General features: G+C 33.2%; 5 protein-coding genes across 12 annotated transcripts; 4 read left to right on the top strand and 1 right to left on the bottom strand.

The window, feature by feature from the left end:
- Positions 1–11998: 11998 nt before the first annotated feature.
- LOC115969620 (40S ribosomal protein S28-1-like) lies at positions 11999–13667 on the top strand. Its single transcript, XM_031089309.1, has 2 exons — positions 11999–12084; positions 13230–13667. The coding sequence occupies exon 2, from the start codon at positions 13239–13241 to the stop codon at positions 13434–13436; it is 198 nt and encodes a 65-aa protein (XP_030945169.1). The 5' UTR covers positions 11999–12084; positions 13230–13238; the 3' UTR covers positions 13437–13667.
- Positions 13668–16779: 3112 nt separating this feature from the next.
- Positions 16780–17538, top strand: LOC115967095. The gene is made up of 2 exons (XM_031086178.1): positions 16780–16969; positions 17054–17538. Exons 1-2 carry the CDS (start codon positions 16780–16782, stop codon positions 17536–17538), a joined length of 675 nt encoding a protein of 224 aa, XP_030942038.1.
- Positions 17539–25882: 8344 nt separating this feature from the next.
- LOC115968316 (translation initiation factor IF3-1, mitochondrial) lies at positions 25883–35559 on the top strand. The gene is made up of 8 exons (XM_031087674.1): positions 25883–26197; positions 26559–26646; positions 27455–27555; positions 30250–30348; positions 32528–32584; positions 33127–33195; positions 33950–34012; positions 34127–35559. The coding sequence occupies exons 1-8, from the start codon at positions 26006–26008 to the stop codon at positions 35204–35206; spliced, it is 1749 nt and encodes a 582-aa protein (XP_030943534.1). The 5' UTR covers positions 25883–26005; the 3' UTR covers positions 35207–35559.
- Positions 35560–39043: 3484 nt separating this feature from the next.
- Positions 39044–50414, top strand: LOC115967954 (RNA-binding protein 39-like). 2 transcript variants are annotated; one of them, XM_031087125.1, is made up of 16 exons: positions 39044–39250; positions 40194–40856; positions 43734–43791; positions 43875–43876; positions 45089–45170; positions 45259–45315; positions 45877–45932; positions 46624–46858; positions 47684–47767; positions 48064–48138; positions 48550–48633; positions 49129–49193; positions 49271–49505; positions 49590–49678; positions 49882–49996; positions 50090–50414. In XM_031087125.1, exons 2-16 carry the CDS (start codon positions 40255–40257, stop codon positions 50129–50131), a joined length of 1881 nt encoding a protein of 626 aa, XP_030942985.1. In that variant the 5' UTR covers positions 39044–39250; positions 40194–40254; the 3' UTR covers positions 50132–50414. The 2 variants fall into 2 exon arrangements, with proteins under 2 accessions (XP_030942985.1, XP_030942984.1); XM_031087124.1 differs by lacking the exons at positions 43734–43791; positions 43875–43876.
- Positions 50415–52148: 1734 nt separating this feature from the next.
- Positions 52149–62068, bottom strand: LOC115967955 (TMV resistance protein N-like). 7 transcript variants are annotated; one of them, XM_031087129.1, is made up of 7 exons: positions 61249–62068; positions 60678–61162; positions 58967–60074; positions 58512–58784; positions 57473–58425; positions 54299–54456; positions 52149–52756 (listed from the first exon to the last, which is right to left on the bottom strand). In XM_031087129.1, the coding sequence occupies exons 1-3, from the start codon at positions 61372–61374 to the stop codon at positions 59126–59128; spliced, it is 1560 nt and encodes a 519-aa protein (XP_030942989.1). In that variant the 5' UTR covers positions 61375–62068; the 3' UTR covers positions 52149–52756; positions 54299–54456; positions 57473–58425; positions 58512–58784; positions 58967–59125. The 7 variants fall into 7 exon arrangements, with proteins under 7 accessions (XP_030942989.1, XP_030942992.1, XP_030942986.1 ...); XM_031087132.1 differs by having other exon boundaries at positions 57490–58425; XM_031087126.1 differs by lacking the exon at positions 54299–54456 and having other exon boundaries at positions 61249–61452; positions 61721–62068.
- Positions 62069–72089: the final 10021 nt, after the last annotated feature.

The raw sequence follows: 72089 nt of genomic DNA, 5'->3' as shown, positions 1-72089 counted from the left end.
TTTTTGGAAAAGGTGTAATCATTTTCGATAAGATGTTTCATCTGACAAATACAAATGTACTCAATTTAACATAATTGCGGGTCTGACAATCTTTCTGTTGAGGTATGGAGAATTAGGTTAGCTTACATCACATTGACCCCTTACTTTCTTTTGGATATGTAGGTCTACTCCAGCCTTCTTTCCCTTTTTTTTATTTATTTATTTATTTTTAGAAGAACTTATTTAACATTCAAAAAGAACTTGAACTTATTTAGCATTCCATTTCCTCTTAAACATTTCTCCCAAAAGTGAAATACTAATTTTATCCTAATTTTGAGAAATCAAATAAAGGAGAATGGTACAATAATAAAGATATATATTTCTTTTTTTTTTCATTATTATTTTTATAAATTCTCAAATACATTAGAGAAAATATGTCATGTTCCTTTTTATTCAATTCTTTTATGAATTATTTATTCCCATTCCATTTGGAATAGGGTAGAAATGGGAAGAAAAGAGAAATCTCTTTCTCTCTCTCAATGAAAAGAAAATGAGTTTACACTTCAGATTTGATTATTATACCCCTAAACTATATATATATATATATTATTTACTATAGGATTTTATTTATTAATATTTGTTAATAGAAAGATAATTATTTATAAGTAATTAAAGATAATACATTAGGCCGTATAAAATTAGCCGCTAGGCTGACTATGCTTGGGTGAAGGAATTTCTTCCATCCAAACACATTCTAATTGGCCAAATAAAAATATATTCTCTACTCTTGTGCAAGTCAAGTAGGCCTCTTAACTTAACTCTCCCTTCGATTTATTGTTAAGATGCACACTTTTAGAGGGACTAAATATGTTGTCCTTTAAATTAATAGCTATTAAAAATTTATAATAACTATTAACTAATAATTATGGGAAATGCTAACGGATACCTTTAGAAGTTAGAATAATGGTTAACAATCTATTTAAGAAAGTTTTTATAGGAAAAGAAAAAAAGCAATTAATGTTTTTACAATTTTTTTCATTTTCCATAAAAGTGATGTTAAAATTTTCTTAAAATAGATTGTTAACCATTACTCTAAGAGCACTCATTAGCATGATCCAATAATTATATAAAATTTGTTGCTCTCGGTTTCCTTCTATTCTCTTCAACAAAAAGAAAAGAAAAGAAAGAATAACCATTTCATCATTCCTTCTTCATCTTTTTCCTTCTAATAAAATATACTATTAATGGTCAATAACCTTATAATTCATTCCATACTTTTTATGTCCATAGCTTTTATTTTTGTTTCATTATTGTAACTATTGAATTTTTTTTTTTTTTTTTTCAGAAAAAGAAAAGACAGTAAGTGAACCACATTCTGATTCTCATTCAACATTCAATTGAAACCCTTTTGAAAATATCATACACGTTTAAATTTGGACATCCATCTCTTAAAATTATAATTAGAACCTATAATTATGTTGTTTCTTTTGAAAAGACCCTCACCGGTTTGATAAGACAGCATTTTAGGCCCTCAATTCTTTTCTGTGTATTTGTCAATGTTTTTCCACCAGTTGCGTTACACTTGAGTACTTTTAATGGTGCATTTGAACTTTGAAGCTTCTTTGTTTTCCGGTTGGCAGGTGGCAACAAGGGCAATACATAAGGTGTTTTCTAAAATAGCTCTAAAGAAGAAAAAAAAAACATATTCGAAATAAAGATGATTCATTTTAATATATAAAAGTGAATGACATGTTAAATCATTTAAATTTTATTCTATCAAATAATAAGATAATTAATTTTAAGTAATATATGTCATATGATGTAAGGACACGTTTTGCTCCCAAAATCCAAATGAAATGGACAAAGGCCCAAAAGTCCAAAATAATGAATCTATAGAGAATAGGCTAAAAATTGAACTTCAATGAATTAGATGAACAACAATAACAGTAGGCTAATTGTTACTTGAAAATATAAGTTAACAATTTTTGGGTAAGGAAATCCTCCTCAAGGAAGGTTGTTCTTGTATATTTCTCTTAGACTTAACCACAATTATAGTTTTTGAATGTACAGTGATTTTTATACATATTATCTAATGATCCCCTTGTAATGAGATTTTTCTTCTTTATATTTCCCTCCCTCATTTCATCTCAGCCCTCTACGTGTAGATCAGATTGCTAGCTTTGCTGCTTGTCCTATCAACACCTTTCTCAAGTCTTTGTGGATAGCTGTAAAGCTGAATGTTATTGTTCAGGTATTACCTCCACATTAATGCGGTCAGGAAGTTATCTGTAGAGCATTTGATGCGGTAGTAATAACTTTATTTTCAGATATTTCCTAACTCCCTTTTATCTTCTTACCACCTGATTTTTATTTTTGCAAGTATGATTGTCTGTTGCTTTTTTCTTGACGAAAGGTCGAACTTGTGACCTCTACTCTATTTAGTCAAGGAGGTACTTCTCCTCGAACAACACTTGCCATTCCTCATGATCAAATTCCTTCTACGGACTATTATCTTGTAGGCCTTTGTTGCTATTTCCAGTCCTCAAACTACTTGATGTCCTCAGACACTATCCACGGCCTAATACTCATATTTGGGTCTTTTATCCCTACATATGATATTTTATAATACTTTTACATTAACAAAAATTAATAAATCTAATGACTTTAACAATTATTAGTTTGATTTGTTTGATTAATGTATGAACAAATAGTGTTAATAATAGAAATACATAAAATAAATATTACTCTAATTACAACTTATTATTTAATTAAATTTAAAAAAAAAAAAACTATGATTTTTTTTTTAATAAATAAAGTTGCTTCGGAGTTCATTCATGGTTGATGTAACAACATAAGTTCAATCCCAGAACAACCTGAAATTAGGTGTCTTTCACACGCTATATGGATGGGACATGTCTCTTAATTTCTCAAGGCATTTTATTATTATTTTTCCTATTAATAAATACTTATACTTAATATTATACTTGACTGATTTCACATCCACATGATGAATAATAATGAATAAAAACAATGATTATAGGGGTTGAAAATAAACGTCCTAGGATTATTAATAATCAGGGTCATGCTTTAGTTTTATCTTTTTCAATTGTCGGGGCGAAAACGAAGGGTTTAAATATTGATATTGTTTGCATCCTGTAACCTTCCTTCTGTAGTTGATGTATTCAACCCATTATATTATCCAAATACATATCAATCCAAACTCTATAGTAAGTGTGTGCATGTAAAAGATGAAAATATATATGTGGTAAAAGCTAACAACACGTGTGAATTTATAAATATCTAAAACCACATTGTTTAGAAATCCTACCCAAAAAAAAGAAAAAAAAAACATTTTATAACTTTCCATTGTATATATTCATTAGATATTGCAAGTGATTTGAAACTTATTTCACTTTTGGATTTTATATTTATTCAATCACACACTTCATTAAACATAATAATCCATGGTAACTCCCACCAATTAATTTGTGAGTTCATGTCCCTTCTAAATCCATCTTAATTTTATATACTGGGTTTTTTTTTAGATGATGTAGAATTAAACTTATGGTATTCGTTCTATGATAATTACTTTTTATTATAAGAGCCAAAGGCACCAATTAGATTTTTTTTATAGGTAGGATTCAAACATATGTCTCGTATTCTTTTTTCTCACATAATAGTGGATTTCACTAATTAAATTTATGATAAGACCCACAATTATGTGAGAGTTAGGGAGATACGCATTTATGGTACTCCTAGAGTATTCAATAATTTTTTGAGAAAATCGCATAGACTGAGCAGCACCAAGAAGAGGGTGAAGATGGAAAAACAAAGGAGGAGCTGTGAGATTAGTTCATTCCTTATGGCCTGTTTAGATTAGGGGGAGTAAGGGGGAGGAAGGGGGGAGTAGAGTAGAGCTCGCTAGATATTAGGCTAATTTTTTACTAAATTTACTTTACTCCCCTCCATTCCTTTTTATTTAAATAGACCATTAGAGGTTTTGTACTAGGGTAACATAGGCTGTGGTTTTCACTCTATGTAAATAAATTTATTGTATTGTTTGATCTTTGACCTGCTACACCTATGTTTTAGATTGGGACGATCAATGAAAATATTTACACAAGCTATAGTTGACAAAGAAATAGACATATATAGGTAAATGCAGTTGGGTTGGTCTTTGCTCTGACTTGATTGGATCCCCCTTACACCACAAAGTCACAAACTCAATATCAACATAGAATTGGCTGAACACTCCATAGCATTTTTATTTTATCTTCAAAATTTTCATTTGTTCTAATATAAAAGTGTTACATTTTCTTTCCTCTCATTCATACCCAATTTGTTTTTGGCTTCTGACAACAGTCCAAATAAATATATATTTTTTTTCTTCTATTGGAAATCCTCCTGATTCTTGAAAGTTGAAACTATATAAATTTATATATATATATATATATATATATATCGACATTCAACCATAACTATTAATTGAAAGTGATACTAAATGTGGAAATCCTTTTGATGATTATCTATAGGTGTTATCAAGTGTATGTTTGGATTGCACTGAAAATAGCAGACATGCGTGTCTACGTTTTTTTTGTGTGGGTCCCGTGCACTGTTCACGGGACCCGCAAATACGGATTTTAACAAATTTTTCTTTAAAATTGGGTCCCATAACATTATTCATACATTTAAAAATTATTTTACTATAGTATTTTTAATTTTCAATAATAAGCTGTATCCAAACAGACAAAAAAAAAAAATATATATATATATATATATATATGCCAACGTTGGTCACATAACAATTGCACAGGTATGAACTAATAATAATAATAATTAATTAAAATGTGGGCTAAGGACAATGTAGGTAGTAGGTTTTTGTCATTGTTATACATGGAATATGGCTGGAGTTTTCCATGCATGCCAACGTAGCTCATGCCTCAAATGGTGACCCACGTAAAGCTGTTACCAAACGATAAGTATAAAATATTGTGATTGTTAGATTATTTTCCCAATTAAACTCAAAATAAATTTGTTTCTCAAAAAAAAAAAAAAAAAAAACTCAAAATAAATTTAGTCTAATGACTCTAATGTGTCATTCTGAATAGTATATTATCCTTGTAGGTACACGTGGCACATTGTTATAAAGTTTTTTTTTACTACCATCTTTATTACGGAAGATTTATAAATTGACTTGAAAATAAATGTGATATATATAATTTTAAAAGTATGATTGGGTTCTAGTTAGATAAATTGAAAAAAATTATTTTGTAGTTAAATAAAAGATCTGTTGAATCTTGCTTACAACAAAAATTTATTAGTGTCTTAGTTTGATGATAAAAGTGATTATCATCAAGTGGACACCATAATTAAGACTTAGAGATGTAATAGAATTTATAACGACGCTTACTTTTTTTTTATTTTTTTCTCAAAATTTATTGAGATGTCAAAGTTTTGAATATAGTAGGTGACAAGTTTTTTTTTTTTTTTGAAAATATAGTAGGTGACAAGTTTAAGACCACTTTTTAATTCAAAACTTGTCATTTTAGTAAGATATGCACGGTAAGTATGATGAAAGCTATGTCAACATATTCACGCTATTGAATTGAAAAGAATTTTTAGCACACCCGTGATTTTTGCATTGTACCTGCAATGCATGAATGTCTGTTTGAAATTTTTAAATCTTTGTTAATAAATGAAAAATATCATTCTTACCAATGGACTTTGGACCCATATAGTATTATTCTTAGCAGTGAGACTAATGTTCTAGAGGGTAATCTCCTTAGTTAACACCTTTTTTTTAGTTCAAGACCTTAGGTAACACCTAAACTAATAAATAAACAAAACTTTGTCACTCACTCTTTTTTTTTTTTTTTTTCATATTTAGTTATAAATCAATAAAATGGAGTCTATCTATCATAAACAAATAACATGTATGGTTTCTTGTCAATGTTGATCATTGAATTTCGGAAGTCTCCTCTTCTGTCCTTGCAAACAGGCATGGCTATTGTTCTAGAAGGTGATCTATGTAATGAAAAAAATGTTTTAACTGGCTGATATTATTAGAGTCGTTTTAGGACCACAAATTATTTCACAACTATTTTACCATAACTCTGACGTGGTAGATTGTGAGTGATTAACTATCATTTACACATGGACCTAAAAATTTTTATTTACCAATCACATATAGCAAGAAGTTGTGAAAAATTATGTGGTGCTAAATTTTTCCTATTATTAATTAAACTATTAATTTCTCATTGATTCGTATTCATTCAAGGCTGACAAAGTACTAATAGATAGTTAATAGTTTAATTAATGAAAAATCAAAGATAATTTGCGTAATCATATATTTGTTTGGTGTGGGAATATAGAGTTTGTTTGGATATCGCTTACTTTGCTGAAATTGAAAACTTATTACTGAAAGTACTATAGATAAAGGTAAAAGTTAGTTAAAATAGTACAGCGGGGCCTATGAATAGTATCAAAAAGTGCAATGAGACCCATGAATAGTAACAAAAATAAATTGAATAGTAAAATAATTTTAATTTTTCATTGGTATCCAAACACGCACATAATAGACCTTTATTGTTACACAATTAGCCCAACAGAGCCCATCATCATTTTGGTTCGTAAAGAGGCCCATTCCTGCTTGGAAGGTGGACCCTTAAAAACTTGGCCCATTTCATTTTTGGACCAACCTTGGACTAGTTGCTTAAAAACTCGTATCAAGATCCTTTTGAAATCTTATAATAACTCCACCCTAAAGTTCTTTTTATTTATGTTTATTACTAGTCACTGTAACATGCCGTTGCACTGGATAGTTATATGCTATGATAATGTGGCCCAATAAGATTATAGCAACAATAATATTATGCTTAAGATTTTAAATATTACGAATTTGAGATTTATATTTTTTTAATAAATAAATTTGGATTTAGAATAGGTGCTCTTAACCTGAATTTATCTTTTTCCCATTATGTAAGTGCATAAAAATGGACCGAATAGAACCAAAATAGACCGAAGTGGATATAAATGGACCAATTTAGACCAAATGGACTGAATTGGACCAAACGAGACTGAATAAAAACTAATGGACTGAAAAAACTGAATAGGACCGAAGAGGTTTGAATGACCAAATTGGACCGAATAGCACCAAAGTGGACAAAATGGACTGAATAGGACTAAAGTGGACAGACGGACCGAATAGGCCAGAGTGGCCCGAATAAGACCAAAGTGGACTGAAAAAGACTGAATAGAACAAATGTGGATAGAATGGACCGAATAAGACCGAATGGACCTAATAAGACCAAAGGAGATCGAATAGGACCAAATCAGACCATAGTAGTCAATAGTCACACTTAGCCCAACAGCGCCCATCATCATTTTAGTTCGTAAATAAGCCCATTTCTGCTTGGTAGGCAGACCCTTAAAAACTTGGCTCATTTTATTTTTGGACCAACCTTGGCCTAGGTGCTTCAAAACTTGGATCAAGATCCTTTCAAAATCCTTCTCAAAAAAAAGAAAAAAGAAAAAGAAAAGAAGATCCTTTCAAAATCTTATAATAACTCTACCCTAGAGTTAGATTTATTAAAGTTTTTAAGATGACAATAAACTTTACCAATTAAATTAGTTAGAATCTACTAGAGCTTGTTTGGATAAGTTGCTTCAAAATGTGCGTTTTAAAAACGAGTGTTTTTAAAATGTGCATTTTGAAAACACTATTTTAAAAATCAAATATATGTGTTTGGTAAAAATGTGAAAATATGCTTTTTATTTTTAAAACCACATTAAGAGTTTGGATAAACTGTTTTAAAAATAGTTGTTTTGAGTGTAAATTCCAAAAAATGACTTTAACTATTTTGTTAAGATTATTTTATCATTTTTCCTGTAATCAGTGTTTTCTTCAAACTCATCTACTATTCAACAAGAAAAAATTAATCCCATCCAATCCAAATGGTTTTGATCAACCCCATCTATTTGATTTTTTTTTTTTTTTCTTAACTTCACAACCAGTAAAGAAACAACAGCCACACCAAACATCCACCCAAAATTTTATTCTAATACCATTAGCTACCTCAAATTTAATGAAGCAAGAAAGCTTTGTCCACCCTCTCTGAATATACTTCCATAAGCTAACCCATACGGCCCATTAATAGACTTGGTACACTACCCACCCCTCACTGAACCATACGTTTGGTATAGAGACTTGGGATACCAACAGAAACCTACAAGAATAAATAAAAAGACATTTAACTCTCATAGTTTTGAAGCATGCTAAAAGAATACCATAGTGCCATGTCATTGTTTAGATTTTAAATAACTAACCTTTTAAGCATAAAAGTTTACAGGATCCAAACAATGGTGACCATCTCACCAATGCATAATGCCAATATTAGATGTAAAGAAAATTTTAAATTTAAGTCTCTCATGATAGAAACACAAATTTTATGCCATCTATAAAGCATCCACAAGTAGTGAGGATATGACCAGCTGTAATATAAACTGACACCACCAAATCATTAAATCTGTCTATTGCTTTCAAAAACTTGCATAAGAATGTAAGGAAGGAGATTGTTAGGAGGTACATTAATGACAAAAATAGGTGCAACACAAGAATAATTGAGCAAAAGCATAGTTGTTATCACATTGACATATTTATATCATGAGGAACAGAACTCACATGGCACTAGTAGTCCATGCAAGGTCCTGAACAATATCCAAAGCAGCATGTAATATGAACTGATGCAGCTGAGCAGCATCTTCTCTCTGTTACCAAGAAATACAACACCAACAACAAATAGCTTTAAAAGAGCCATAATATACAACTAATTTAGTAAGCTCCAATAAAAATATTAAAAACAATTAAATAATAATTAAATTATAAAAAAATAAATAAAAAAAACCAAAAGCGAATCAAATTAATCATGATGATTAAACAATGCATCAAAGAAGATAAAAAAACTCAATCATGAGTCAACATAATAAGCAAGCTTTCATCATACAGAGCATGATACTGATCAATTAATACAGGATAGGTTCAAAAAGTGATTAGAGACAACTACAAGTGTTACACAGATAACACCACAATAAAAAAAATCACATTTCAGAAACTAATAAATAGGAAGTATTAAGGACTTACAGATCGTTCATAAGCATGAACATGAACAGCAAACACCACATCAACTTTGTACTTCACAAACCACACCTCATACATTACTCTCATGGATTCACCCTCCAGAAAATGATAGTTGCAGCTGTTATACCATGGGGAATTCATTAGAACAATCAACCAAGGTGTCTCAGTCCGCTTAACTTTTGGTAGTTCCTCTTCAAGTCAGTTGTATTGAGGGGTATATTTACCTGAAAAAATGGCAATGACTAAGTAAATTTATTATTTTTGCTTTTGCTGCATGAAATCCCCAATTTAATTGAGACAAAGCCTTAGTTGAGTTGAGCTGAGCTACATTGAGTTTGGCAAAATGAGACACTAACACATGCTATCATCAAATGCTAACTTTAACAAAACACTATGATAGCAATCTTGCCATTTAACTTAACCACATAAATTAGGAAGTCTTGACCATTGCATTCTGTCATCCCTGTAAAAACATTATTCTGTTTGTGTAGTCCTAAGTAGTCCTAAAAAAACTGATATACAATGTCAGTGAAAGATACTTGTAATGTTATAAACATTGTATATGATGTCATTTTGGAAACCAAAATCAAACAAGATCCCGTATTGAAAATTGAGGGGCCTATATATATATATATATATATATATATAGTTTAAAAAGTTTGCTAACATTTGATCCCATGGTCATAACGTTTTTCTTTGTGTCTATATCAATTATTCATTATGATAGGCCAGCTAAAGCATTAGAGGCTATTAAAGAGAGGAAGGCCAGACTTGACCTTGCTCTGACAGATGTCTATATGCCCCTTTTTTATAGCCAAAAACCAAGATTGAAACATATGAATAATAATATGTCCAAGAGGCATGAACAATTATGCTTACAGGACAAAGCCCAACATACTTTCTCTACCCACCATTTATAAACAAACACAATCCAGAATTTCTAGCAAATTGTTTGTTTCAATAAATAGTATTCTTGTTTTTTTTTCCCTTTGTTATCAAAACTATGCCCACTACAAACACACAAAGATAGACACATCTAAACCTCAACTCGCCAGCAGCACACATAAATAGATTCCAAAATCTGTCAAACTCAGAAGGGCACTTTGCATAGAGAGGACACACAAATGCTATATTGGAAGTGCATTTACAATACCCATTAAGCTTTTCATCACTAAAGAATGTTAAAAATTGAATTTTTATCAAAAGCTTATAAACACAATCTTGATTCTTGAACAAGAAACATAATAAAGAAAACTCATTTATCCATTTATTCCCAACCCACAAAAAAAAAAAAAAAAAAATCACACACACAGGGGTCTGATTCCAATGAAATCTACATGTCTAGATATATAAAGCAATAATTATAATCAAAACCCAAAATGGGCAGGTCTCAAAAGCAGCCAAGAACCCAACCTTTTTGGCACTTTGTTGATTGTTTCACAACTTACTCAATTCAATGAGAGTTATTTTAGAATCGCAATCTAATCACATCCCTCTTCACCACTCACAGTCAACCACATATAATAGTAGTGGTAAATTATGGTATGAGAAAATGCGTGATTCTAGAACTTTTTATTCAATAAATTAGCTCGGTCCCAACATCAAATACAGGAAAAAAAAATTTGCAAAAAAAAAGGACTTATTCTTCTGTGTGTATGGTTATAATTTTTGAAAATTATCTTTAAAATATTTTGATGTTAACTCGCACGGAAAATAATTAGTATTTTGATTTTAGCTTGGACAATGGATATTATAGGCCTACATCCCATTTTATCTTGATCAACGTCTTAAAATCTCTGATTCTCTCAATTATGAATGGAACAAAGAAAGTGAATCTTCTTCAAGAAACCTAAAAGGATCACAACTCTAGTTGAACCGAAAGGTGATTATGTTCTTCAAAAACAGTTTGTATACACAAGGAGACATGTTTGCTTAAATAACTTATTGACATTTATACACAATTATCCTCATTGCGTACGCCACATCTAGTCATTCATATTCTCCAGCTTGTGTATGCATTCCTAGGGTATGTGTACTCACCATTTAACATAAATTCAAATTTTCACAAAATTTAAATATCTTTATTCTTTGGAAGATTGTACAGGACTGAAAATAAAGAAGCAGGATCTGTACCTGGATGTAGAGGTGTGCAGCCAACCCACCAACTTGCCAAAACCGACCCGACCTAACCCAACCCACCGAGTTGGGTCGGTTTTCAAGGCTTGGTGGGTTGGGTTGGGTTACAAAATTTTTTTTGATAGCGGGTTGGGTTGGGTTTGGGTCATAAAATTTCAAACCCGTCAAACTCGACCCGACCCGACCCACCCATATATTTAATATATATTTAAAATATATTATATAATTAATAATTTTTTTTTAAATAACCAGCTCTTCTTCCTATCCTATATAAAAGTCAATATTAATGTATATTAGTTCATATATTAATGTATATTTTGTTTATCAACTCAGATAACAGGTGTGATATATTTTTTTCTACTCAATTTAATAATAATAGTAATAAAAAAAAAATTGTCCAACTCATGGTTTCAACCCGACCCATGTGGGTTGGGTTGGACTTATGTGATGGATTGGGTTGAATTTTTTTTAACCCACCATGGTAGGTTGTGTCAAAAAATCTCATTAACCCGACCTAACCCGGCCTATGCACACCCCTACCTGGACAAGTTGATATCACCAAAAATAGACCCTAAATTTATAAACAAAAGGAAACTCCTAGGCTTGGTTTTCCTTGGCCCAAATATTATACAGTAAATCACAGTCTAATTGGCCTATCTAAGGCTAATTTAGTCATTCTATTCTCATTAAAAATTTGACCTAACCCTAACCTGTCTATACGTATAAATACCATGTTAGGTTCCTCCTCTACTTTTTGATTATTTGCGTTTTTAATTTCTCTTAAACAAGGAGCATTTTTATTTAACTAGCGTGAGTGATCTCTTGGCAATCAGGTACTTTTTTTTTTCTCTAATCTTCTTTGTTTTATGTTGCTATACATTAATTGTTATTGAACTTTTATGATTGCTTTTAATTGATTGTGAGGCAAATAACAAATTGAAATATTAGAACATAGGTTGTTTCTTGTTTGGATTGGGATCTCGAGGTTTTTTTTTTTTAATAATTTTATTTTATTTTTAAGGCAAAATCTCTTAAATTCAAATCATATATACTATTAAATTTACACTAACAATTTTAGATTAATGATTTTAAAAAAAAAAAATCAAATCCAAACACAATATAAAATTTTTAAATGAATATTTTTCTCTCTTTCTTTCCCCTAGAAATTGGTACCAGCATCTCAAGATTCTCAACCGTTCTGTTGAATTTCATTTCAACCCAATTTTGCATCAACTTAGAAATTAAATTATTTCTTTTTTATTTAATATTTCGTTTTGTAATTGTAATTTTTAAATGTATTTAATTATTTTCTCAATCTTTTTTATTTTTTATTTTTTGTTGTTGTTGTGTAGCTCAACTGGTATCCCGCACACCTCCTCTTTTTCATTAGGACGGATTTAGCCTTTGATTTTTCTGAAAATTGCAATTACTTCCTGCCAACTCTTTGCCACGTTTTGTGAATTCCAACTTTATTTGATTGAATTCCACCCCCCCCCCCCCCAACTCGCCAAAATTACTCTATTAAATAAATAAAAAAGTTGGTTTTTTGAATTTGGGGAAAGAATCAGACTGACATAAGAGCTAATTAATTCAGTGAATCCCAACCTAATAATTCTCGGATTTTGAAAACCCAGTAAGAGTTTTAAGGTGTATATGTTTTAGTAACCAAAAAACAATAGAATAATGAAAGTAGTTTTTGTATCAATTTCAAATGGCTGTATAAAGTTTTTGTTTTTATTTTTTTAAATACAATAGCACTTGAACCTTTGATGAGTGTAGTAGTATAATGATTGCTCTTTATTATTTGATTAAGATATTAATGGATCTCTCTTTTGTGTTATTTGGATTCCATTTCAAATATCTTATTGGAGAATAAAAGACTTTACCAATTATACTAAATAAAAATGAACGATACCATGATGGTGACTAATGATAATTCTTTTGTAACAATGTTCTTGTTTACTTCTTTGATCAACAGCTGTGCAAAATGAACACTGACGTGAAGCATGCGATTGTGACGAAAGTTGTTGGTAGGACAGGATCAAGAGGGCAGGTTACTCAGGTGAGAGTGAGGTTTACGGACGATGCAAACCGCCAAATTATGAGGAATGTGAAGGGACCCGTTAGAGAAGGTGATATCCTCACTCTTCTTGAGTCAGAAAGGGAAGCAAGAAGGTTGCGTTGATGGTGTTTTTTTTTTTTTTTTTTTTTTTTTTTTTTTTTCCTATGGTTCAAATTTAGATATATGACTGAGTTTTAGTATCTATGAACATTTTGTGAAAATGGATACTTTGTTTGGGATGCTAGGGCAGATTTTATTTTAGAATAAATGCTATGTACTTGGTTTAAACAAGCATGTTTTGTTTTTTGCTGTAGTAAACCATTTATATCTGGATTTTGATTATATATTCTTATACTGCTTTAGTTATGCAATTTCTTATATCTATGCTTCTCATGAGTCATGAAGATGAACTAGCTTTGTTCATTTGCTGATTTAAGTGCAAGTCAATTTTTTGTAGATTTCATTTCTTTGCAACTTTTAAGGCTCATTATAAAGATCAAGGTCCTTTTATTATGTAGCAAGTTCTTGAGGTTATGAGAATGAGTAATCCTAGAAACTGACTATATTTGAAAGCTATATTAGGATTTAATCCCAAACTCTTTTATTTTACCATGTCATCTACAACCCCCATGGTCATGTAAGCTACGCCTCTTCTTATAGAGCCCTTAATCTTAATAGAGCGTGTCATGGTGTGTGATTCATGCTAAACGCCAAGCTCTGAAATTGAAGTATTTTTTGTCTCTATAAAAAGTTTTATTTGATTTTATTTTTGGTTTGTGTTGTGACTTAAAAGAAAAAGAAAAAATATGAACAAAAAGGAATGTTTTTAGATGAATATGTTTTATATATTGACCTACTAGGTTGATCCTACCAATATTTCAAAGAGAATCGGTTTATTCATTTTATATATTGTTTTACTAGGTTGATCCTATTAATATTTCGAGGAGAATAAGTTTAGTCAACCTTCACCTTCACTTTGTAGAGAGTCCATTACTTTGACTTTGCCTCCAATTTTGTGTTCTTGTGAAAATGTGGCACTTCCCATATGCCACATAATCCAGGGATTTGGGGAATTACAAATTTGATTATATAAGTTACAAATTAATGCGTAGTTTTCAATTTGACCAAGGTGGACTGAATTATACCAAAGTAAACTGAATAGACCAAACTTGACCAAAGTGGGTTGAATTGCACTAAAGTGGACTGAATAGACTCAAAGGACCAAAATGGACCCAATTGGACTGAACTGACCAAATTAGATCAAAATGGTCCAAATGCTGCTTTTAGATATTATGTTGATATAGATTAAAAAAGATATAAAGAAAGAGAGAGAAAATGTAAGGAATTAATGTGGTCCAGCATTAGAGGCCAACATCCACATTGGAAAGCCTTCGATGATAACTATGAGGTGGAGTATTACAATCAACCCATTAAAGTGTATTTATATTAGGCTTAATCCTATACTAACAATACTTGAACTATAAGTAAGACTAGGATTGCTTCGCTTGACTACAAGTAAGACTAGGATTACGCTAATGCAGAATTGTTTTGATATTTTTCCCTTCTACGGCCACAGGATGCAACTACTCCAAACAATTTTTGATAATTCAATTCATTTTCCAAAGCTCTATTTCTTGGGGTGAGGAGCAAAAGATGATATTATAAAAATTTAAGCCCATGCTCAACCTCCCAACATTATTGATACCAGGTGGTAGGTGGATTTTCTTCCAGCTAGCTTAACAATTCACATAGAACAAACGATGGAGCTTCTTCTAGGTGCAATACATCCATTTAGTTTGCTTTCGTAGCAGGTGGATTCTGACCAAATTAACTGGATTATCATTGGCTTGCCTTTGAAGACAAATCCATTGACTATATTCTGCAACCAAAGGTTTGAACGGCATGATCATTACAACGTAAGCACAAAGGCGAGATTATTACAAGAAAAAGAGAGATTTCCTTTAGTTGTAAGTTTAACTGTACATACTACTCTCAATTAGTGAATGCTTCAAAACTAAGCCATTTTTACAAGCCTAGTGCATTAGTATCAACGACCCTCACGGTAAAATAAATTGTGAAATTTTTTTTTTCATCTTGGCGTTCCTAGATACATTACTTTAGATTGTGATATGAAATTTATTAGTCATTTTTTAAGTAAAATTTGGAAGCTCCTGCCTCCATCCTGAATTGATGGCCGAACAAATTTTTTGAATAAATCTCTTGGAAACTTGTTGAGAAGTTTAGTAAAAGAGCTTTAAAGGAAATGAGATTTTTCATTTATCGAGTTGAGTTTGCTTATAACAGCTCAATCAATCGATAAATGAAATAAAACCTCCATTTGAAGGTGTCTGGCAGAAATCCACATAATTTCTGGATCTCTTATCTTTGTCAATTCAAGCAAGAGTGAGTATGGAAGTTGAAGTGTTTGGAGCACAAAAAATAAAGGCAGTATATGAACAAGTTCAAGAACAATTGAAGCCATCTTAAAATTTACAAGTCCAAAGTTGAAAGTTGATGCTCAAAGAAGAAGCTTGGGGTTCAAAGAAGGTGGTTTGATTATGGTTTATTTGTATAAAGAGTACTTATAACGTGTTCAAGCAAAGAAAGTTTGGTCTTTGCCGAGTATTGAATAAGTTGAGACCAACTACATTTCTCAGTTCGCACAGAGCTACCAAGAGATTCTCAATAGTCCAACTTTTAATGTGAGGAATCTCTTTCCTTATATTGTGGAGATGAAGAGAAAATAACATCAAAGCCAGTAAACATCCAATGCCATCTTTCTAGTTCACCACAAGAGTCGATTGATGTACAATCTATCACTTCTAAACGTAATCGCTACCGGCCATAGAACAAATACTTAAACATTGGGTGCACAATGTTTTGAAAGGATTTGACTTCAAACTTGAAGTCAAGTTCTTTTCAATAAGGGATGAATGAAGCAGGAATAGAATGTCAACCTATAAAGCAGCCATGTATCATTTAGTTTGTGTCCAAGTTTCTTTTGATGGTCATGATTGTCATATTAATATCTGGTTAAAGTTATTTACAAGGTATTGATGGTAACTGTATAGCCTAGTTATGCATAGTAGTGACTGTCTCATAAATTATTTTTGCGTTGAAGTCGAGTGATTCCTCCTATCAATCATGTACTTGCTTATGGTGTTATCGCATTTGCATTTGTTTAACATTTAATTACTCAAGATAGGATCCTAGGTGGGCGATTATATCCATTGTAATGGCTAGAATGGATTCTGAAGCCAGTTCCATAGCAGCACTCATTTCACAACTGAAGTATAGCAACTTGAAATTGGGAGGCATCAGTAAGTACTAAGTACGTAAGGAACCCAAATAGAATTTATGATGAATCATTCAGATTACTAAATCAACATGATACTGCATTATATGTTTATAGTGACTTCTTCTTGCCTGGAGAGCCTGGGTGAATGGGCTGCCAACACGCCTAAACATGGAAAAAAGGGGAATTGAGGTTGATGCCAAATGCCCTCTCTGTGAGAAAGCTGTAGAAAGTAAAAAGCATGAACTGCTCTATTGTGGAAAAATCTGTGATGTATGGTGGAATTGGCAATCTTGCCCAACAAACCTGTTGGCTGAAACATATGACATAGTGGATGTTGCATTGCAAATTCTGGAATTTGGTACTAGCCATGACTTAGAAACTATGTTTGTCGCGGCTTGGTCGATTTGGTACAACTGAAACCAAGTGGTTCATGAGTCTCAAGGCCTTCCATCAACTCAAATCTGGAATTTTGCACAATGGATCCAAAGTGACCATAAAGAGGCAGTAACTATTAATCTCCTTAGGCAGCAACCTCCCAAGGTTGGTTGGGCTACACAACCTCCTGGGGTGTATAAAATAAATGTTGATGGGGCCACTTTTGAAGATGGTAGACCCTCGGGTGTGGGGGTGGTGATCAAAGACTGTAGAGGTATGGTGGTGGCAGCAAGTGCCGAGTTGCTGTCTGCTACGTATGGAGTGGAGGACACAGAAGCTTTGGCTGCTGAAGAAGGAATGCTCTTAGCCAGCCAAATGATGCTCACAAAGGTTATACTAGAATCTGACTCTCTCTTGGTTGTTCAAGCCACTTCATGTAACTCCCTCCATGGAGATCTAAGTCCAATTATCCAAGGGATCCTTGATTTGCTCAGTTCTGTTGATAGCTGGAAGGTTAAGTACATGAAAAGGGATTACAACAGAGGCACATGAGTTAGCCAAACTGGCTAGAGATTCTGGGACACCTCAGTTCTGGAATAGGATAGAGCCCCCAATGTTGTAACACCTCTTACTAGTTGATAGGTCAAAGTGTTAGGGGGAACTTTGTAATCTGCATTTCCTTTCTCTTTTGTAATTCAATTTCCTTGTTATTTAATGAGATCATGGCATATTTCACCCTCAAAAAAAAAAAAAAAAAAAAAATCATAGGATATACCAAACAGGAAATGAGCAAGGACCCCAGTAACAAACTGTGCTATAGGCACAAGCTAACATGCTCCAGAAAACAGAGGCACATCTGATTGCATTACGTAAAATACATACCAATGCTTTATGGGCAAGTTCAGCTGATGGAAATGTCACAAAAGCTTGACCTCTCATTCTTCCTTCCTGAAATCCAGTTACAAGCACGCGACCAACTATAATGCTTCTTTATTGAAACTTTTAATCAATCCAAAAAGTAATACTAAATTTCACGTTCACAGACTCGTTTCCATCCAATGAAACATCCCTGGTAATAAGGCTTTACTTTATGCTTTCACAATCATATGCATTAGATTTTTTTTCAATTAGTGTTTAAATTATTGAGCCATGTTGCATGGAGAGATCCATTTGTTTAGGCAGGGAAACATCAGCTCGACTTTGCAGACTTACACAACAAATAAGAGTTCAAATTGATCTACACATTCAATCCCAGCTCAAGGTGTGGCCTTGCGATCTGGTTTAGTGGTTTAGCTCGTTGCAGGGGGAAGGGTGCTTGGCAAATTTTTTTTCCCCGATAAGTGATAAGTAATAACTTTTCTTATTGAGAAGAACTAGCCCCTCTCAAGGGAATAGTCCTTACAATCGATACAAAAGAGTCAATAAAATCAAATAATAGAATGGATCATATGAGCTCATTCAAACAAAGTTCTTACAAAAGACAATTTTTTATTACTATATGAAGTGAACAACTGAAAGTCCCACATCTTGAAAGGTTTTTCGGTACCTCTCTCTCTCTCTCTCTCCAAATTGTCCACATTAAGCTAAAGGGGATGAAATTCCAAACACTAGCTAGACCATCACCAACAGAAAAATAATATGCAGGTGTTTACTAAAAAATGTAAGATAAAAGTTGTCATCAGTTTTGTCACGTGAAAATATTATATTCTAAAGAATATGAGCTCAAATCAAAAGACAATTTTAGCTATGTTTCGTAATCTGTATACGATATACGACATGTAAAAAAGTCAATGCATAAATTTGCAACCAACTTGAATTGGCGCAAGTTAATTATTTGCGTGCAGACAAGTCATACCCTTTTTGACCCAATCTATTTAACTCATATAATTAAATACATGTGTGTTTTTAGTTAACTTAACTAGTAAAAAATTTTATAATTAAATAAGAGATTTGTGGTTTAAATCTTGCCTACACCAAAAATTAATTAATATCTTGTTTTAATGTCAAAAAGCAATCATAATAGGACAAATACTATATATTCATATTTATCACAATATAATATTGTAGGGACACATTTTAAAGCCCAAACCTAAAATGTAAAGGGATATTGACTAGTGAGCCTAGTACAATAAATTTGTAGAGAGTAGGTTAGAAAACTAGGCTCTAATGAGCTAAACAACGGCTAGAATGGGTTTGAAAGATAATTCAACAAAAGCAAGAAGGATTGATCCAAATAAATTCACTCTCGGCACGGTTCGAGGAGGTAAGTTCTAATATAAATCGGCACGGTTCGAGGAGGTAAGTTCTAATATAAATCAGTTGAACAGATTACTAATACAATTTTGATTGCTACCATCCTTTTTCTCTCTATCTTCCGATCTCTCTTTCATGGAGGGTCTCTTACATTATATAGTTCCCTTTTGATGATCTTGACCCTACACTTGTTGATTATTTAAGCCACTACTTGAGTACCTGTCCCATCGGACACCCCCTCAGGCATTCTGTGAATTGAGGTAGCCAAGGTAGCACTGTTCAGGGGTCTTATTCACATTAATGCAGTTAGAAAGTTAGTTGCAGAGCATTTAATGCGGTGATAGCAGCTTTCTCCTAGATATTTTTGAGCTCCCACTCTTCCAGTATGTTCATAAGGCACGTCCTTCTCAGTGGCATTTCCTGGAAGGTCACTTTGAGTAATAGAACATACATTCGATCCATGCTTCGTTTATCTAAGGAAACAATCCTTCTCGGGTCACCTTTCCTAACCTTTTCGCTTGCACGTTACTCATGGGACTTTGAATTTAACACCCTTACAACTACTTATTCATTCTCGGACCAATCAACGTCCTCGCCCAAAGCCCAAGGCCCAATATACAATTTTGAGCCCTTATCCCTACAAATATAATATAGCATAATATATATATATATATATATAATTTGAAAAAATTTATTGATTACTTGCAAGTTGTGAGCTTAGAAAAACTCCCATGATATGAATGTTAACAATTTTAGCAATTTTGTAATGCGTTTAGCCACCCATTAGTAATTGATGGCTAATAATGAAATTGCTTGTCACTAACAAAGTAAAATATAATGGTGAGAGCTTTGTGGGTTAATTGGTATTTTCTAGCATTTCTTTTTTTTCTTTTTCTTTTTTTTGAGAAAAAATTTCTAGCACTTCTAATTTAGACATTTAGAGTTCAAATTTCTTCACCCCAATGAGCAAAGTATAACTTTAAAAAAAATCCTCTTAGGATAGTTTTGTAGCAGCTCTACAATTTTGGTAGTGCTTCTATAGGTTATACCAATTAGTGCATTCCTTGTCTTTCTCCTTTGAGAGAGAGAGATCTTCATTTAGCCTTACACTTCATTAAAACTTTGCACTTATATCAATATATTAATTACTTGCAGATGTTAATGTGTTAAAAAGTTTCATTTTAAATACAAATTATCAAATTTTATACTAAAGTAAGTAAAAAATATTTCAATTAAACTAATGAAATTTTTAAAAACATGAATGATCCAAAACTTAGAGGAATAGGTTAGGCTCCAAACATATTTGAATCTATCTTGCTCTAACCTATTATGTGGCAACTAAAGACACATTTCATGTGTAATTAATTAGTGACAAGATTTTTTAATGAATCAATGACTTGTTAATCGATTCAAACGTGTTTGATGTCAAACTTTATCAAATATTTAACAAATATAAAAGCACATTTTACAATAAAAAATAGAATTACGAAGAAAAAAAAAAGTTATATCTCTATAACTATTAGACCAATTATTTTTTTTTAAGAGCATCATTGAACTAATTTAAATATTTGGAGGGGCCAACTCTTGTTTTTATAGACTAAATTTTGAAAAAATTAAAAAAATTATATATATATATATATATATATTTAAGATTTTCAAAATTTTGGGAGTCCATGACCCCCCACTCTTCAACATAGCTCCACCCCTAGTGATAACAATTATTTGGAACTCGACGGAAGTCCCAATACCTATTTCCAAAAAAAAGTCTTTCAATGCTTTTGTTATTGAACAAATCTCAGAATAATGCTTATTGTGATTTTTGGAGACCTACCCCAATATGATCCTATTATGTGTTTTCTTGAAAAGGTTTTAGCACTTTTTATTATGAAAAAAAGAAAAAAAAAAAAAAGCTACGTGGCATTCACTTTAGCATCCAATCAGCATAAACAGATAATTTTAATCCTCTCATTTGCCACCTCTTTTTTTTCTTTTCACCACTTAATCACTATTTTGACACAATAATAAAATATTTAAATTTAATTAAAATGGCACATTTGACAGGTTACTATGAACAATTTTGAAACATGGGACAAAGACTGAGGACCAAAATATTAATTAATCCAAAATAATTAAAGTGATGTAAAAAGAGGGAAGTGAAAATTAATGAAAAACAAGAGAATTAACTTGGTTTGGAGCATACCTCTATAACAAAAAAATTACTTCAAAAAATCATGATTTACGTGAATATATTTAACAAGTATTATATTTTTTTCAAGTCAAACAAGTATTATATTATTTTTCCAAGTCAAGACTCTAAGGGATAAATCTTTTAGTGTTCAATTGGTTTGTTCACGTTTGCATCTGCGTTTTCTCTCTTCTGCATTTTTGGGCTTCTTTTTTTTTTTTTTTTTTTGGGTCCAGCGCCTCTTGCACTGTTCATGGAATATGAATAGTGCATTCAAGCATATCTACAGTAACCTTTGTGTGAACAGTAATTCAGAAATTATTTTTTTATTGTTTTCAGTTTTCGGTAAAATAAACAGTATCCAAATGTACACTTAGAATAGATTTTCGATTTATAGTGTACTATAATATAGTCACATTTTTTTCCCTTGAAAAACATGAGCATGCAAGGAGCTTGACAAATATAATTATCAATTCACATGTCTTGAAGTAAATAATTGATCATTTTTTTTTTTTTGGTAAACAAATAATTGATCATGATCTTTTAGACCCATTCAAATTGATATTATGGTCACATGGATGCACAGTGATTACGTTCTATAACTTTTTTTTTTGTCGATCGATTATGTTCTATAACTTAATATTTCTTTTCAGATCTTTCTCATGAAGAATGTTTTTCTCTCTGTCTCTCTGTCTCTCTCCACAGCCACATTTAGGCGCAGGCACATCTAAATAGGCGTGTCAGAATGATTGGAATAAAGTTTTGTAAAGGTGATTTTCTCGATCAAATTCTCAGCGGGAGCAGGATTACCAAAATTATGGGAGGAAGAAACAAAGCGGCAACAGTGGGCTAATGTCCCGTCGGAGATGCACCCACACCACATTACATTACATACACATTGCATTTTTGAAGTTGGTGGTCGGTGCAATCTCCTCTTGACAAGTGTCACCATTGAAGTCAAATGTTATGTTGAACCAAGTTGCGCAAGCCTAATCTACGCAAGTTGTGTGCAATTGTTTAATAAGGATCATGAAATATAATATTCTTCTCTTTAAAAAAGATGGAAATAAAAAAAAGAAAAAAAAGAAAAAAAGAAATGGAGCACAGTTTAGACTTTATTATTAATTTTTTTTCTTTAGTACCTATAGCTATAAGTTATACATACTATCTCATCATTGAAAATATGGCTCTTCAAGCTTCTTGGCAAACCGACCCAACCGATCTGTTGCAACCCAATCTAACACCTTAGGTGGTCAGCTGCAGGTCTCAACCCTCAAAAACCAAATCTAATGGGTCAAGTGATAGGTTTCCTCATCTAAAACCTGAGCAATCCAACCTGATCAATAAGCACTTAAAATAAGGCCAAATATACCTAGATTTGACAACATTTAGGCCATCCTTCTCTTAGATTTGATCATGTTTGCTTAGATCTCCACTTAAATTCAAAAGATCTACTCTCAAATCCAAAAGTCTACTTTTCTTTGCTTAGATTGGCAAAGATCTACTCTCTAATGCCCACTGTTGTTGCATCAGTTTTAACCGAACCAACCGATCATCCTTTTTAGCTCAATCCGACTTGACTCATGGTGATTGGCGGTTGGTTGTGGGTCTCGTCTTCTTCCACCCAACCTAAGCGGAATAGGTTTGAAATCAGCCCAAAACCGACCCATTAACAACCCTAATTGAAAATTTTAAATAATGTGATACTAAATATAGTTTTAAATTTATAATATTTAATTTAAATTATTAAGTTATTTTAATTTGAAATAAAAAATATCCTAATATGAAATTTTGATCTTTCCTAAATTATTAGTGACACATTAAATGCCTAATGTCAAGAAAGGTGGGGAAAAAAAAACTAAAACAAAAACTCGAGGATGTTAATTAATGTCATATATATATATATAAAACTGAAGCCTTTGAAACTCCCACAATTTTTCACATCAGTAATACTTATATAAATAATAATAAATCTTTTTTTTTCCACCAAATACAAATTACAAACCCGATTCTTATTAAAACCCAACTACAAGAGGAGCCTAAACGCAAAAATCAACCGCAAACAAAAAACCCTACCCATACGCACTTAATTGTTTTTTCCTACTCTCTCAACACTCTCTCAAACGCAAACTCAGCCCTAACAAAACCCTCCATCAAACTCACTCCCATCCTTTTGAGTACAAAATAGTAGCAATTACACCTCAAAAGCTAAAGTCCAAATCATTAAACATCAAAAGCATCAAGGACGTTGTAAGTTTGTAACATAAAAGGATGCCCCGAGAACATAGCAAAGTGTTCACATTGTCCAATAATACACGTGATTCCTAACAATATAATACAAACTACAAAGTAGTTAGGGTTGGAAAGAAAGAGTACAATATATATATATATATATATATATAATAATAATAATAATAATAATAATAATAATATGCTTTACCTTGTGTTCCCACTTGCCAACAATATTCTTGACAACCTTTTTACTACCATTTACAAACACAAGCATGGAACAACTGTTCACTATCCTCGAGCCATACTTGAGTTTAGGGGACTCGGGTACCATATTAACACGGTATTTGAGTCTAAGAAACTCGAGTATGAGTCTGGACGCTTTCGCCTATTTTACACGAGCCATACTGGAGTTTATGGAGCTCAGGTACCACACTAACATAGTACTCGAGTACTAGGTGGCATTTTTTAATGCCCAAATGCCAGCTCAGCTAGCGCCACGGTGGAATGCTTACTAGGAACTCGAGTTTACTAAACTCGAGTACCATTTAGAACTCGAGTTTAGTGAATTCGAGTACCGGAAAAGTGGTACATTGCTAATTAGTTTTGAAACAGTGCTAGATTGCCAAAAATTTTGCCAAAACGCGGTATTTGGCTATTTTCACCAGTGACAATGAGCAAAAAAAAAAATCTAGCACTACAATTTTTGTATAGTAACTTTGTTACAACTATGATATTGCAGTTGGTGAACGGTGAAGAAAAAAATAATAAACAATAAATAGTTACTTACATTCTATCACATCATAAATGTGCCAAAAGTCTTGACCTAAATAAACTAGACATCATAACAAAAATTAGTAGGTCCTCTCACAAAAACCCTCTCAATCATTTAAGCATGCCCAACCGTTTCTCCTATTAGTTCTTTTGAATTGGAATGTGTCAACATGCTGCATTGCTTCTTTTTTTTTTTTTTTTTTCTTACTTCGATAATTAGAGAAAAGGAAATTTGAATATGGATATCTTCGTTAAAAACAGAAGACATGCAAGTTGAGTTGAGTTTACAAGGCTCTTCACAATGTGCTATTTTAATTTATTTTCCCTAGTGTGCCATGCTACTCTTGGACTCCCAGTCCCTTTAAAGCCAAGGGCCAAGGCCCAAGAGTGATGGTATAATCATTAGGCAATTGGGTGTTGATAAAATGCTTGATCTATTATTATGGACTTGCGATGAGGTTTTGGGCTCCTAGGCTTGGTTTTCCTTGGCCCAAATATTATACAGTAAATCCTAGTCTAACTGGCCTATCTAAGGCTAATTTAGTCATTCTGTTCCCATTAAAAATTTGACCTAACCCTAACCTGTCTATACGTATAAATACCATGTGAGGATCCTCCTCTACTTTTTGATTATTTGCGATTTTTAATTTCTCTTAAACAAGGAGCATTTTTATTTAACCAGCGTGAGTGATCTCTTGACCTAACCCTAATCTTCTTTGTTTTATATTGCTATACATCTCTTGGCCTCAGCCTTTTGCTCATCATTTTAGTTCGTAAATAGGCCCATTTTTACTTGGTAGGCAGACTCTTGAAAACTTGGCCCATTTTATTTTTGGACCAACCTTGGCCTAGGTGCTTTAAAACTCGGATCAAGATCCTTTCGAAATCTTATAATAACTCTACCCTAAAGTTAGATTTATCAAAATCTTTAAGACGATAATAAATTTTACCAATTAAATTAGTTAGAATCTACTATCTTAAAGTTCTAAAAACCTTTTTCAAAAAAAAAAAAAGTTCTTAAAACCTTAATTATTTTATTAACCATTATAATAACTTTATCCTAAAGTTCTTTTTAGGGTAGAGTTATTATAAGATTTATTAAAATCTTTAAAACAACAATAAACTTTATCAATTAAATTAACTAGAACCCCCTTTCTTAAAGTTCTTATTAAAACTTTAATTATTTTATTAACCATTTTATTAACAGTACAAGTCAATTTTGAACATATATCTTAATTGAGCTGATTCAACACACTAGAACATTGGACCCAAGCCGAACCGGTTTACGTCATCCACATCCTCTATTAATGGCCTATCTCATGGTTTTTTTTTTTTTTTTTTGTCGGTCTTAAAAAATTTTGGGCTTAGCTCTGTCACAGTTCAAGCAATGGGCTAGCCTCGGCCCGTTTGAAATTCCAACTGTTTAAGCGCATCCAACTGGATAACTGTTGTGTCACACACAGCTGAAACCTGAAACTGAAACCCCTGCTTACTAGGGTTTTCGTCTCCACTCTCTCTCCTTCCCTGTGAACACCCACACCATTAAAATGCAAACTTTGAATTAAAAGGAACAAAAAGATGGCATTTTGGTGCAGAATCAACCGGTTCAAGCTCAAGCACCTTCCAAATCAAATTGTTCAAAGATACTACCTTGGCAATTCAAATGCTTCACACACCAACCCATGTGTTGCAGAAAAGCCTTATTGGGTGATTCACAGTGGACCCGTTAACTTTTGCAACAATGTCAGGTTTTTTGCTGCACCAGTTCAGGTAATGATCTGGGTTTGGAAGTTTGCTGATTATTTGAGAATTTTACTTAGGAAAAAAAAAAAAAAAGTAACTGGGTATTGGGTATTTTGTGTTTTTTGTTTTCTGGGTTAGATTCAATTATTTGTGTTATGGCGTAGTTTGTGGATCACTTGGCTTTTGGTGTAAATGTCTTTTTTTTTTTTGGAGGGGGTGATTGGTTTTAATGGGCAGTGTGAGCGTTTTTTTTTTGGTTATGGTGGTGCTGTGTAATGGATATATGAGAGTGTGAATTGTTAATCATTTGGGGAATCAAATTTAATTTTTGGTGATATTAGGATTTAGATGATGTGTGTTATATGATGTATTATTCTTGAACTTTCAGGCTGCAAAGAAGGAAAAGAGGGACACAAGTGGGCCGCGTTTGAATGGCCAAATCCAAGCCCCTTATGTTAGGCTTGTGGCAGAGGAAGGTATATCAGTTGGGAATTTTTTGTAATAGATTTATCGTATATGTCCACGTTATAATGTTTCTTGATGGTTTTGAGATTGATGTTTAAGTAGAAAAATATATATTGTTCTAATGCTTGATATGCCTGTTAAAGAAAATGATGGCTACACACAGACATATATTTTCTGATAAGTAAAATGATGACTACATTGTAAAATGTCAAAAATTCAAATAGGGGGGATATGGTGTTTATAGTCGTAAGAGAAAGAAAATTAGTGTTCTTCCCTGCTGTGACTATTCTTTATTTTTTCTCAGCAGGGCAATGCAAATAGAAACTACACTTTCCTTTAAATATAAAAAAAAAAAAAAAAAAAAAAAAAAAAAAAAAAAAAAAAAAGAGAAGAGACTTTGCTATTACAAAATACACATTGTTTCATACTAAGAATTTATCACAAGAAGTTATGACCAGTCTTGTAATTCTGTGGCTTTTAGCTATATACCCATTAGGAGAGACTCAGAGGTTCAAAGACACTCAGTCATCCTAAAACAGATTGAGTGGTATTGTGATAGTGAGCCAGGCTTAGGCGTAGATGACCATTGTGAATATGAAAGAGATGACTGAAATAAGTTAATCTAAAGTTTTGTATTTCAATGAAATATTGAGCTATATATGCTGCATTTTACTAAATGCTAAACAGTTTTTTTTTTTTTAATATAAGTAACTAACTGCTAAACAGTAGTTGGGGAAGATAACAATTCCATGTATTTTGGTCAATGTAAGAGTGTGTAAACTTTTGTTAGGGTCATTCTTAATTTATGATTATGTGCAGGGCTTAAAGAATATTTCAAATTTGAGGATGGTAAGACTGTAGTAGTCTCAAGACAGGAGGCACTGGAATGTGGCAGGAAACTCAAGCTCGATTTAGTGGAGGTAAAATATTTCAAATTTGTGACCTTGATACTTGCAAAGAGATATTATGAATGTGATAACTGTGAAAAGAGAGTGCTGGATGTCTGTGGTTGTATTTATACGTGCATAATCAAAGGCATACATGAATAGGCGAATAAAGGGTTAAGTAATACCTTTCATGGTCTTTTATTTTAATTTTTTTTTATTTACCAAAAGACCCGGGTTCATGTCCCAGTAATGGAATTTTGCACTCTCCCTTCTCTTACCTATCATTTTTTTTATTAGTATAAATTTTTGCAGTCTTTTTTATCTGGTTTTTCTTCTTACTTTGTTTATGTTCTATGAATGACAATAAAAGTTCTCTGGGTCATGTATTGTGTGTGTTAGATTTAGTCCATGAAAAACTTGTATTAAGAAACAAATACCAAGAATCTTATGAGCACTATTGAGTTGTTTTTAGGTGTAATACGCAAATTAGCAAATATTCAAAACAGCCTTGGAGTAGCTTCTTTTACTTGTTAGGTTGAGGGTGGGTGTAATGAGCATACATTGTTGCTCTATATTGTTTTAGTTAATCCATAATAGCTCTCTTTTTTTTATAGGTAATAATAGTAATATTAATCAAGAAAAAACAAAGAGAGAAAACACATGTTGTTCATGATAGTGAACACAAGCAGAAACAACAAAAAGCAACAAAGGAAAAAACTCAAGGAACCAGTCTAAGAGAAGAAAGAAACTCTATAATAGAGGAACAATTTGAAGAGCCCCAACACCTAGACCAATCAAAGAGATTTCTCAGGCATAAAGTTTGTAATTGAACTAGTGATTTCTTAGTAGCCTCAAAAGTGCACTGATTTCTTTCCATCCAAACAATTCACATCAAACAGCCAGGAATCATATTCCATTTGTCTGAATTAAATTTCCTCAGCCAATGGGTCCAACAAAACATCAAACTTTCCACAGAACCTGGCATAACCCATTGGATCCCGAAGATCTAAAGCATATGCATCCACAATGAGTGAGCTATAGGACAATAGATGAGGAGATGATCAACAGATTCCTCATTGCAGCCACACATACAACACCGATTCGCCAAAGAGAAACCCCTAAGTATGAGATTATCCATGGTAAGGATCTGACAATGAACTACCGTCTACAAAAAGAAAGCCACCCTTTTAGGAACCTTAACTTTCCAAATACCCTTCCAAGGAAAACTAGAAGTAGAAGCACCTTGAATCTTATTGTAATAGGCCTGAATATCAAACTTACCATTCTTATTAAGGCACCAGTGGGAACTGTCACACCCAACACCCCTAGGAATCCGAGATTGAATAAAATCAAGGAAAGAGAAGGCAGCTTCGAATTCCTTATAGATCTTACTTATCCTAAGAATTAATGATACTCCATTATAGATCTTTCTTTAAGGAAATTGTAATGCTATTCTACTTAGTTGTGAATTCCCTGGTATGATGCCTAAGGAAATCTAAGGAATGTTGGGTTATTGGTAATACTGATATACATGAGCATTTTATTGAGTGAGTTGGGTTGGGTACCATAAGCAACACTCATATTCTGTGCTCATTTAATGTGGGAGAGTTGAAAATGCTTAGTAGGAGTTTATCATGGGAAAAAATAATGGACTCAGTGTCACATTAACGAGAAAGAAATAAAAATCAACCTAGATAAGGTGATTTACACCCTAACATTTTAGATTTGGAGATGATATTTGCCCATGGTGCCCAAAAGGGTGGCATTTGTCATGTGAACAGCAGCTTGGGGTAGGATTTATATGTTGGACGATCTTTGGTTCTGCGCATTCTTTTTGATTGGTCTAGAGCTTGGGGTTTAACACAATGTTCTTCCATTTTTGAGTTCCTAGCTTCTTAGATCTTTCACTTGATATTCTTGTACATTGTTTATGCTTTGTGTTCATCATTGTGAACATGAAATTTTTGTGTATTTAATATTAATAAAACAGCACTACTTACCTATTCCAAAAAAAAAAAATTTGTGCCCATAGTTGTGTTCTTAATCCTGATGCCAGGTGTTATATTCTACTTGACATGTGTATTTTGAATAATTTCGCCAACGTTTCACTTGTGACCAACTTGACAATGCACCCTGCCTTGCCCTGATTAAATTGCTTCCCTACCCAATCCCACCCCATCATGGGGTGCAAGTAGATCTGCTAAGGTATTTTATTACCTTTGCCAAGAGCGTTGTAGCTTAACTGGTTAGCACCTCTTGGTGTTTTTAAGACATCCAGGGTTCAATTAATGGTACAGAGGTAGTGGGTGTTCTTTTGTATGCTACCTATGTAATTTACTCAGTTTTTGAACCACCTTTATTAATTCCACTACTATCTTGGATAATATCTACATTTTTTTTCCCAAAATAATTTAGTGTAATGGTTCCTGTGAAAATGAGGCAAAGAATGTCCTTTGAACACCATTATTGATTTCCTTTATTGGTTTTTTTAAAATATGTATTGGACTCTAATGTGTTTAGCCATGCATCTATTAATGCATGGAGCAAATGCCCTGGTCAGCATCTATGTGAAAGTGGAGCTATTAGCGCTTGAGAACTTTAGCTTTTGGGACAAGAAGTTTGTTTAGCAGATTCTGGGATGCTCAATCTTTTAATTTCTGTAATTTATTAAACTACTTTTATGTTTCTTATCTCTGTTCTGCAAACTCAATTTTGTTTTGTTTACAGGTTCAAAGAACTGCTAATCCACCTGTCTGTAAACTCATGGACTTCCATAGAGAAAAGTACAAAAAACAATTGAAGGAAAAAGACCGTGCTAAAAGCAAGGTACGTTACATTGTAGATTTGTGCCTTTGGGTTGGATCTTGCTGAAATTAAGCCAACGAAAATTTTTTGGACTAAAACCACAATTTTGTTATTATTTTCTTTTGCCTGTAGCTTTGGTACAGCCAATTCCCATTGATGTGAGAAGTGATAAAAAAATATTTATTTTAATTTAGGTTTATTTAATTTTGGAAGTCAATTGTATTTCAATTAAAATGAGGTTTTGTTCAAGTAGTCTATATAAACACAATATTATACTCCTATGGAGAAGGTAACAATTTGATTGATTAATAACATTTCTCTTGGAATTTTCTAATGGTTTGGTGCTTACTCCGACCAACCCTAGGTGTTGCATCCTAAAGCTTTTGTTGGTGCACTCCGTTTGCTTCTTGTCACATATGAGAATGGTGATTGGAGAATCAAAGCATCAATCTTATGGATTGTAGACAGTTTCCAATAGAAATAACTTTTTAGAAGTTTGGATGTTTACCCCTTCCCCAGCGCTGTGCTTCATGTAGCGTCTTGTCCTTTTGTAAAAACAATGTGTAGGGTAAAGTCATGAGGTGGTGCGTGTACAACTTACCGATTAGGGGCTTTGATTTCGTTGATTGGTGCATCATGTGTCGTTGTAATGGGGAGACAGTGGATCATCTATTGTTACACTGTAGAAAGGCTCACCGGTTGTGGAGCTTTGTCTTTAGAACTTTTGGGATTTCATGGGTTCCCTCGTGATCGATGGCAGATTTCCTCTTTGGTTGGGGAAGCACTCATCTAGCATTTGGAATTTAGTTCCGTTGTGTTTGATGTGGTGTATTTGGAGGGAACATAGTCGGCGGACCTTTGAGGACTTAGATAGATCCGATGACTAGTTGCGTGCTCTTTTCACTGGTTCCCTTTTTGATTGGTCTAGGGTTTGGGGACTCACATCTAGTGATTCTCTCCTCTTTGTTCCTTAGCTCTCTTTGTCTTTGTAATTAGTTTTTCCTTTCTGTTTCTGCTTTTCTTTCTTTTTTGTAATTTCTGTTTTGCTCTAGTTTGCATAAAGCAGTTTTTTGAATATACTTATTTCTTACTTATCAAAAAAAATTAATAATAATAAGAAAAAGGATAAGCCTCAACTTGTAATTGACCTTATTTAGGATCAAATAATTCAATAAGTTATACTGGGAGATGCTCCAAACTTCCTATTGCAAGTTGATTTATAATGATATATCTGAAGGTCCCAAAATCTAGTTGTCATCACCTTGACTAATGTTTTGCATTTTAAAATTTTTGGAAGCTTTGGAGCAATAGATAGTCATCCATTGTTTTGACCAGTTTTTTTTATGACGTAGAACCTCATCAACGTAGGGCCCTTTGGACCAGATTATTATTTTTTAACCAGATTCTTCTGATTGCTATCCACAAATTTTCAGTTTTGTACATTGTATTTGTTTTGCACAATACTTTGCTTAAAGATTCAAAATTCAGTGGCTGAGTAAGTTACAATTATGCATTTCATAAAATGTGATATGGGCTATATATATAAGGTTGTGTATAGATGTAGCTCGAGCAATTTCCTTGGTACAATTCCTATCTCCTTTGCAACTGACAGTTGTCACCTGGTAGAACCTAGGGAATTCGATTGTCAAGTTCAGTGTTTGTAAATTAATTGGGAAGATATTGTAAACTATTTTAGAAATGATAAGTACCTTTTTGGGAGGAAATATTGATGCTTAACATCAACTGAGCAGAGCATCCCTTTTTTTATTTTTGGTTTCTCATGCTTTTGTTGATGTATATGTATGGTTCTGGGGTTCTTGACTGCTTGCAAAATGGTGATATTATTGAAAGGTTGGTTAGCAGTTCACAAAATTTAAACTTAGTCATAGGAACTACATGATTGTACAGTTCAAAAAGTTCCAGAAGTTCTATTTGTTAAATTTCCATTTATGAAGCAAGGGAATAAAAAGAGAGAAAGCCTTTGGTGCAGTCATGTAGATACTAGATAGTTGGTCTCAGACTCTTGCACTTATGTTAATATTTCATATTCCTATAGGAGAAACTGTAAGAGATTTAGTTTTGGTCCTATACATCTAAATATTGTTTGTTAATATATTATCATTTACTTTTACCTATAAAAAAAAATCTTATTTGTTATTGTTATAATAGTTTAACTTTTTCGAATGCATTGAATATGCAGTCTGAGGTGTCTTTGCGAAAAGGAGACTGCAAAGAAGTTCGATTCTCAGGCAAAACTGTAAGTTCTTTCTTTGAACTCTGACTTCTTATTTTACTTGTGCCATGTCACATACTTCCTGAAACTCATCTTAACTGTTTCAGAAATAAAGAAAAACATGCTGGCAACAATTTAATATTTTCAAATAAATAATGGTATTGATGCTGTGAACACAATTTTGTAAAGAGCTTGAACAATTGAGAACAATATGGACAATACAAGTCGAGGAAGTGATCATTGAATTCTCTTCACTCAATGTGTCAACTCAACTGTGTTTTGGGTGCTCGTCAATCGATAACAATCTGCTTTGATTTCTGGCATTTCCATTTTTTTATGTTATTGATGATTTGAGTGTTCCTTTTATTTTGTTTTCCTGGTCTCTGAAAACCTGGCTGGGTCATAGATGTACCCACTAACCCAGCTACCCAAATGTATGCAATGCAAAAATACAAAATGAGAGGAGTATAAGGTCAAAAGATAAACTAATTATGGTTACATCATTGATTTTAAAAGAGTGAGTGAAAAGCATGATGATACAACATACCCACTGCTACTCTTTTCAGGAACTAAAGGACTTAAAGATGAAAGCAGATCAAATTAAAAGACTGATGGAGCGTGGTTACCGGGTGAAGGTACATTCTTTCATTTCTTTAATTATTCTCTGGTTTTTGATGTTTAGATACTCCAATGATATTTTGGTATATTGTAGCTGATTGGGTGCTATTTGCATGCTGATATCTATGCCACCTTCTCTTTAATGTTAGAGTTTCATTGAGTTGCAGGCATTAGAAGGAGAGACAAATTCACTGGTTGTTTCATGCATCATACCTTTTTTGCTAAAATTTACTGACCATCAGATTCTTCTCAGAAATTCTGTATTCTGGGCTCTTAACAAATTCATCCTTTTTATCAGAAATTTTAAATACAATATGGATTTGCTAAATTGCAGATGTATGAAGAGGCTGACTCAACCAAATTAAGAAAAAAAAGGCAAAGTGCTTCTTAGATATCACAGGCAAACAAAATTTCCACACAATTACCACTTCTTTCTTCTATTTTGTGTGTGTGGATGGTTTATTTTTTTTGGGGAGTGGGGGATTGGCAAAGTGTGAAACTAATGGATTCTCAAAGCTCAGGGAGTTATACAATAATGTTTATCTGCAAAAGGAATAAAAAGAAATTAAGAACTGATACAACAACATACTAGCATTAATCCACTCATTCTTCATTCTTATGCATGTATATTTACCAATAAAAGTTGTCTTATTCTACCAAAGTGCACATGTGGTTTAGGTGTCTGTCCTCAAATTCTTTCAACTAATGTTTACCAAATTAGCAATTAAGTGCTATTATAATAGTTAATTGTCTTCTGTGGATCTGAAACAGTGCAGGGCTATGGGTAAAGAAGATCAGGACTTGGGTGGATTGCTATCTCGTGTCTCTGCTTTGGTATGGCCAAATCCTTTGATTTTTCTTACTGCTTCATGTTTGAGTCATTAATATGCACTTTTTTGTGTTTTCTTTTTTACTTTCCCACTCTTATTTATGAACAACATTCTGCAGATTGAAGATGTGTGTATTGTAGAAAGTGGACCCTTGGTGAGAGAGACAGAGGCACATGTGGTAGTCAGGCATGTCAAATTTGGCTTGCCCAAGAAAGGTGGGGGGAAAAAGTTGAAGGTTGTAGGAGATACGAGAGCTAAGGTAGCCACCACTGCACTAGAAGCTGTCGATTCTATTGATTCCACTGAAGAACTGAGTTCTGCTGAATATGACTCAGAAACTGAGGAAGAGATCCTTTCTGATGAAGTTGAACTTCCTATTCCCTGTTCCATGGAAATTCCAGATGAAAGTTTTGGAGACAAGAAGAATGCTTGGTCAGTTGTTGATGCTGGTGATAATTTTGAAGTAGTATTCCGTCTTGGTGATGATGTGAATGGAGTAACTTCCAGTTCGGATAAACAGTTGAAGACTGCACAAGAAACAGCTTCTCCTTCATCAAATGTCAATGTTTCAGACCTTTTGCACTCTATGCCAGTAACCGAATTTACAAGAGTAGATCAAGTCCCATCCTCCCCATTCTCCCCACAAGGGCCTTCCACTGGGACTGAAAAAATTCACAAAGGAAGTGAACCAAGGAATCAGTTCCCACCTACGAAACCAATAGAAAATAGCGGTCCAGGAATGAGGGACTCAGTGAGATTCGAACCCCAATTTCCAAATTTAAGAAGGCAGACCCCAGTGGATGTGAAATTTTCACCTTCAGGGGCAGAAAGCAGGCAAGTTGGGACTGATACTTCTGTATTTCAAAACTCAAAGCTTCCTCCTAACAACATGCCCAAGCAAGGACCAAGTCTTGGTGCTCCTAGTACCCCTGCACCTAGTTATGGCATTTTTAGTTCTCCAACTACACCCAGGGGACAAGGTGTACCAGCAGAAGTTCATAGGAGCAGGGAAGGAAACCCTCATGATGCTGCCAGGAATCCTGGCACAATAGGGGTTTCACCAAATGAGAACTTGCCCAATTTGAATTCTGATGATAGCCAAAGGCCAGGGCCTGACAAGGGTGGACAAAAGGCGTGGGGAGTATTTAGTCGAGGGAGCTCGAATACAATGCCAAACATGACATCTAAGCCAAATTAAAGGTGCAGAAATAGTATTTCCATTATAATGATTATTTCAGTGAATCAATGAGCTCTTGCTCATACCGTACTTCATTCCCTTATAAGTGCAAGGTGGGAGATGAGATCATGGATTGAAGACCTATCCGATGTGTGTGTAATATACTAATAAAAACACTAATAGGAAGAAAAGAAGAAGATTATTTCCGTAAATATTTGACTTACGGAGTCAAACAAGTTTTGGTGATGATTTTTATGTGTCATCTTGAGACGAATAAAAGATTGTATTGCCTTTTTGTTATGTACAACAATTACTTGGAATGCCTCAGCAAAAGTTATTTTAATGTATTTGCATAATATTGATTCATTCCTTTATATATTCTTGTTTTGGTACAACTTTCCTGTTATGTCCCAACCAACACTGGCAATATATCTTGTCATTCCCCTTTTAGTTAGTTGTGTTCTAAGTTCTAACTTCTTTGAATTATCATCATTTTAGTTAGAGGTGTTCCAAGCCAGAAGATCAAGAACCATCAGCACCAGAACCTCTTTACAAGTCTTAACCTTAATGTCCCACAACAATCCAATCATCAAGAACCATGGAGAGGAAGCTGGCAGGAGTGAAGTAGGACTAGCACACAATCCTATCATTAAATAAATTTTTTCTACTGATTCTTTGCAATAATTAGGTGACGAATTTTTCCACTACTACTTTAATTAGTGCATGCTAAAGGTAGTGTTAATGCTGAGTTCACATGAAAGTAATGCTCCAATCACAACTTATCACTTGAAAAAGGCTGTGGAAAAGTTTTTGAGTCTAGCATTGCTTGATTCTCTGTGACTCATCACATAATTTCTGAATCTTTTCTACTTGAAGGGGCAGTAGTGCAGTACTATGGCTTGGAGCAATAAGACTAGCCTATTGCAGTCACTGACAACTTGATGAATGCCATTTATGTCTCAAAATAGCAATTTGTCCTCACATGATTTCTGACTGAATACAGGAGCTATCAAAATCAGCACAGTACAATATAATGCATCTGAACTTGTATAGAGAAAACCAGCCTCCTTATTTCTCTCTCCAAGTCAATGGGATTTATGGAGTGTGATGTGAGACTTTGTGTTTGCCTTTGAAAAGATAATTTCATTTTTTTTAACCCTCATTCAAGGTGGTGCATGAGACTTGAGTGTTGATGATTTCTCTTGATAATTTCTAATCAATTAACATAGTCATCAATTAACGTAGTCCATGTGGTAGAACAAAGCACAAGTCTCTTAATGTGTGGGTCCTGAATTTGACTCCTTCAATAGGGTGTCTTAACTCCTAAGTGATACCCTTGTTAGTTGTCTCAAAAAGATTATTCTGAGCTTTAGTGACAGGCTTTTTTTCTTTGAGAAGAAGCTTTAGTGACAACTTAAGCGTAAAGTCACACTCAATTACTTGATAAGAAGTTATATGTATTATGATAGATGCTTTCCATTCAATCCAGTGGTTTGGGTGAGAATCATCAGCAAAAGATAAAAGACAAAATCTATAACAACCATTTATTAAGCAATACAGGGGACGTAACATTTTTCACAATTTGTTAATGTACGGACCAAATTTGAGTTCCTAGCTCAGACAATGGATGGACCTAGGCCCAAAAAGCCCAAAACAATGAATTTGTAGATAGTGGGTTGAAAAATTGAGTTAAAATGAGTTGGATCACAAATAAAGTGGGCTCAATTGACAATAACAGAGAAACGGATTGAATTATATAAGAACTGATCTCCTCAGCGAACCCACGACCAAAGTTAATGTAGTAAATTATGATTTGAATATCACTTTTTACATTGGCTTATTACTAACACCATTTTTTATCATGTAACAACTATAATAAATCATCTTAGTTGTTATGAAAAATGTATATTTCCAGAATTTTAATCATTAGTAAGAGCCATTTTTGTTAGTGATTTCACGTTTAAAAAAGATTACACACGATACATGTAACGGTTATTAATGAAGAGGAAACTCTTGTCATTTGAAATATTCCTAGTAGGGTTGCCTAAACTCATGCCTACATATACACACGCATAGATAGGTCCTTGAATGAACTAGAGCTAGAGCTAGAACTCATTGATGACATGACAAAATCTATTGGGATGTTATTGATGATGTGACCAAATGCAAGAGATTGTCGATAACATAACACAATCCAATACACATTTCTATAAAGCAATATCCTATTAAAAATTCCATTTTATTATAAAAAACTTAACTTGATTTTAATATGTAAGTCCAATTGCAATTGGATGAACTTATTTTGTAAATACAATGAGATGACCCTGACATGTAGGGTTATGAAAAAAACTTGTTTTACTCACTAACTCGCTTGACCCACTCCAACCCATGTGAATTTAAAGTGGTAGGTTAGGTTTCCATGTGGGTTGAATTTTTGAACCCGCCAAGAACCGATCCTAGTTGTCAACATATGTTATTATTTTCCATGTGGGTTGAATTTGCTTTTCATTTTCGTTACTAAAAATAATAACGTATTTATGTCCTTAAACTTTACAAAATTTAGGGATGAAAAAATAAATTTTTAAAGTTTAGGGACGAAAAATAAATTTTTAGTAAAATTTAGGGACCAAAATAGTATCTATGGGTACCTGAGGACCGAGGAAGAAGCTGAAAGATCGCAATGTTGGCCCGAGGACCGAGGAGGAAGTTGAAAGGTTGCAGTAATGACGTCAAGATGCTGTAAGCCACAGGCTCAAGGGAAGAAGTCGCTCGAGGAAGGGAGGAAACGAATCGTGGTACTTCGAGGCATTTGGAAGGAAGTAAGGAACGAAAGAGTGGAAGATAGTGGGCAGTAGGGATGCTTTAGGCCTGGTATAGCCTGTTGCATCCGTATTAATTGGAAGACAACAGCTTTATCAGCCGCATTAATGAGAAAGTGACCTGAACAATGTGGGCCACAGTTAAGCAAGTTCCTGCCACCACCTTCTTCAAATGTGAAAGGTAACAAATGTCGGAAAAGGAGGGGGGTTAGGTAGAAATGAATGGTGAGGATGCAGTGGAGGAGGGCTATATAATGAAAGTATAGAGCATTGGGGAAGGGGTACGAGAAAAGGAGGGAGAGAGAGATAAAGAAGAACACATTGAGAGAGAAAGGGGAACAATATTATTTCTTAGGTGAATCCTGCTTCCTTAGGAGTCTTTGTGTAAAGTTTGATGCTCATTTATACTTGAATACAAATCTGATTCTTCCATATAATTGTCCTCGAAGAGAGCTCATTGTTGTTGTTATTTCCCATTTCTTACAAATTTTATTGATATAAGGCCAAGTTTGAAGTCTATGACCCGTTACTATAATTGGGCCGGGGGCTACCAACTTTTTGGTCCTTACAGTATCTTACCTTTATTTTTACGTATGCGTATTTAGGGATAAACAACATATAACTAATATTAGAAAGCTTAGGTGTCAAATTTTTTATTTATTTTATTTTGTTATTCTTTTTCTTTCCTATTTTTTATTTGAGAGAATAATTTAAAGAAATCCCTTTAGAAATTATATTTTACGACTGAATTAGAAAAAAAAAGTCCAATTTAATCAAATGAATATCAACCCTCACAATCCGTCAAGTCGAAGCCATCTATATTTTCAACCGGTAAAAATTGATGAGTAAGTGACAGTTCATAGTTTTTTCAATTCATATGAATTGGTTAAGAATTCTTATAGGTCCAACCCAACCCCCACGCAGTCCTCAAAGCCCAACCCAATCGGGTCAATCCCAGTACAATTCCCAACCCGAATATACATAAAAGTCACGTGCTGCTCACGTTTTCAGCTTTCTTGCCCTAGCCAGCGGGCGATACAACAAAATTCAGAACCCCCAAAACACACACCAAAAAAATAAAAAGTCTCTCTACACTCGCACGCGCTTTAAGCCTCGAGAAATCTCCTATTTTCTTCAGCTTTCTCTGAGCTTCACACTCCATTGAACTCTCGCTCTCGCTCTCTTCTTCGTCTTCGATTCGAGCCCTCTACGTCGCCGTTTCGTTCTGGTTTTTTTTTCTCTTTAGGTAATTTTCGCAAACTAAAACCCTAACCCTCTCTTACTCTCTTTGTTTTCATTTTCGTTACTCACTGTTATTGTTGATGGTTAGATTGAGAAATTAGGGTTAATTATTGAAATCAGTGCTTCAATTTTTTTGTGTAGTAGAAATTTTGTGGAAGAATGAATTATTTGTTTACTTGTGGTATTAAGTGATGTGTTTGGTTGCTGAGAAATGGAGGGAAAAATGAGAGAAAAATACGTTTTGATTATTTGCGTGTGGCTTAACTTAGATTTTTGCTTTCTAGGTTTTTGGCTATTAATTAGGGCTTGTTGTTGTATCTAAGTCATGTTTGGTTATTAAAGGTATAAAACATTTTGTGGAAGAATATATTAATTAATTTATTTGTAGTTGTAATGGAACTTAGTTTGACTACTTTGAAGGTATAGCATTAAGTGATGCGTTTGTTTGCTGAGAAATGGAGGGAAAAATGAGAGAAAATATGGCTTGATAAGTTGGAAGTGAAATATTTAACTTAGATGAATTTTTTTGTTGTTTTTAAACTTAGATGATTATTTCAACTAAGAATGATCTGTTTTTGCTTTCTAGGTTTTGGTTTTTAATTAGGGTTTGTTATTTTTTCTAATTAATTCCAGTGTTAGATTGAAAATTATGTTTGATTATTCAAATTAAGGCTTAGATCTGATTTTTATGCAAAATTAATGGTAATAGACATTTTGTGGAAGAATTTTTATTTTTTATACTTGTAGTAGCATTAAGTGATGCGTTTGTTTGCTGAGACATGGAGGGAAAAGGAGAGATGTGTTTTCATTGTGTGTGTAGTATGCTGTTTGGATTATTTGGGAGTGAAATATTTAACTTATTGATTATTTCAACTAGAATGATCTGTTTTTTTGGCTTTTGAGGTTTCAGTTTTAAAAATTTTGATATGTAAATCTATTGGTTGCAGATATCAGGTGCAATAAACTTTTATCTGTGTGGTTTGTGTGGGATTATCTGATAAGGTTGTGATGGATTTTGACGCGTATGATTATTTAGAGAAAACTGTTGAGAATCCTGAGCCGGGGAAAGAGAAGGAAGGTGCAGTTAATGGAGGTGGTGAAATTGAGAAGTCTGGTGATAAAGAGCGTAGTCGGAGTTCGAAGCATAGGAGTGATGAGAGGGATGATGATGTGGAGCGGCGTTCAAAGCGTTCGAGATCAGAAGATGAGTCGCGTTATCGTGATCGTGATCGTGACAGACAAAGGGAGAGGGGTTCATCTCGTCACCGTTCACGGTCTAGAGATGGGGAACGGGATCGACATAGGAGTGGGCGGGAACAAAGGGATAAGGAGAGAGATAGGGATAGAGAGGAGAGGAATGGGAATGTGAAGGAGAGAGACAGGGATAGGGAGAAAGAGCGGGGGCGAGATCATGATCGAGAAAGAGATAGGAGGGAACGTGACCGCGAGAATGAGAAGGACAAAGAGAGAGAGAAAGAACGGTCCCGTAGAAGCAGGAGTGAATCAGAAAGACAGCGGGGTGAGCGTGATGAAAGGGAGAAGAGTCGCGACAAGGAGCTCAAAGAAAGAGAAAGGGAGAGAGAGTCAAGGGAACGGGACAGAGAAAGCAGGTGTGTTTATGTTTATTTTCTTTATCTCATCTTTGGGACTCTTAGAATAAACTGGATATTTGGTGTTGGATGTTGTATAACTGCAAAACAATGGGAATTTGTATAGGCTATGTGCTACTGTATTATGTGTCTTGCTAGTCTCCTGGCTAGCAACAATTAAGAACAAAATTCATTTAGTCTCACATAAATTAAAAGGGATAACTAAACACAATACCAACCTTGCTCATTTGGTTAAGTTGGATCTGAATGAAAAGATTGAGTTTGCTACATTAAGTGGCTAAGCGTGGTAATGCTTTCAAGCAATGATAGTCTAGGTACTTTTTGGGAGATAGGTTTATTTCTTGTGAGATCTGACAAAAACTTCTTATGACTTTCAGAACCTTGTTGTAAGTAGTGTGCATTTAGGTTGGTCCACCTTCTGATTTTGTGCTCTAAATTGAGTTTTTAGAGTGTTATTGTTTCAAGCAAGACAGAGGTAGGTTCAATATGTTGGCACCTTACTACAGTGCTCTAAATATCTAAGTATATTGACCTTGGGTATGCATATAGATATTATAGAAAGTTGGTTTCCCCTTCTCTGTTTTTTACCCAAAATTGAGAGTGCATATGTCATTCGTCTTGGTGAGTAATGTATTAGACAGAAGATGGAATAGTGGTTTTCCCAATTTTTGTATCAGTGATTTGAAAGCAAAGCTTGTACCTAATTTGCAGCTGGTTTCAGTTCTCAATGCATGAGTTATGCTTGAGAATGTTATTGTACGGATGGTGCAAGTACTTTTTTGAATTCCATTATTAAGGCTTAAAGATAGGCCTTGATTGAGGGGTGTGTGTCATGCATCATTGCACAGAAAGCTTCCTTTGTTTTATGCTGTGGACATCTTGTTTGCATATAAGGATAATCTGCTGGTCTTCCTCACTCTTGTTCAAACACACCATTATATTTTGAGGTGGGGTTCCATTGTGTGATATTTTCTGTAATTAACTGTGGTCACTGCGTTGAAGTTATATAACATTTACCTGCCCTAGAGAGGAGATGTTTGTGTGATGCTGGGTTCCCTAAGACATGGGTTGTCAGTTGGAAAAGTTCTTCATGGAAACTGTAAGCACTGGTAATATGATATTTATATTGTTCAACTTCATCTTAGCTGTTCTCATAATTCAAACACAGTCCATTTTCTATGATCTCTTTCTTTCTTTATAGCCTAATATCTTAGAGATTTTGAGCCATTAGGTTCTGCTAATGTTTTACAGTATTTTGATTTGTTAGGTTGATTAGTGCCAAGAGCCTTGTAGCTCAATTAGCAACTCCTGGTGTTTCCAACAGAGACATTTAGGTTTCAAATTCCCCACCCCCAACTATCGTTGTATCAAAAATTTGTTAGGTTTGATTAGTTCTTTTTTTCTTTTTATTTTTTTTGCCGCCTTCCCTCTTATGTTTTAGTGGTTTTGCTTCTGTGTTTGTTTTTGCACCATCTTCTCATCATTCTTGTTTTTTTGGTGATATATCTGTGGGTTCCTCGTCCACTCTCTTATCTATTCTGTCTTTCCCCTGTCCCAACACATTTCCTTGTCATGCTAAGAGTTTACATTGCTTTTTTAGCCATTTAGTATTTTAGTTGATTGTAGTTTGATTGCAAGTTCATGCTGGTAATCATCATTAGTTTTTGGGGTAAATGCAATGTCTTCATGTGTCATGTAGGAGAAGAGAAATGCTGGGACTTGTTAATCAAAGTCTTCTTATCCCATATCTGTCCCTTATTCTTCTTCCTTTTTATTTATTTATATATATATATATATATATATTTTTTTTGGAGGGTGGGGGGGGGGTTGTGTTGTTGGCATGTATGTTTGTGTTCACATGACATTGTTTCTCTATGCAGCATGTTAATTTGAGAATTGGGGCAAAGTTGGTTGGTTGGGAGAATATCTTGAGTGGTTAAGAGGCAACCTAGTTTCTTGAGTCATAATTTGGCAATGCTAACATATTTTTAGTTGAGGCCTGGTGCAATGTGCAGTTACTTTGATATGTGGACTTGTTTAAGACATATGTAGGACACTCTGGGGGCGTCTTGACATTGTAAGCATTTAATGCTGTGGATGTCTGCAGCTACTTGCATATTTGTAAGCTCAGTTGGTTGGGAAACAGTTTGGAAGTCCAGGTGCCCAAATTGCATTAGGTCCAGCAAAGTAGACAGATGTTTTGTCTAGAGAATATCTTGAGTGGTTAAGAGGCAACCTAGTCCACATTCTTGAGTCATAATTTGGGTTTATATTAATGGAAAATCAATGCTAACATATTTTTAGTAGGGTGAGGCCTGGTCTACTCCTTATCTCTTGCAATGTGCCTTTTCTGTTCCTTAGTTACTTTGATATGTGGAAGTTAGTATGAGATACTTGTTTAAGACATATGTAGGACACTCTGGGGGCGTTTTGAATTTAACTTGACATAAAAAAGTGTAAGCATTTAATGCTGTGGATGGAAGCCTCTGCAGCTACTTGCATATTTGTAAGCTCAGTTGGTTGGGAAACAGTTTGTCCTCTTACTTTGAAGTCCAGGTGCCCAAATTTATTTTTTCACCTTTTATTTAGCATTAGCTCTATGTCCAGCAAAGTAGACAGATGTTTTGTGTTTGATGTGAAAGCACATCCAACTTGACAACTACTTTCTTTTATTTTATTTTTTTCCTTTAAGGAAAAGGGGGGGTTGGGGTTGTTCATTCTTTCCTCCAAGTATAATTCTCGCTAGTATAACGGGGTTTATACAATTATGTAATTAAATTTTTTGACTGGTAGTACTTAAGTTTAATATAGTTACTTATGCTATTTAATAGTATTAAAAATTCTGCATATTGAACATTAGATTCTGGGAACTCGCAGATATGGTAGAGCAATCTTCAGATGGTCTTTCTGGCAATTGGGCCAGGCACAGGAACAGGTCATGGGTTTTTAATGTTTCTCTTGAAGTTTCTGGAATCTCTCTAAAAGCTTGCATTGCAAGATTGGGGGTTTTGATGTTAGAGGTTTTGACGGTGGTGGTGATGTCATGTTATGATTTTTGTTATCCTCCACCTTTAAACTCAGTAGCTTAATTGTATTTATTCTGTTGCAGAAATGCTGGTGAGGGAGTGATGAGCTTTGCTTATGAGAAGCACTTCATCTTCTGATGCCTGTGGGGAATAGAATGTTATTTGGGCTAAGCCATTGCCATTATTCTTTTGCATATATTATATATTAATTTATTTTTGATATGTTTGATTTCATGTCTTGAAGTTTTAGGTTTTAGATGACCTGTAGTTTCCTTATTTATGTATTTTTCAAAGGCTTGTTCACTGTTAGCAATGCTTTGATTGAATATAAGTGTAACTATGGAATTGATTGCCATTCTCGGTAGTCATTGCTTCTGAAGAGACTTTTTTGGATATCTTGCACAATTTTCTTTGCCCATTCATACTCTCCTTACAAGTACTTACATTTTCTGACAAGAAACTTTATACAATTTGTGAATGGTGTCTTATTTATCTAGCTTTCCCAATGATGAGACCCTACAACCCAAGCTTTCTCTATAATCATTACCAAGAACTGATTGGATTGTGCATTTCCATTTTTTTGTCTTACCTGGGTATAATGTGATCATGTCAAAAGTATGGGTTTACAAACGAATATAGGACTGTAGACCTAATCTTTAAGGTCTCAATTTTGTTCTATCTGTTGTGTGGAAATATAAGCTTTTAACAGGTTCCAAGTTAATGCAATTAGGTCCTTGGGTACTGCCATCAATACAACATGATGCTGTTTCCGTTTATGATTATATTGGTCCCAATGTTTTCATTACCTTTAATTGCCACGTCTTTCTCCAGGTTGGTCCTTATCAAATCTTAAGATGAAGCAATCTTTAAATTTCTGAATCTGCCTGCATTGGTAATTTCATGTTAACTTTGTGTAGTTCCCTGCAGGACTATACTTGGGTTCGGCCTTTTTACACATAGTGGAGAATAATTTGCTGCCATTTTGGGATTGTTCTTTTCTTCCTTTTCGTTTGCAATCCAAGGCAATTTTGCCACATTAAATACATAATACATATTTTTTGCAAGGAGTAAAACAATGTCTATGCTACTCTTCACTTTAAGAGTGTTCTGGCTCAGCTTGTTTTTTCCATGAGAATTATTCATTGACAAACTTATCAGTTGGTGAATTTTTTGGGTCTATATTTCACATTTTTTCATTCCTTGCAGACGATATAAAGAGAAAAAGGAGGAAGTGGCTGAACCAGAGGCTGACCCTGAACGGGATCAGAGGACTGTATTTGCTTACCAGGTAATCAAATGCATTTGGCATATGTATTATTTTTGTTAATTTTGACAACTTGAGGTCTGACTTATTATCTTGGCTTACCATTTTGAAGATTTGTTTGAAGGCAAATGAAAGAGATGTGTATGAGTTCTTCTCAAAGGCTGGCAAGGTTGGTATTGCCATTTTTATTTTTTTGGTTTGTAGTTTATATAATTATATTTAGCTATCCCTAAAAGATGGTGTTGGATGGCAAGATCATAGGTTCAAAAGTCAAAATCCTCCGGGTGCATGTGTAACTTAATGAATAGAAAAAACAACTATTATAGAGTAGGTAAGGGAGGAGTTGTAGGGTTCTCACTAGCAGTTTGTGCATCTGTGGAGCTAACATATTCTGCCTCTTCAAGAAGATAGGCCTGAAGCCCTTTACCCTGTTTTATGATATTGCCATCCTAATTCTCAAATTTGACATTTGCCTTGGTTGAATGCACACAAACAAAATATGGAGTAAGTGACCCCCACTTGTTTAGGCAATGATCCGTTGTAAAATGAGGCAGAAAGTGTTCAGTTTCAACTCTGTATTTAATTCTATCCATTGCTCACGTCCTCCCTTGAGTGTTGAGGAATGTTGCTCTATGAGTTTATTTTTCTTTTTTTCTCACACTCCAATGTAAATTGTTATCTTGTTTCTTTGTCTCTCATCTTTCTAATATCTGGAGAGCACAATTTTCAGGTTCGAGACGTACGCCTTATAATGGACCGCAATTCAAGACGATCCAAGGGAGTTGGGTGTGTTTTATTTTCCCTGAATACATCTTAATTGAAATTGTTTTGCAGTTCACATACATACATACATAGATACATACATAAACATAACCAATAAATGTTAAATTTCTGGAAATTTTATATTGTATTAAATCCTTAAATTGCTGCTACATTTTTGTTTTTCAGTTCAATAAATGAAGCTATTTCATTAAAGAAAGTAAACCTTCTACTACCGTAGATATGGGATTTGCAAAAAACTACAATAGATATGGGATTTGCAGAAATTTGCGCCACATAGGTTTGGAGATCCATCTGTATTGTAAACAGAAAAAAAAAAAAAAAAATAGTCAATGAAAATAAATAGAATGTTCTGTTTGCCATAGCTAGGATAAAACATGAGTGGCACCAGTCCAAAATCTGGCAGAATGAATGTTGTCATATTATGTTCACCTTTGATTTATATCATTTAGGGTAAAAGTTCTGATTAGAACTTGGGAAAAGTGATCTGCAAGGACCCTAGTTTCTTGCAGTAGAATATTTTAGATATTAGATATATTATGATACAACATTAATCTTTTTCCTGGGGTGATTGGTTTGAAGGGAAGTGAATAATTTTTAAGTTGGTACTCATTAAATTTAGTACTGTCTGCTGGCGCTTGTAGTATTATTATATGTGCAATTCTTATGATTATACTAAAATTGTTTCTGTTGGCAGTTATATTGAGTTCTATGATGCAATGTCAGTCCCTATGGCAATAGCACTCTCTGGTCTTCCTCTTCTTGGTCAACCAGTTATGGTAAAACCATCAGAAGCAGAAAAGAATCTGGTCCAGTCAACTACAGCAGTGGCTGGTGTATCAGGTGGGCTTATAGGCCCCTATTCAGGAGGGGCCAGAAGGCTGTATGTTGGGAATCTGCATTACAACATAACTGAAGCTGATCTTCGTCAGGTAAGCATAATTTGTTTGCAGTCATTCCATAGGATTATAACGTGAAAGTTATTAGAGTTGATTGATTGGACTAACCTTAAGGCAGGTTGCAATGTGGTAAACCTGTGTGGGATATTTCAACCTGTTACAATCATATGCTTTTGTTGTTGTTTTTACATTTTTTTTTTTTTTGATAAATTCTTAATTTATAGTTGAGCGTGAGAGGATTTTTCAGCTATAAAGATTCCCTTTAGTCTTCTCACTGGTTTTCTTGATTTATTTTTCTTATGTTATGGTTATCATGCCTTGTCATTGGGACAGAACAACCTAGCTCTGACACCAAATTTGATGCATAACGAACACTGAAAAAAAAAAAACGCAACAAAAGAAACAAAGAAGAAAATGTAAAAAACTAGGAGTTGGCACCTAGTGTTGGCTGGAGTCAGCACCAAACCATTGGAAATGTTCCAAAAGAAATTTTACTAGGCAAGCCAATTGTCAATAACGCTGAACTCAAGGTGTCCTTCAATTAAACTAACCAACTTAACACTGAAAGGAAATTATTCTGACTAATAAAAATAATTCTACTAATCTAGAAAGAAAATGAAATAAATACCTAAAGTAAGTTGGAAAGTAAATAACCAAATTACAATATAAGTAATTAAAATTGTATCCCTAAATTAAATAGGATTTTTTAATCAGTTGGGCTGACACAGGCTTTCAACATCTAGCCATGTATCTGGGACCTGCATCTAGTGTCTGTATCAGATTGTTACTTCTTTTTGGATTCTTGATATGTTTATTCTTTTCTAAATTCTGTTGATCCATTGCTTTTATTTTGAACAGGTTTTTGAAGCATTTGGTCAAGTAGAGCTGGTGCAGTTGCCTGTTGATGAAACTGGACATTGCAAAGGATATGGCTTTGTCCAGGTGTGTACTATTTGTGAAACATTTGTGAAATTGCTTGAAAATGCAGCACTTAAAATTTCTATGCAACACAGTTTTGCATGCTTAACTACATGAGAAGCTTTGAATGATATAATTAGTCCTTTACTCTTATAGATTGATAATTGGCTTCAACATCACATACAGCTTTTATCTAAATCACTCGGTATAATATCTTAATATGGTGTTCTTGGCTCTACTGATGTTCTAGGTGGCATATTATATGCACGCCAAGGTTCCTCCTGATTTAGTAGGCTAATTGAATAAGTTGTTTATTGCAGTTTGCACGTCTTGAAGATGCTAGAAATGCACTGAGTCTGAATCAACAGTTGGAGATTGCGGGTCGGCTTATCAAGGTATTGCCATTCAATCTTTCAATGCACTGAGTCTGAAACAACATTGTACAAATCTCATTGTTCTATTACCAGCTTCTTGTCATTTCACATATTTTATGCTGTTACGTTCTGTAGCAGCGTATTAGTTAATACAACAGTTTCAAAGAGTTTTACTTGGTGATCCAGAGTCCTGTCTAAGATCAATGCTTTCAAATAAAACAATTGAATGCCTGTCTTGCCCTGTTACTGGTCTTTAGTAACTTGGCACTTGCTTCTGTATAAAACTTGATGGCATTCTTCTTCTGTCAGTGCTGCATGAATGAATGGTGTATGCTGTACCAAAAATTCTTATTATAGGCTCTTCTACTTTGAATATGATCTTTTACCTGACTTCTCTCGTCCTTTTCCCCCTTCTTTTCTTTTCCTGTTCAGGTTTCAGCTCTTACTGATCAAGCTGGAATGCAAGATGTTGGAGCAAATTCTGGTGATTTTGATGATGATGAAGGAGGTGGCTTGGTTAGTTATACTTCCATTTTCTCTTTTTTATTTTTATTTTTTATAATATAAAAATAATAAAAATTATTTCTCTTTGTTGAAGTTGGTTGAAAGTCTAAGGCTTGATTGATAATCAATCTTGATAATCAAAGTCTAAGGTATTTGATTGTTCTTACATGTCTAAAGCGTGTATTACCTAAAGCATGTTTTTGGTGTTGCTGTTATGTTACGAAAAAGGTATCATGACCCCTTATGTTAATCTTAATTGATTCTATGTCAACAATAATTTTGATATCTTAAAAGTTTTAGTTTTTGAGCCCATTTCTCCTTTTCTTTCATTTGCATTTTCAAGTAAGTTTTACATTTTCCTTCTGTAAGTTATCAATTTCCGATCTTTCTCTCTTTCTCTTGAATTTCTGGTGAGTCTGTTATTCACAATTTTTTGTTTGTTTGTTTATTTATTTCTCTTAAATAAACTATTGGCCAAGGTGACACAATTCTTCTTTTAATTCTCAGTCTCTGAATGCACGATCTCGAGCACTTCTCATGCAGAAGTTGGACCGCAGTGGCTCTGGATCTAGGTTTTTCTCTTCCTAGTTTGTTGTGGTATATTGAAATTGACCTCTTTTTTCTTACATTTTCTTCCTTTCTTTTGAAGCGTTGCTGGTTCCACTGGCACTCCAGTTGTCAATAGCACAGGGCTTACTTTACCAACAGTGCCTATTCTAGGAGCTGCACCTGCAGTATCTCCTATTACTCCCCTTGTTCCTGCTCTTGCTGGACTTGGTGGTTCAGGTCTTCAAGTTCCCATTGCTACTTTGCCAACTGTTGATACAATTGGTGTTCCAAGTGAATGTTTATTATTGAAGGATATGTTTGATCCAAATGATGAGGTTGGTGGGGCATGCTTTTTAAAAGTAATTTTCCTTTCTTGTTCCTGTTGCTGACAGTGTTCAAAATGATATCCCCCTTTGCAGACGGAACCAGATTTTGAGTTGGACATCAAAGAAGATGTTCAAAATGAATGTTTGAAGTTTGGAAAATTGAAACATATATTTGTAGACAAGTAAGCTATTTTTTGTGTGGACCTCCTCTTCCCTCTCCCCCACCCCCCCCCCCCCCCTCTCTCTTCTTTTCTTGATATATTTAGATAGAATAGAATACAGGAAAAGAATACATGTGACTGAACCTAATTAGTTTGTTGAGGGTCCGTAACTGACCCCAAGATTTTGGGACTCTTTGTTGTTGTTGTATTATATATGATTACAGGAACAGTGCTGGTTTTGTGTACTTGCGATTTGAAAATACACAAGGTGCAGTTGCTGCACAACGTGCTCTCCATGGTAGATGGTTTGCTGGAAAGATGATTACTGCAACTTATATGGTAATTATATTTTCTCACTTCATTTTATTTTGTTTATTTTAGTACATAGTCCCTAATAGTAAAACTACAAGTAAATTCTACAAATGCATGCAGGTGCCCCAGGCATACGAGGCTAAGTTCCCTGATAGCAGATAGGATTTATGGATTATGGATGTGCAGTGAGAAGATGGCATTTGCATGTCTTTGAGTTTTTCTTGGGGATTGGGGGGAAGATAGAGAAGCTTTTGTATGATACTGTCCTTAGGTCTGGCATATGAATTGCCAATAGATAAAAGATTGTAAAAAGAGGTCAGATTTATCATCAAGTTGTTATTGCCATTTGCTATCAAAATATAAGGTGTTAACATTTGTAGGCCAGTTACTGCCTTTTTATTGGTTGTCTAAATGGGTTTAGCCTCCTTTGCTGGTTGCCAGCTTCTCTTTGATTATATGAGCTGATGGTATAAAGCTCGGATCATCAGTGAACGTTGGATGTTCGGAAAAATGATTACTGCAACTTATGGCTTTTGTATGGACGTTGAGCTGTTATGCTAGACGTGTTCTTTTTTACCTTGCCTGTCATGGATTTAAGATCAGGTTTGCTGCTTATGGGCTTGGAGCCTGGCCTGAAATATTTTTCCTGTGCTATGTGCCTTGCTTGTACTTCTCAGACGAAGATCTTATACAAGATCATGTTACCATCCGAACATAAAAGGTGAGATTAGCTCCATGGTGGGGGATACGTTAAAAACAACAATATCTGAGGGATAAGATTACTCCACATTGCTAGTACCAAATGGTAAAACAAAAAACGTTGTAATCAATTTATATGGTGAGTAAGAGCCTGTTTGGGTAAGCAATTTTCACAACTCAATTCTCAGTTTTCATAACTCACAACTCAAAAATGGTGGGATCCATAGCAAAAAGATTGTTTGGCCAAACGATAACTCTGTTTCTATCACTCAATTCTCTGATTTTTGAGTTATGAGTTATGGAAACTGAAAACAACAAAAGGCTGTTTTTAGTTTCCATAACTCATAACTCAATGGCATTTCCATAAATAAACACATATGAGGGACCCATAGCCGCAACTTTTGACCACCTTTTGACTTTTTTTTTTTTTTTCTTTTAGGGTTGGCGTTGGCTGTTCGTTCCTTTTTTTTTTTTTTTTTTTTAACTGGTTCATCTGTTCTGTTCTATTTTTTTTTTCTTTAGTACCTAGACTCACCAAACTTAGTGAAAAAAAAAAAAAAAAAAAAAAAGCCCAGACCGAACAGCAACCCAGGAGGAAAAAAAAAAAAAGAAGCTGCTAGTGAAAAAAAAAAAAAAAAAGCTCCATTGTGACAGGCGTGGGCCCTCCAAATAGTGTGAAAAATAGTGAGTGATGGAAACTGAATGATGAAGGCAAACGGATGTGAAAAATTGAGTGATGAGTGATGGAAATTGAGTGACGAAAAAGGCTTACCCAAACAGGCCCTAATTGTTGAGGGTGTCAGTGGACTGGGCAAAACTCAAGTTGAAGGGTATGTTCTCTACGTGTGACAATAGTTTGGATTTTTCATGAAAAAGAGAAATAATTTGTCTTTTTTATAAGTAAATTGTGGCAAAACAAAATTTTGATTTTAGCATTGCCTAATAATGGTAATGGATTCTCATTCCCAAATCCTCACCTATTCTCCAATCTTGTTTTAATGACAAATCATTTTTTGAATATTGATTTACAAAAAAAAAAAGAAAAATGGAAAAAGAAAAAATCTTGAACATTGATTTAAGAAAAAAAAAAAAAAAAAAAATCATGAACATTGATTTCTTTGTTTGCTCAGACATTATGCATCCAACTCCCGATCTCACTGGATTTATCACAGAGGGGCAGATATACATTGACAGACAGCTGAACAACTGACATGTAGAGATTTAAAGGAATGTCATTTAGCATAGTAGTTCAGTGGTGGGAAATAAATTTCAAGTGGACGTAGTTTATTATTATCACAGTAATTTAGTGCCATGTGTGATGTCAACACGTAAAACAATATTTTTAATAGGAACATATGTGTGTGTCATATAATAAACTAAATGCAACAAACTGTATCTAAGAAAACATCTAAGAAAACAGACTTAATAGTATGAATTTTTTAGACTGGGTTTACAACAACTAGTTAATGACTGAAAACAGTGAATAGAACGAGGAGCTCCCTTTTATAATGAAGTTCATGTAGTGTAACAATAATAATACAATAAAATTCTTGTAGTGTAACAATAATCTGAATAGAACTAGCAACTCCCTTTTACAATAAAATCAAGCACATAAAGTACAAAAGTCCATTAAACCATGAACTGAAACAAAAGAACGAAAACCTAACACTACAACCTAGTCCTAAAGAGTCTTAAAAAGGATAGTTTAAGATCTGAAATAGTTTTTTCTGAATCCTCAAAGTCCCAGTTATTTCTCTCCTGCTGAATGAACCACATCAAATAACAAGGGACAACCATGCAAACAACACCATTCTGATTTACAGCAATACTCATAATCAAAATGAATGACATTGAGACATCTCAAGCACGGCGTTTACTCAAACGCCAAGAATTCGGCTCGTGATGTTTGTCATAAAGTGGCTCAATCCTTTCTTGTCGTTTTCACTTGCTCAGCTTTGTAGAATCTGCCACCGTGAAAAATCTAGGCGCCATTTCCACAAGCCATTTAGGATCTATAACCATGACCTCTCGCGTGTACTCCTTTGTAGTCATCACCAGCTCATGGTAGATGACCCAGTAAGGTTGCCTCTGGAAAAAAATAAAACTAGTTAGTTAAATTGTTGAGAATGAAGTCATGAACCACCTTACAAAAATGTCTTTGACATTGTTATAATCCTTTCTAATAACCAAATAAAGAAGACAAATATATACATAACATGATGGTTTACATAACATGATGGCTTTCCTAAAAATAAAAAAATTACTAATCACTCATGGAAAATAAAAATTATGGGGAGCCAAGTTAGTAGGTCTGTAGGTGAATTAGTTATTTAGTGAGAAGTCACGTTAACTGATTTTTATTCTACATTCTACAAATGCTTAAAACACAATGGGGAATATTCACTTAAAAATAAAGAGGAAATTTTCAAATTCCAAAACTTAGTTCCAACTACTAATAAGAGCCTTATGCCCAAATATGTCCATGAATTGGTCATCAAAGGTGAGGAACTTCAAAAGAATTATATTCAAGAAAATAAAATAACATGCACATCAAAATAACAAAAAATTGATAGCACATTCTCTCTTGAAAAGAACACATGCAAGCTCCATCATTTAACTGATCCTCAAATCTCAATAAACCCATTTATCTCACTTTTCCAACTTCAACAATCATACAAAACCCTCTAAAAGAGAAAGATAAAGGCAGTAACTAAGAATGAAGAACGTTCTTAATCTCCATCAGCATAGGACTAGGGGACCATGATTGTACCACCACCCGCACCATTCTTCTTATTTCTCTTCCTCCTGACCATTCTACATGCATTAGGAATTCTAGAATAAGAAAAAATGATTACTCACTTAAACTTCCTTACCCATTAATTTTGTTTACCCATCATTGGATGATATATGAAACACATGAACATAAAATGATATGCCATTAAATAAAATTGAGAATAATTTAAAAATCTGAGAATTCCATGCATTCAAATAAGAAACTCATCTTTTCAAACTTGTTTATCATATCCATTATTCCACTAAAGTTCTTAATTATATGAAAATACAGTTTCTACCAAAAAAAAAGAAAAAAAAAGAAAAGGTTTCTAGTTGCATCAAATACAAATGAGCCATATAAATGAACTTTCTTGAGGATTCAGCTTATCATTCACCAAGTATATTATGCACCCTACCCATGGGAAAGTTCTCATATTCGACAATTGAAGACATTCTTGAATGCTTACATGCATCGCAAATTATGTACCCACTATTAAGTTTATGAGGGGTCTCAAGGAAAATAAGAATCTCATAAGTTTGAGGAAGTAATAAGAGCCTTTATCTGCTTTTGGCACTTGCATTTGTTTTAGCAGTAGATGAAACACCAAGTTTTGTGCCTCTCACTCTGGATTTATTCAGCTCTTTGATTTATTCAAGTGGATTTGAGAAGCATTATAAGGAAGTATATACAAGGTTAGAAGTTAATTCTAATTTTAATATATAACAGTTCATTTAACTCTTAAGAGACTAAATTTAATATTAAATTTTGGACCCACCACTTGTCACTTCAATCACCCTACCAACAAAATAAGAACAAAAAAGAAAAGAAAAAGAAGAATTATCGGTTGCAAGTTTTACCCCATTTACAATAGCATCTTGAAACAGCAAAGGCTAATAGACTCAGATGTATTCGATGTTAATGCAGGTTATGGGTTCAAACAACATGAAAATCTGTTATTGCTTTCTTCCATTGGGATTTATTGCTTGACGAGGGATGACGCAGAGTGATTCAATAACTGTCCCAATAACATATTATTGGCTATGTTAAAACTAATGCAAGAAAAAATAAATAAAATATGAAGATTTATTGAAATGGATACAATAAGCTAAAAAGGACATTTTGTATTAGAATTAACCAATTGAAAATTTTCAAATCAAGTCATCTATCCACATAATACAATGGATATTTTGCTCTCATAAGGTTTGTGTCAAAGCCAGCAATAATAACTGATGTAATTCTCAATAGACCAACTGCTCATGCAAATTCTTAAAACACAAAAGCTTGACTTAAAAGGGACCTAACAATTTTAAATTAGATGGAGTTCTAACATATTGAAAATTTAAGGTTTTCTTTGTCTCCTAAAGCATCAATCCAAACCTCACAACTCAAGTATAACAAACACAATAGTCAAAGGATCCTAGAAATACACTTTCAAAGCCCTAATGTCACAAAAATCTTATAGTCAAGTATTTTGACAGACAAGTTGCAGGCAATTTCTAAGAGGTCAATCCAAAGGCCAATGCTATTTAATCTAAGGGCTTGATAAGATGTAATGAAACTACCAATGGTCAACGCTATTAATTTCAAAACTGTAACAGTTGTTAGTTCCAAAAGAGAAAAAATAAAAAATATAAAAATAGTAAACAAAATAATCCCAACGAATTTCCTGAATAATCATTCAGAAAACAATCCAATGGAAATTTTCAAATAGAACAGTTGACATAGGGAAAAAAATTAGGGAAGAAGAAGAGGCATGAAATGGACCTCATGGTCATGGAAGACTGTTTGATGTCCAAGTTGGTGCGGTCATTGACTTTGCCATAGGAAAACAAATGCAAAAAAGAATGCCTACAATCTGCTTCTTGAGGACTCTCACTGCCTTTCCACAAATCCTTTCAGACAGAATCATGTCCATAGAGGGGTTTGGAATCTGATCTGGAAAGTAGAAGTCCCCCTGAGAATCTGCAACTTTATGTGGAAGCTTATGCATGATGGCTTCACCACTCTCCTAAGTTTAAAAAATAGAGGAATACCAACCCAAAGCACCTGCCCCGTGTAATGATGAAGATGAAGCCACAACTCACCTATTTCTGTCTTGACCTTTTGCTAGAGCTTGCTGGCATGGATCTCTGTTAGCTGTTCATACCTGACCTAGCCAATGTCTCGGTGCAGCAATGGGTTGGGAATTTATTAGACAGACACAAAAAACTGGAGGCTGAGTCAATGATTTATCTTCAAGCCATTTTCACTACATTTTGGACAATCTAGAACCGCAAAAACACTGTGGTTCATGAAGGCAAACAACCTAACCCCATGGAAGTAATTCTAAAAGCTCAAAACCTTTCTTGCAGGTACCAGGAAACTCCTACAAAAAATGCATACATCAACAGGAATGCTAAGGAGACAATCGCAGGCACTCGGTCACTAGCAGGGCCTTGGCACCTAATGATCAAAATTGCTGGAGTCAGGAGGAAGAGAGCAAGGAGGAGTGCGTATGCTTATGAGGCCAAGAATATGCAGGGGGAGACTATGTTTTGTGGTGTAGCTAGTAGTGCAGTAGACTCAGCTTATGGGGCATCTCAAGAAGCTCTGGTGGAGGCATCTATAAAAGCTAGGAACGCTGGCTTTCATCAAGTACTGATCCTAAGCAATAGTAGAAGATTGGTCCAAACTGTCAACAAAGAAAGGAACCCAAACTGGCAGGAGAGGACGATGATGGCTGATCTATCTTCCCTTCATCAAAATGGCTTCGTTTTGAAGATGCTTTTTGTTCCCAAAGTTGTTATAAACTGTGTCTGTTATGTAGCTAATATAGCAACTCAATGCCATTTCACCAATGCTGGTCTAGACCAGCTATTTGTAACAAACTCCCTGTTTTCTCCCTTTGAATGGTATAAAAAAAAAAAAAAAAAGTCAAAAAGAAGAAAAACAATTTTATTTTTGGGGTAAATATAGTGATTGTTTTTCGCATTTTGGATCAATACAAAGCTAAATTTCTACAGGAAGAGAGCTTTTGCACTATATAGGCGCTCATATTATGTGAGGTTGTGTGTGAATGCCATAGAGGAGAAATAAGTTTAAGAGGTGAGAGAGATAAGGAAGAGAAATGGTTCGGAAATTTACAAACACAAAATAATAATTGGTGAATTTATAACTGCAGAATGTGTAAGAGCTTATTAGGATTTGATGGAGAGAAGAAGTGGGCTAGTACTCTTCAAACTACGCGTGAAAGGAATTCTATTGGTGTGCATATATATATGTGCACAATCTTTGGGCTCACAAACCTTGGTCCAGGACATTGGGAAAAAAGAATTCTTGTCCTCAAAGTGACCTCAAGTAAATTTCTTAAGACATCAATTTTGGAACAAATGTTTTTTGAAAGGTAGAAGGTAGAGGAAGTATAGGTGGGAATAGATGCTAGGACGGATTTAACTAGAGTAATTCTGGAAGCTTGGGATAGGATTTTAGCGTTCCAAGATTGTGCTCTAGAAATAACCTTGTCAAGGACCTCATTAAACATTTGCTTTTTGTTCATGCAGACCAAGCATTTGATGAAGTCCTCTAATATTTAATATTGTTTTTGGTGAAAGGCCTTCCAAGCAGCAGAATTTAATTGTGTCACACAACTAACTCAATGAATAATCAAATTATGCACTGTTAAAGAGTACATTCTCTATTACTATTACTTGACTAAACAAACATAGACAGCTACACAGTCTCAATAGGGTAATTATCTTCCATTCTAAAAACTCTCTTTCTACTTGATAAACTGTTTTGATTGAAAAACAAATACCACATGACCACAAAGGCCGTGAACAGTTCACTGAACTTATTATTACTCATACAATAGCCAAGCATGTAGAACATAACAAAAACTTCAATAACACAAGCTGAAACAAGCCCAATTCATCACCATAAAAGAACTTTTTAAGATATATATGCCCAAGAAACAAACAAAGCACTCAATTGTACATTAAAAAAAACTTTCATATAAAATGGGGGTGAGGGGGGTTGAAGTTGTAAATACTTACAAGTGAAGGGAACTAACTTGGAGTTGGAGGAGATGGGAATCAGGGGGAAGGAAGAGAGGCATAATTCTTCAAAGCTAGATCAAGATGTCCTCTTTTTCTTCGAGGGTGGAGACAAATACAAATCAAAGTCATCATTCACAAATTCATGGGTCACTGAAGACGAACCCAAATCAAACCCACCACTAACAGTTGAGCCAACCAAATCTATCTGGCCCGATCCAAAATTAGACCCATTAAATGTATCAGGTACCTGAGGAGGCTCTCGTTCACTTGCATCTGAGTCATTTAGTGACAAGCTCAAATCATACCCATCATTGCGAAAGTCCTTCAAATGCCCCAAATCACTTACAGTTTTGAAAGCCTCATGATCCATATTTGAGGAATAAGGAAGTGGTATTAAAGGGTGGACCTCGGGGTCAATAGGGAACGAAAATGACACATTCAAATAAGCATTTCATTTCTGAATCAATATCAGGGAAGTTCTCAAGGCTTGTGCAGTGACTAAGATCAAATTCTTCAAGAGATTTCAACGGAAGTCTTCTTGGAAGAGTTTGAAGTTTTCCACAATTTCTGAGAGACCAATATTTAAGTTTATCAAGATATCCAATAGACTCATGAACTTTAACTAAATTTTCACAAGAAAAAAGATTTAATGTCTCTAAATTTGGGGCACACAACTCAGGTAATTCTTCAATGGACTCACAGGAATAAAGACAAAAATCTTCAAGAGATTTCAACTCAAGTCTTCTAGGAAGAGCTCGAAGTTTTTGGCAATTAGCAAGGTCCCAATCTTTAAGGTTATCAAGAAATCTAAAAGGCTCATGAATCTCAACTAAATTTGTACAATAAGAAAGGTCTAATATCTCTAAATTTGGAGCCCATAACTCAGGTAATTTCTGGATGGATTCACAACCCCTGAGACAGACTTCTTTCATATTTTCAAAAGGCAACACCTGTAGAAGGGAACAAAATTTATCTTCAACAAGCTTTAAAATAAACTTTAGAAATAAATCATAATTAAGAAAACTGATAATCATACCTGCTTGAATAACTTATGTATTCTAATGTTACAATGTGGCATGTTGAGGCAGACAAGCTGTTGAGGACAAAAATCGGATGGCAAGGAAACAGAACAATTAGCCCAATCCAGCAACACTATATTGTTGGGGAGATATTCCAGACATCCATGAATGTGCACATTTTTAACTATAAGAAACTTGATAGTTTGCATCTTTTTGAAAGCTTGAGCATGAAGTTTCAATGTTACAGGTTTAGGCGGGTACAACATTAAGCCTCGAATTTTATTCGTTCCCTGGTTGGACAAAGCATTAAGTGAACAATAGTACGCAATTGGATTTTCCAAAAATATAAAAAATTAAATAAAAAAATATGTTGATAAGTTTGTATTGCTTCCACCTTAATAAAAATTAAAGAAAGTAATTAATTTCTTCTAAATTGATTAAAAGAGGGAAAGAAGCGAAGAAAAAGACATACTGTATTTGCTGTTAGTACAGTAGAAGCACTCGCATAATCTCGTAGCCTACTTCGTTTTCCAGGCGCTTGTGGTGATTCTTGTCGAACAATTTCCTCTCCCATTTGTTGTAGCAAGTTATGCATTGATAAATTGCCCAACCAATCAATAGTTATCAAACACTAGTCAATAAGTTTTGACATACCATAATTTGGTTCTAAATGGCATGCCTCTAATATCTTTACAACATAATCTTTCTTTTTCCCGTTGAAGAAAAATGCAATGTCAAGGAAAATATCTTTTTCAATTTGGTCCAATTCTTTGTAACTTATTTGAAGTATTTTTAGAATTTCCTTGTTGGGAATCTTTTTATACTTCTTTAATGCACTTTCCCAATAACAGAAATCTTTTCCATACAAATCAGAACCTATTATTCTTAAAGCAAGTGGAAGGCCATTTGCATAATCGATAATCTGCTTTGAAAGTTGCAAGTAACCATCCTTAGGTTCAATTTTTTGGAAGGCATACAAACTAAAAAGTTCAAGAGCTTCATGTTGGTTCATTCCAACAACCTTATAGATTAGAGAATCTTGGACGAGAGCGGTTAACACATCTTTATCTCTTGTAATTATAAGGATTCTACTTCCAGGAGCTAACCAATTACATTTTCCAAGCAAATTTTCTATTTGCTTCCGTTTATCCACATCATCAAGAACTAAAAAAACTTTTTTATGGCAAAGTCTTTCCATTATCATAGTGATTCCTCTAGATATGTTGTCTCCCTTTAAATTTCCATCTCTTAAGAACTTAGAAAGAAGTATCTCCTGTAGTCGGATTATGCCATCAATTGTCCCAGACCTTTCTTTAACATTGTCTAGAAAGAAACTTTCTTCAAAGTCATCAACAATTTTGTTATATACAGCTCTTGCAATTGTAGTCTTACCTATTCCCCCAAGGCCATGGATTGCCACCATTCGAATATCGTTTGACTCAATATTTAAAAGCTTTTCTATTTCTGTTGCACGAGAATTTACTCCAATAGGGTATTGAGCAACAAATAAATGTGTGCGGCATAATATTTTACTTGATATCCTTTCGATAATTTCCTGGATAAACTGTGATTCAAGACAACTGCCAATCACACATCATAAAAGGCATGTTATGAAATGGATTATCTAGAAATTAAAATGTACGTATGAAGATAATCAAAATTCTAAATATATAGTTTTTGCATCTTTTTTCCCATCTGCTACATGAATAAGGGGGGAGGGGAGGACCAGTTTGTGTGTTACAATTAACTAGTAAGTAGTACATTTTTTTTTTGTTTGTTGAGAAAAGTAAGCAGTACATTTTTAATAAAAGTAAATGGCCAAGTACATAATTCTTAGAATTGTCAACCAAACTATATATAAATTTAACAATTTGTCTTTTTGCATAGGAAATCAGTTTTATTCTTCTATCAAATACTTGCATGAAAACTCCGCTTAGGTGAGGAACCAAACTTATTGGAAACCCGCATATGATACCTAAATGAAACGACTAAGAAATTTTTCTTAAAACTTTTCTCAAAAAATACGTGGAAGAAACTCTTAATTGGTAAGATTAAAATTTTCTTTGTAGCTTAACTAGCAACTACCTTCATAGTTAAAGATATTATCACAATAGAACACTTTCATGTAGTGGTTATGACAAAACAATAAAATTAAAAGACCCATGAAATCATGAGATACATACTTGTTATTGTAATGGAATCCAGACAAATTGCCAACTTCATTTAGAGCTGCCCTCCAACTCTGCACCTTGCCAATGTTATCTTTGAAATTTTTTTCATGTTCAGCCAATTCTACCCCAAACTTTCCCTCTTGCTTACGTACTTCTGATGGATCTATTCCATAAAAAACTGGTAAAACTAATTGGTCAAGATTTTTCCTCCAGTAAAGAATCCAAACAAGTTCGTCCAAACACCACTTGGAAGATGCATAATTTTCAGAAAACACAACAACCGAAATCCTTGACCTTTCGATGGTTTTGCAAAGTTCCTTTGAAATTTCTTCTCCCCTCCGAAGTTTATCGTCTATGAAGGTGTAAATGTCTTTGTCACACAAAGCTTTATATAAATGGCCCGTAAAACTGCGGCGAGTATCTTCACCTCTAAAACTCAAGAAGACATCATACTCCCACCAGTGAGTAGAAGAAGAAGATGTGGAAGTCATTGGAGTCTACATACAAGCAAAAGATTGCGAAGGTCAAAGATGTGATAAAATGGGAATTATAAGGGATGAGTGAACACATGAAAAAAAAATACCTCTTCTTTATGACTGGTGGTTGAAGGTGGCGGTTGTGTGGCAACTTCAACATCGCGCCGCCGGCACCATCTGGCAAATAGGTAGCAACCGAGGACGAATACCCCCAAAAGTACGATGATTTTCATGCTTTCCTGAAACTCAAAATGTTCGAATCCAATGTCTTTTCTTTTTGATTTCTGAACCAATATCTTTAAAGTTAAGGCCTACAAAGATAAGCAAATGACTTGTACATACCCAACACCGAATCCCAACAAAAATGTCTTTTTGGGAACTTCCGTAGTTAAATAAATGACAAATAACAAGATTAATGGAGATAATAAAGAATACAAATGCACTCTTTACGTTTGAAAGAAATTTATTTCAGTTATTTAATTTTATGTATTTCGTTTCATTTCACTCTAAAATCTAACTTTAAAAAATCAAAGAAAGAGAAAAAGATGAGAAGAGAAGAGAAATTTAAAAGAGGCTCACGGTGATGGATGTGCGTGATGCTTCACCTTGAGAGAATTGCTATGGTAGGAATGAGTGAAGAAGATACTGATGTTTACTGGCCTCTAGTTCACCATTTGCCACAATGCTTTTTGCAGTCCTTTTTTTTTTTTTTTTGGAGAAGATCTGTGGAGATGGCCTTCAGTAAATTGCATCAAAATGAACCAACCTTTTTGAGTTTTTCTTTGTTCATCATACTATCTGCTTCCAGTTTGTTTACCACACCATTCCATGCAACAGTTTGTAAAGATGAAACGATGTAATAAAAGTAGGAGACTGAAAAGTCTTCATGAAAGAAAGACTTTGAAAAGCTGGCCAATCAGTGGTGTAGTAAATTCTTTGAAGCTTCATTTTTTACAAATGCCCCAACATCTATATTTATTTACAAAAGAACCAAATTGTTTTAGTCTTTAAATAACTAATTGATTAGTTTTTATTAGGGATTTTCTTTAATGTCTATATTGAAATAATTGATTTGTATTATTATTTAACTAAATAGTAATAATAAGTAATAATTTATTATATAAATAATTATATATTAGTGGTAATCCTAAAATGGTATGCCAAAATATACTGATACCGAAATATTTTGTTCATATGAATACCAAAATAATCAAAACATTACTTGTAATTCAGGTTAGCCATTAAGGTAAGGTCACAGAAGTAGCCTAGGTCCCCGTATAAAAGAGCCTCAAAATTCTTAGTTAATCTATACTATTAATAACATGATTCTTTATTTGGGTTTCATCATTTTGCATACTAAAATATCTTCACATAAATTCTTAAACTCTCTAAAATACCTATATATTTTAGTTAAATAATTTTAAATTTAAAAACACAAATTGGTTAATCTATCATATGTTAATTTCTTCTTTATTTTGTCAATTTGAAACCACTGGTATGGGGCGATTATATTATGAAGTGAAGTTGTAAAAGTGTATTTGAGACATTACATCATATTGTCATACGCTTTAAATTTATTCTATTTTATCATAATCATAGCTTTTTATCTTATAGAATGTATTTCTTTCAGTTATAAATATTTTTTAATTAGAAATGTCTAGTATAAATATTGACATAGATATAAAAAATTAACAAAAAAAGGTAAAACTAGAAATTTTATTTGATTATCACATAGGATCGTTTGATTAATCTATTACTAGGAATATAATAATACAAGAGAAAATTTATATGAAAGCTCACAAGTCAATGAGAATTTATCAAAATTGAGGGTTTTTTTTTTTTTGAAAATCTTATTAAAAGCGAATTAGAAGATAAAGAACTAATATAATGAAAAGATTACACGGGCAATAATAATCATAATAACGTTAAAAAAAATTGAAAATTTTTTCATATAATAATATTTGACTATATAACAAAATTGAATTATTTTCCTAGTGCATTTTTTGTTTCATCAAAATAAGTTTTTTAAAATTAAAATTCAATCCTAATTAAAATCTATTATGCATAATGAAATTAAATGGATTTGTTTTATAATCAATTGAGAAGTAGATATTAGAGCATTTGCATTAATTAGTGCAAAAATTAATGTCTATTTTAACACAAGAAGTTATTTTTTTTATTTTATATACTCACTTTTCAAAATACCTTACATCAAATTATCTTTTTTACACTATATTTCATTAAAATTAAAAAAAATTTCTTAATTTTTTATATTTCTTCACACACACAATAACTATCATACCATCATTTATTTCATTCTCAAGATATGTAAAGTAAGAATAAAAAAAAAATTAACAAATTAATAGAATTAGGTTAACTTTACATGATTATTATAATAATTATGTATTTTTACATAATTTTGCATAACTTTATGTGTGTTAATTTTAGAATTTATTAACTAAAATATCATCATTTTTCTATTATACAGGCATTAATAGTGATTCAATTGCTCTTAACAAACTTAAATATAAAACTTTTTTATTACAAAAAGAGTTTTAAATAAAAATTTTAATTTAAAAAATTAAATAAATATTATTTTAAAAAGTCTAAAGGGTTGTGACTTGCGACCTCAAAATAGGTGCAAAGTATTAGCTGTAAAGTGTAAAAAAGAACTACACTTTCGGTGCATTTTTTGCTCAATTTTTCTTACTTTACTGACAGTAAAGACCTGTGACAATAGTTATGCTGTTTCCGCAAAATTTCCACCAACTTCAGTAGAAAGCTCGCGCGCCTTCAGTTTTTCCAAAAAAGAAAAAGTGAGAAAATGACATAACTAGCCTTGTAGTATTTATGGACTAAAGTTGAATTTAATGGCTAAATTGATCAATTTTGAAAAATTTTGAATCTATTTGACATTAATTCAGACCTCAGAGTATGTTAATGAAATTTATCCTATTTATTGCCATTGACATTTTTATATTTTTGTGTTTGGAACAAGTTTATAAGCTACTATTTTTTTACTTTTTAGCCCTTCACTTGTTCCTACTTTTTTTTTCCGTGTAAAAATATATTTCAGCAAACTTTTAAACCAAATAATTTTTAGCAAAAGGCTGAGGCAGGCTCGCTAGCTGTATATCCTTCTTCCACGAAATTTCCCTGGGGCAACTGCAATTATTAGATCTAGCACTAGCAGGGCCACGCTTTTTCTCCTTGTTGTTTTTTCTCTGGAAAGTAAAGACTAGAAAGTAGCCTGTTGGGTAATCTATTTTGAGCAATTTTTTAAACATTTTAAACACACTTACACATATTTCTATATACTTTTTTACTTATACATATATCAAAAATATTTAAACAACATTACTTAAACTCCTTTACTAAACACTAATTTTTTTGACCACGCGCAATGCAGTACAAAGCATAATTCAAGTTTTCCAAAAGATAGAGGGCCCATACAAATAATAGTGCATGTTGGAAGGAACATCCTAATTTATTTCCATAATTCTATTACATATTTTTTATTTTTTATCTCACAAAAAAAACAAACGTATTTTTAATTTTTTACAAAATACTCACTTCATTTTAAGGTTTTAACCCCCGTAACATAAAAATACACAGTTTTATTCTCTAAGCTTTGGTTATATATATATATATATATATATTACCTAGGCTTATTTTTCATTTTCTATCATAAATTAATTCACTTAATATAAAAATTAAAAAATATATATTAAATGGGACACGTGGCGTAAATTAAACTCTATTTGAAATCTAATTTTCATAGTAAATTAACTCACTTGACATAAAAATTTAAAAACTTAAATTAGATGAGATATATGATACAAAATTAGACTCTAATTAAATTTTCTCTAAGTTTTAGTTATTAATATACTGTGTGTGTGTATATATATAAGAGATGTATTTTTACACAATTTTTTATTGACTTTTATGTGTGTGAATTTTAAAATTTGTTTATAGTGATTCGATTGTTCTTAACAAACTTAAATATAAAACTTTTATATTACAAAAAGAGTTTTAAATAAAAATTTTAATATAAAAAATTAAATAAATATTATTTTAAAAAGTCTAAATGGTTGTGACTTGCGACCTCAAAGACCTCAAAATACGTGCTAAGTATTGGCGGCCAAAATGGCCCATTAGCATTAATTTTTAAAATATTTAGCAACAGAGCACTGTTTCGGAAATAATTAGGGAAATACTACTTTTTTCCGAAAACGCCGCTATAGGGCCCGAAAACGTCACTATAGGGCTTAAAAAACGCCACTATAGGGCCCCTTGAACCTGTTATGGGGACTTATAAAAAAAATTTTCAGGAAAACGCCGCTATAGGGCCCAAAAACGTCACTATAGGGATTAAAAACGCCACTATAGGGCCCCTTGAACCTGTTATGGGACTTATAAAAAAATTTTGCAGGAAAACGCCGCTATAGGGCCCAAAAACGTCACTATAGGGCTTAAAAACGTCACTATAGGGCCCCTTGATCCTGTTATGGGACTTATAAAATAATTTTGTAGGAAAACGCCACTATAGGGCCCGAAAAAATAATATTTCCCTACTTATTTTCGAAACAGTGCTCTGTTACTAAATATTTCAAAAATTAACGTTAATAGGCCATTTTGGCCAAGTATTGGCGGTAAAGTGTAAAAAGTACTACACTTTCAGTGCATTTTCTGCTCAATTTTTCTTACTTTCCTGACAGCAAAGACCTGTGTCAATAGTCAATACTATTACTTTAAGTAATTGAATATCCACTAATAAAGACTCACAGGCTCTTAGCTTTTAAAATAATGCATCACATGAAACAAAAAAGAAAAGCAAAAAAAGTATACGTCATACATGACTTTGAAACTTGAGCAAAGACTTGTGATTGAGTGGGAATGGCTATTTGTAGGAAACATAATGAAAAAAATTGGTTTCCACACCAAATGGATTAAGCTTATAATGGAAGGTGAGGGTTATTTGGTACATCATTTTAAATATATTTTTTTATTTTTTATTTTTTTAAATAATATTATGTATATTTTTACATACTTTTTCATCTATACATATTTTTAAAAAAATTAAAAACAAATTCTATCCTGTTTTGTCAAAAAAATTTAAAAACTATTATTTAAATATACATAATAAACAAGTCCTAAACTTTTTTACTCTGTATTAAAAAACAGAGAGCCAAAAGTGTTTTATCAAATCATCTAGGGACCAGTAAAAGGATCCTGTATCACCATTTTTTTTGTATTTTTAATTGGATGTATAGGACTGTGAACAAAGTATAGCCCCAGAGCTAATACACATGTTCTTCAAGGTCAAGGAACCATGTGGCACTGTTAATATGCCCTAAGATCTTGGCAGAGGACCCCAATTTTTTGACGGCAAAAGTTGAAATTATTGTACCATGTAACCATTTTTTCTTAATAACTTAATAGTTAGAGGCGAAAGATTTGAACGATATAACTATTTAATTTAGTCCTTAATACATTTCTTAAATGCAATTGTGAATATTCATCAAAAATAAATGCAGTTGTGAAAAATGACTAATTGGCATTACAGTATTTATGTACTAAGTTAGATTTAAGGACTAAATTGATCAGTTTTGAAAAATTTTAAATCTAATTGACATTAATTCAAACCTCAGAATATGTTAATAAAACTTACTTTATCTATGGCTATTGACATCTTTATATTTGCGTGTTTGGGACAAATTTATAAGCTAATTTTTTTTATGTTTTAACTCTTCACTTGTTCTTACTTTTTTTTTTAATGGTGTAAAAATATATTTTAGCACATTTTTAAGCTAAATATTTTTTAGCAAAAGGATGAGGCAGGTTTGCTAGCTGTATATCCTTCTTCCACGAAATTTCCTTGGTGCAACTGCAATTATTCGATCCAGCACTAGCAATGCCACGCTTTCTCTCTTCGTTGTTTTTTCTCTGGGAAGTAAAGACTAGAAACAATAATTTTCTGACCACACGCAATGCAGTACAAACAATAATTTAAGCTTTCCAAAAGATAGAGGGCCCATACAAACATTAATGCATGTTGGAAGGAACGTCCTAATTTATTTCCATGGTTCTATTACAAATTTTTTATTTTTTATTTCACAAAAAAACTAACATATTTTTAATTTTTTACAAAATACTCACTTCATTTTAAGTTTTTAACTCCCCCCCGCCCCCGCCCCCGCCCCCGCCCGTAACATAAAAATACACAGTTTTACAATTTTGATTTACTTTACCCTATTTCCATCACCAATTTACAAATGGCTAGAGTAATTTTAATTTAACACAAAAAAAGTTACTACTTTTTTTCCCCTTTAAAGATGAGGAATCCCATTCTTTTATTTTCTATAAAAATCGAATACCAAGGTACTTAATTGGGGAATTGCCCTTTTTTTTTTATATATATAATTTATTTAAGCCAATCCATGGCTCTTTGAACCCAAATAATTTTAAGGAGGAATTTTTGGAAATGATCCCTAGAGAACGACTAGGAGTTCTTAAAATTTTTAATTGGGGTATTGTTGTATTGGTTTCAATTAAAAGCTTTTGTTTCCCCCCTAATCAACCCTTCACATCAGTTTCTCAAAGAAAAAAAAAAAAAAAAAAAAACCCTAAGGAGTGCAAAACACTAAATTTTAGGATAAAACTTACTTATAGCATCTCAGGTGAAATATATCAGGTTATCCAATTAAATTCAAATACCATATTATATTCAACCTGAGAAATTACCTAATTAAACTAAGCAACAGTTTAGACCCCTAAATTTTAATTATAGGGCTTAATCAATTATGCCAGGTGAAATAAAATATAAAAAGTGAAAGGAACAGAGAATTGTAAACATAAAAGGGGCTAACTGTGGGGCTTTTTGGCATGGGCTGGGGGAGACAAATAGATAGCAACCAAAAAATCTTTTGCCTGCGTTTCCTTCTATGGTATTTCAGTCCTCCAATGGTGCCCTACTATTTCTCATGGATTCAGATCCTCTAGATTTCTTAGAGTACTCTACCAAAAAATTCTTCTTAAATTTTAATAATTCTTTAATGATTTAATAGTCTAAATTCTACCATGTCAGCATTCCACTAATAATAATCTTAATTGTTTTGTTTGCAACATTATTTTATTATTTTAAGAATATTGTTATTAGAATGCTAACATGGCAGAATCTTAACCATTAAATCATTAAAGAGTTGTTAAGATTTAAGGAAATCTACTAGTAAAGTACTCTAGGAAATCTAGAGGATCTAAATCTCTTTAAATAACTAACTGATTAGTTTATTAGGAATTTTCTTAATGTCTATATTAAAATAATTTATTTTTATTATTATTTAACTAAATAATAATAATAAGTAATAATTTATTACATAAATAATTATATATTAGCGGTAATTTTAAAATGGTATATCAAAATATACCGATACCGAAATATTCTATTCCAATTGTATATTCAGAACACTGATTGTAATTCAGGTCGACCATCTAGGCCTCAGTAAAAAGGGTCTCATTTTTTTTTTTTAATACAAGATAGAATTTCTACTCTAGCCTAATCTAAGTGTATATGTATGTGAAACTCCCTCCTGGAGACTTGAACCTCGGCCCTTACCTCCCACACCCCTCAAGCATTTATACTTGTGGAGTGACCACCGCACCAAGGGTGCACAGTGGTAAAGGTCCCAAAATTCTTAGTTAATCTATACTACCAATAACATGATTTCCTAATTAGGTTTTATCATTTTGCATATTAAAATATCATTACACAAATTCTTAAACTCTCTAAAATACCCATATTTTTTAGTTAAATAATTTTAAATTTAAAAATACAAACTGGTTGAAAGAGTAATTTACTATTTTTTAAAAAAGTCCTTAAGTTTTTATCTTTTTCCCTTTTTCAGAAAGATTCTAAGAATTAATTAGGATATGTAAGGACGCAATTTGAGTCCCTAGCCCAAATGATAAATGAACTTAGGTCCAAAAAGCCTAATACAATAAATTTGTAGAGAGTGGGTTAGGAAACTGGGTTTTAATAAATCAGTCAACAAATAAAGTGGATTCAGATGATAAGAAAATGTAGATAGACTAGTTAAATCTAAAGAAAAACTGTCATCGGCACAGTCCGAGGAGATCAGTTCTTATATATTGATTTTCAAATTTGATTATAAGTTCAATTCTTGATTGCTACAGTGTTTCTTCTTCTCTCCCTTAATCCCCTTTTCTCAGGGGTTTCATACATTATATATCTCCCTTTGAATGATCTTAACTCTCCACTTGTCGATCGTCCAAGTCACTACTTGAGTGTTTGTCCCATCGAACACCTTTACAGGCCATTTGTGAGTTGAGGCGATCAAGGCAGCACTGTTCAGGGGTCTTCTCCACATAAATGCGGTCAAAGAGTTAGCTGCAGAGCATTCAATGAGGTGATAATAGCTTTTCTTAGATATTTCTTGACTCTCATTTGTCTTGTACGTTCGCAGTGTATATCCTTATCAATAGAACTTCTTAAAATGTCATTCTGGACGACAGAACACACTTTTTGATCCCTTCTTCGTTTAGCTGAGGAGATACTCATCCTCAACCTACCTCTTCCAACTTTTACAGTCATTGCTTGCTCGTGAAGTTCAAAGTCTTACTTTTTCCTCACTATTGATTTATTCTCGGACCATTGTGCCTCCTCGGGTAAGGCCCAAGACCCAATATATATTTAGAGTTGCGTCCTCACAGGATACTATTTCTATCTCATTTTTAAACATTATGACACTAAATCCAAAAAAAAAAGAGGCTCATCATCCGTGAAAAGCACGTGTGATGAGGCTAATGTGTGTGTGTGTGTGTGTGTGTGTGTGTGTATATAGAGAGAGAGAGAGAGAGAGAGAGAGAGTCCAAGGATGTTCGAAATTTATGGGACAATATCACAATAGATATCCAACCCAATAAAAATATTAAAAGTTTTCACCAAAAAAAGTGACTATACCAAATTATTTTAATATTTGTGAGTTGATCTAGATTGTCAATTTTAATCATATGGTCACATGCCAAACAATCTCTCTCTCAATAAAATTTCAACTTTCCTTCTAATCTATCATACGTTAATTTCGTCTTTATTTTACCAATTTGAGACTATTGGTATTGGGTGATTATATTATGAAGTGAAGTTGTAATAGTGTATTTGAGATATTACACATCATATTGTCATGTGCTTTAAATTTATTATATATTATCATAATCATAACTTTTTATCTTATATTATTATATTCCTAGTAATAGATTAATCAAAGGATCCTATGTAATAATCAATTAAAATTTCTAGCTTTACCTTTTTTATTAATTTTTTATATCTATCTATGTCAATATTTATACTAGACATTTCTAATTAAAAAATATTTATAACTGAAAGAAATACATTCTATAAGATAAAATTTATATGAAAGCTCACAAGTCAATGAGAATTTATCAAAATTGAGGGTTTAAAAAAAAAAAAAAAATCTTATCAAAACCGAATTAGAAGATAAAGAAATAATATAACGAAAAGATTATAAGGGCAATAATAGTCATAATAACGTTAAAAAAATTGAAATTTTTTTCATATAATAATATTTGACTATATTACAAAATTAAATTATTTTCCTAGTGCATTTTTTGTTTCATCAAAATAAGTTTTTTAAAAAATCCTAATTAAAATCTATTATGCATAATGAAATTAAATGGATTTGTCTTATAATCAATTGTGAAGTAGATATTAGAGCATTTGCATTAACTTGTGCAAAAATTTATGTCTATTTTAATATAAGAACTTACTTTTTATATTTTATATACTCACTTTTCAAAATACTTTACATCAAATTATCTATGTTACACTACATTTCATTAAAATATCATTTTTTCTTAATTTTTTATATTTCTTCACATACACAATAACTATCATTCACTCATTTATTTCATTCTCAAGATATGTAAAGCAAGAATAAAAATAATAATAAGAAATTACTAGAGTTAGGCTAAATTTACACGATCATTATAATAATTATGTATTTTTACATAATTTTGCCTGACTTTATGTGTGTGAATTTTAGAATTTGTTAACTAAAATGTCTGCCTTTTTTTTTTTTTTTTTTTTTTTGATGGGATGTCGTTTTTTTTTTCTATTATACAGGTATTAATAGTGATTCGGTTGCTCTTAACAAACTTAAATATAAAACTTTTATATTACAAAAAGAGTTTTAAATAAAAATTTTAATTTAAAAAATTAAATAAATATTATTTTTAAAAGTCTAAATGGTTGTGACTTGCGACCTCGAAGACCTCAAAATATTATTTCTTTTTGAGGAGGCTCAAAGACCTCGAAATAGGTGTAAAGTATTGGCTGTAAAGTGTAAAAAAGTACCACATTTCGGTGCATTTTCTGCTCAATTTTGCTTACTTTCCTGACAGCATAGACCTGTGTCAATATTTATGCTGTTTCCACAAAATTTCCACCAACTTCAGCAGAAAGCTTGCGCGTCTTCAGTTTTTCAAGAAAAGAAAAAGTGAGAAAATAACATAACAAAATATAAGGGCATGTTTGGGTAAGGATTTTTCATCACTCAATTTTCGTCACTCAATTTTCATCACTCATCACTCATCATTCAATTTTTCACATCTGTTTGCCTTCATAACTCAGTTTTTATCACTCACTATTTTTCACACTATTTAGAGGGCCCACACCTGTCACGGTACAGTGTTTTTTTTTTTTTTTTCACTAGCAGCTTCTGCTTTTTTTTTTTTTTCCCTCTTGGGTTGGCTGTTCGGTCTGGGTTTTTTTTTTTTTTATTATTTTTTTTTTCACTAAGTTTGGTGAGTCTAGGTACTTAAAAAAAAAAAAAAAAGCCAACGCCAACCCAGAAAAAAAAAAAAAAAAAAAGAAAAGAAAAAAAAGCCAACGCCAACCCAGAAAAGAAAAGAA

The sequence above is a fragment of the Quercus lobata genome, chromosome 11, assembly GCF_001633185.2.
Source record: "Quercus lobata isolate SW786 chromosome 11, ValleyOak3.0 Primary Assembly, whole genome shotgun sequence".
NCBI classification, from domain to species: domain Eukaryota; kingdom Viridiplantae; phylum Streptophyta; class Magnoliopsida; order Fagales; family Fagaceae; genus Quercus; species Quercus lobata.
The sequence above is the reverse complement of the archived record's forward strand: the minus strand, read 5'-3'. Positions and strand labels throughout refer to the sequence as shown.

Bases quoted from the DNA above. Each gene is read 5' to 3' on its own strand.
- LOC115968316 (XM_031087674.1), top strand. From the start codon at position 26,006: ATGGCATTTTGGTGCAGAATCAACCGGTTCAAGCTCAAGCACCTTCCA. The intron at 26,647-27,454 runs GTATATCAGTTG...GATTATGTGCAG, and splicing joins TAGGCTTGTGGCAGAGGAAG to GGCTTAAAGAATATTTCAAA. The intron at 32,585-33,126 runs GTAAGTTCTTTC...TACTCTTTTCAG, and splicing joins TTCGATTCTCAGGCAAAACT to GAACTAAAGGACTTAAAGAT.
- LOC115967095 (XM_031086178.1), top strand. From the start codon at position 16,780: ATGGAAAAAAGGGGAATTGAGGTTGATGCCAAATGCCCTCTCTGTGAG. The intron at 16,970-17,053 runs GTACTAGCCATG...ATGAGTCTCAAG, and splicing joins ATTGCAAATTCTGGAATTTG to GCCTTCCATCAACTCAAATC.
- LOC115969620 (XM_031089309.1), top strand. From the start codon at position 13,239: ATGAACACTGACGTGAAGCATGCGATTGTGACGAAAGTTGTTGGTAGG.
- LOC115967955 (XM_031087129.1), bottom strand. From the start codon at position 61,374: ATGAAAATCATCGTACTTTTGGGGGTATTCGTCCTCGGTTGCTACCTA. The intron at 61,163-61,248 runs GTATTTTTTTTT...GCTTGTATGTAG, and splicing joins CCACCAGTCATAAAGAAGAG to ACTCCAATGACTTCCACATC. The intron at 60,075-60,677 runs GTATGTATCTCA...TGTGATTGGCAG, and splicing joins GGATTCCATTACAATAACAA to TTGTCTTGAATCACAGTTTA.
- LOC115967954 (XM_031087125.1), top strand. From the start codon at position 40,255: ATGGATTTTGACGCGTATGATTATTTAGAGAAAACTGTTGAGAATCCT. The intron at 47,768-48,063 runs GTGTGTACTATT...TGTTTATTGCAG, and splicing joins AAGGATATGGCTTTGTCCAG to TTTGCACGTCTTGAAGATGC. The intron at 49,194-49,270 runs GTTTTTCTCTTC...TTTCTTTTGAAG, and splicing joins CGCAGTGGCTCTGGATCTAG to CGTTGCTGGTTCCACTGGCA.